Source organism: Aquarana catesbeiana, linkage group LG02 (genome assembly GCF_042186555.1).
Source record: "Aquarana catesbeiana isolate 2022-GZ linkage group LG02, ASM4218655v1, whole genome shotgun sequence".
In the NCBI taxonomy this organism is placed as follows: Eukaryota; Metazoa; Chordata; class Amphibia; order Anura; family Ranidae; genus Aquarana; species Aquarana catesbeiana.
The window spans coordinates 517,978,754-518,050,842 of record NC_133325.1 but is presented as its reverse complement, the minus strand read 5'-3'; the positions used below and the strand labels follow the sequence as shown (position 1 = coordinate 518,050,842).

Genomic DNA, 72,089 nt, shown 5'->3' with positions numbered 1-72,089 from the left:
ATAAAAACACTCACTGTGGCGGCAAGATAGATACAGGTATGCCCGCTTGTTGTGCGTCCTTAGAGCCGTCAAGCACTGTGGGATCCAGTACAGTACAAAAAAACAGGGCTAAAAGAGAACAGAAGGATACAGTAGTGGTTACATTCAGGACCAAGCAAAGATGGTATAAAAAACACGCGCGATTGGGTGGGGGCTCCGCATGGGTAGATGGCATGGGCTCGTGCTGGGACACAGGGATACATTCTGTCCCTGTGTTCCAGCGTGGGCTCATGTCGTCTGCCTATTGTGGAGCTCTCATTCAATTGTGTGTGGTACAAGCAGGGCCGGATTTGCTCTCCCTGCCACCCCAAGGCCAGGTTCCGCAATGCACCCCCTCCCCGCCAACCGAACCACCCCCCCAAAAATGGCAACTGGATGGCAGGAGTGGCACATTTAGTTCAAATATGTTTTGTTTCTTTTTTTTTTTACTTTTTTATCACTTTTTTTTTTTTTTTTGTAGCTTGTCGTTTACTTTTTTTAATTTTTGTATAATTTTTTTTATTTTAATTATTCTTTACTTTAATTACTTTGTTATTTTTTTTTAATTTAATTAATACTGTATTTCTTATTTTTTTTATTTTTATTTTTTTATCAATTTTTTTTCATTTAACTTTATTGCTATCACACAGGAGAAAACAATTCCCTGTGTGATAGCAATTGGAGGTGACAGGTTCCCTTTATTGACCCTGTCACCTCCTAGCACTGCTAGATTTTCTTTCATAGCTGAGAGGGGAGGAGCACAGCTCTCCCCTCTCACTCTTTACATGGACAGGGACAGGAGGAAGCAGAGGTACAGTACACTGCATATTAAACATATATCTTAAGCATATTACAGTACTGCAGTACAGGCTGCTCACCTGATGGCACAGCAGGGAGATGGGTAGACGGTGTGTCCAGGCAGGCCGGCTGTGGTGCACCTCCGCGGGGCAGCACTCCTAGGAAAGACCGGGGATCCTGGAAGCCTCACTAGGCCGGACAAAGCAGCGGCCGCGACGGGCAGTTGTAGCGGCCTGGCAGGCCACCGGCAGTCCCCCGACTGTGGACGGGCAGGCAGGATAACGAGGGGGGCCCCTTAACTTCACAACCAGGCCAGGAACACAGGAACGGCTCACACTCCAGCAAGAAGAGGGATGGCGTCGGCCGGCAGTGACGTCACTCGGGCCCCGTTCGTAAGTAGGGGTCGTTCGTAAGTCGGATGTTCGTAAGTCGGGGACCCCCTGTATTCTCATCTTATATTAATTTCTGTCCTGCCATTAGAGGATCTTAGAGCTAGGTGGGTGCGAGACATACGAGATCTGGACATGGAAGACTGGAGGAGTGTGTGGGATTTCCCTTTGCGATCTTTGAGATTGCATGATCCAATACAAATTGGTACATATATCACGCCACACAGACTTAAAAAAATAAATCCTATGTGCTCTTCAGAGTGTTGCCGATGTGGAGCAATTCAGGGGGATTTCACACACATTTTCTGGACTTGCCCATATATAGTTATTTTTTGGATGGAAGTGGTGGATTTATTCTCTATCACTTCTGCTCCTTTACCGGTTTCAATATCTGTCTGCTTACTGGGTCTGGTAGAGACTATTCTTCCTACAGTGTCTGAGCAAGTGTTTGCTAATATAGCATTATTCTAAGCAAGAAAAGCTATTGCGTTGCATTGGAAGAAACCTCGTTCTCCTACGCTCTCATATTGGAAACAATTGGTAAATAATAATCTTCCATTGTATAGAGATACTTACATGAATAGGGGTTGTCCTAGTAAGTATGATAAAGTTTGGGAAAAGTGGCTGGACAAACTGTATACAGCATCGAATGCCCATGAGGGCCTTTGTGTATAATATGTGCGTTCCCATATGAGAAATGTTTGGGGTCATTGGGGAAAGAAGGAATTCATGTTTACTTTATTTTTCCCCTCTTTTCCCTCTTTTTCTTTTTTTTCTCTTCCCTTCCCCTTTAGATTAATAATTGTTATATTGGATTTTGAAATCGTATTATTATATTTTTAGTTCAACGTGTATGATGTCTTGTTGTGTTTTGTTTGTTTGATATTAGGAAATTTAATATAAAATAACCTGTTATACTTACCGGTAACGGTATTTCTGGGAAGTCCTCCAGGACAGCACCCTGAGGGATGACTGGTCCCACCTGACAAGAAACACAATAAGCAAAGAGGTTAAAACCCCTGACCCTCCCTGTGCTCCTCGGTTGTGACAAAGTATTGACCCACACCAGTGCACGAGAGTGAAAAAACACCTCATATATACTCATATACTACCTCATATATAATTCATATACTGGTTCAACCACACCAATAGAACGGGTGGGAAGTAGGCCTGCCGTCCTGGAAGACTTCCCAGAAATAGAGTTACTGGTAAGTGTTACAGGTTATTTTCTCAAGTCGTCTTCCAGGATGGCACCCTGAGAGAAGAGCAAGTAGCTCAGGCCTACCTTAGGGTGGGACAACAGCCTGAAGAACTTTTCTACCAAAGATCAGATCCTGAGACGACAACAACTCCACCCTGTAGTGCCTCAGGAAGATGCTCTGGCTTGACCACATAACTGCTCTGCATATCTGCTTTATCGATGCTCCGGCTCTTTTTGCCCAAGAGGTCGCCAGAGACCGAGTAGAATGTGCCTTGAGGTTGGGGGGAGCCGTTCTACATGATTTCTCATAGGCTATAGTAATGGTATGCCTGATCCATCTCACTATGACTGCCTTGGAAGCTTGCTGATCCTTTTTCTGTGTGAAAAAACTAAAAAGGTGACTGGATTTCCTGAACTCCTTCACCCTATCCAAATAAATCAACAGACAACGTCTGATGTCTAAACAGTGAAAAGAATTTTCTCTCTCATTCTGAGGATTAGAACAAAAAGACGGAAGGACAATCTCTTGTGCCCTGTGAAACATAGAGGCTACCTTCGGAAGGTACAGGGAATCTTGTCTAAGAACAACCCTGTCCTCAAACAATAGAAAAAGGGCTCTTTAATTGACAGAGCCTGGATGTCACTTATCCTTCTGGTCGATGTTACGGCCAGTAGAAAAGCTGTCTTGCGGGTGAGTAATTTAAGAGGGGTATGAACCAACGGTTCAAAAGGTGCCCTAGTTAGGGCCTCTAAAACTAGAGTTAGGTCTGAAGGTGGAAATTTGCCCATTAACACCGGGGACATTCTTTCTCTTGCCGACAAAAATCTTTTAATCAGAGGATCAAGAGAAAGTCTTTTGTCCAAAAAGCTGGACAGGGCTGCTACTTGAACCCTAAGGGTCTTGGCTGCTAGTCCCTGTTCCGTGCCATCCTGGAGGAAATCCAGGATCGCGGAGATCTCTTGCTGGGAAGTCCCTTTTGCCCAACACCAGCGGGAGAAGACACCCCAGACCTTGGCATAAATACGCTGGCTTTCTACTTGAAAGGAGGGTATCAATTACCTTCTCAAAACATCCTCTCTTGCGCAGGCTCTCCCTCTCAAGAGCCAAGCCTTCAGCTTGAAGAAACTGGGGTTCGAGTGACAGACCGGGTCCTGAGAGAGAAGATCCTGCCTCTCCGGGAGGCGCTGAGGCGGAGACATTGACCAGTTTCCTAGTGTCGGAAACCAGGTCCTCTTGGGCCACCAAGGAGCGATCAAAATCAGCTTCCCCGCTGATAGGCTCAGCTTTTGTAAAATCCTGGGAATGAGGACCAAGGGGGAAAGGCGTATGCCAGATGAAAATCCCAAACCTGGGCCAACGCATCCACCCCTTCTGACCCGTGTTCCATTGAAAGTGAGAACCTTTTCACCTTTCTGTTTGCCCTGCGGGCAAAGAGATCTATCTCTGGTCTGCCAAAGAGGCGACACACCAAGATGAATACTTTGGGGTTCAATTCCCACTCCCCCTGGAGGATAGTCTGCCGGCTGAGATAGTCCGCTTCGATATTGTAAGCTCCCTTTATGTGTACCGCTGAGATAGACGGAACTCTGTTCTGCCCATTCAAGAAGTTCCTGGGACAAGGACAAAAGGGAGCGCGACCTGGTGCCTCCCTGATGATTCAGGAAGGCTACTACGGTTGCCTTGTTGGAAAGAACCTGGATCTCCCTGCCGCAGATTCTTTCCTCGAAGTCCCTTGGGGCCTCTCTGACCGCCAAAAGCTCCCGAAAGTTGGATGAAGCCTATCTTTGAGTCCGAACCCAGACACCCTGGACTCTTCCAAGTGGGCCCCCCCAACCCCAGTCGCTTGCGTCCATAGTCAGCCTGAGGAGTTGAAGCTGAGCCCAAAGGGCGCCCATCTGCAACCTCTGAGGACTGAGCCACCACTGCAAGGACTCCCTCACCTCTACTGAAATAGAGATCCTGTTGTCCAGTCACCCTCTCTTCCCATCCCAGGAGGATAGAAGCATTTGCTGGAGAGTCCTGGAGTGGAGCTGGGCCCAAGGAACCGCAGAAATACAAGATGTCATCAATCCGAGGACTCTCATTATCTTACTGTAGGAAATTTGTTCTGTTCCTAGCAGGGATACAATTTCCCTGAGGTAAGATCAGCTTCTGTGCTGCTGAGTCTATCAGGAAACCCAAATAGACCTTGGTCTGAATGGGAATCAAGGAAGATTTTTGACTGACTGACTAACCAGCCCAGGGACTCCAGGGTACTCAATACCTTCTCTAGGTCGGTAAGAAGGAGATCTTGTCTTTGATTGTAAACTAAAATGTCATCGAGATAGGGGATTAGTGCTACCCCCTGGAGATGGAGGTACGCCACTACCTCTGCAAGGATTTTTGTGAACACCCTTGGGCTGGAAGCCAGATGCCAATGCTGCACTTCCTGACTGGAGGGGATTGCAAATCTCAGAAAGGCCTGATGTTCTGAAAAAATGGGGACGTGAAGGTAGGCGTCCTTTAGATCTATGGTATCCATAAACGCATCCTTCAGGGAGGTACATTCTGAGGGTATAACCACTTTTCATACGGAATTTCTTGTACCGTAGAAACCTGTTTAGCCTTCTTAAGTCTATTATAAGGCGGTACTTCCCCGTGGGTTTCGGAACAACTAAAATGTGGAAATAGAATCCCCGAACGTGTTGCTGCATTGGAACTGGCACTATGACCCTCTGATCCGCCAGCTGCCTGACGCTTTGTAAGAGACCCACCGCCTTTTGATGATCTTTGGAAAGGTGGGTTAAGAGGAAACTCGGGGGAGGATGGGAGAGAAGCTCCAACCTGTAACCCTCTCTTATTATTTGTAAAACCCTCCCACTGAGGAAGAAAGCGGGAAAGCCTTACTCCCACCCTGACGTCACTTGGAGTCTTTATCGGTGGATTTTTGGCTGGGGAAGAGGAGACCCCTTTTTGCTTGCCCTTACCAGCCCCTCAACGCCTGGTAGGCCTGCTTTCCTTTTTCTCTCGAAAACAGTTCTTAGCCTGGGGGCCTCGAAAAAACCTTCCCTTATCCTTTCTGGTTTTCATGGGAAACTTTTTGCCCTTCTCGGTAGACCTAGACAGGGCTTGCTCTAAACCGGTGCCGAAAAGCAGGGAACCTTCAAAGGGGAGTCCACACAACCGTGTCTTTGGTGTGTTATCTCCCTCCCAGGTTTTCACCCACAAGGCTCTTCTTGCAGAATTCAGCAGAGCCCCCGACTTTGCAGTAGTCCGAACTGTTTAAACTGCTGCATCTGCCAGGTAAGCTACGGCACTACCAATGACCTCTAGGGAGTCCAAGACCTGTTTAGATTTAGAGGTTCTTGCAACATGGTCCCTTAATTTGGTGACCCACATATCAGCATTGCTAGCCACACAGGCTGAAGCCAGGGCAGGACTCATAGCCGCCACATTGGCTTCCCAGGCCCTGCGCAGGAGGGCTTCGGCCCGACCGTCCACCTGGTCCTTAATGGTCCTTACACGCATCCTCAAAGGATAGGTCTGAATGTTTAGAGACCTGAGCCAAGGAAGGGTCTAACTTAGGAGTCTTAAAGAATTTTTCCTCTTCCTCATCCTTGAAGGGGCACCTTCGCTTCCAAGTTCTAAACTTTAACAGCTACCTCTCTGGTTCCTTCCATTCCCTTAAAATAATATCCTTAAGGGCCTGATGAACTAGAATAACCTTGGACTGGGGCTTAACTAAGCCTCTGTACACTCTGTCATTTGCGAGAAAATTAATGTATAAGGTCATTTACGACAAACCTGCACAAACACAAGCCGTAGAGCCACTACCAGAGAATAATGTTCCTACACTGGCTGAAATTCAGGCCATTGAGGATCTATTAACACTTCTAGAGGAGGGTGGCACCGAGGACGAATGCCAATTGCACTTGGATAGTGATGGCATTGTCGCCTCTGGTGTATCTTTCCCCCCTCCATCTTCGTTTAAACCCAGATCCACAGCCTTTCCTAATCTCTCAGTGAACCTGAATATCTGGGCATTTGTGGAACAGATCACTAATACCATCAAACACCACGACTTCTCTACCTCATATCCTTCTAACTTATCTTTGGCCCAGAAACAGGCTCTCAACTCACTACAGAACCACCCTGGGCTGGTAATAAAACCAGCTGACAAGGGTGGGAACGTAGTTGTTATGGATGTTGCGGCATATGAATCTATGTGCCGCAACATCCTCGATAACAAGGATTGGTACCGACCTATTTCACGATCACTTATCGAGAACTTCACCAGTGAATATTATGAACTTATCTTTTCTGCCTACCAAAAAGGGACTATAGATGTCAACACTTGGAAATTCTTAAATGTAAAAGACCCTAGAATACCTACATTTTACGCCCTACCAAAACTCCATAAATCTCTTAAAAACCCTCCTGGCTGTCCCATCGTGTCAGGATGCCTAAGTTTGACAGAAAATGCAAGTGCTCTTGTGGACAAGTACCTGAATCCACACGTGGCGGCTCTCCCTTCTTATGTAAAAGATACTATACATCTCCTTCATATTTTGGAAGACCTGCACCTTCCGTCCGATGCTTGGATGGTGGCGTTAGACGTAGAGAGCTTATATAATGCCATACCCCACAATAATGGCATTAAAGTAATTTCCAATTTACTACAAGAAAGAGGCCCTAAATTTGAGGCCTATGGCCAATTTGTGATTGATCTTCTGGGTTTTATTTTGACGCGTAACCATTTTATGTTTGGCACTTCCCACTTCCTCCAGGTACAGGGCTTGGCAATGGGCACTAAATGTGCGCCATCCTACGCCAATCTGTACCTGGGGGGGTGGGAAAGGGAACTTTTTTCTAATCCTGACCTTGCTGATTTCCTGTGCCACGTTGTGTCGTGGCACAGGTATATCGACGACGTGATCTTTTTTTGGTCCGGTACTCGGGAACATCTTTGTAAATTTGTAGAAATTTTGGGGATTAATTCATAAAATCTTAAATTCACGATGGAATGTAGCCAGAGGAGGATTACCTTTCTGGATCTGGAAATACAAATGGATCCGAACGGTAATCTTTCTTCATCCCTGTATTGCAAGGAAACATCTGGAAACACTATTCTTCATGCAAAAAGTGCTCATCCAAAACCACTTTTAAATAGTATTCCATACAGCCAATAGCTGCGTATTAAACGTAACTGTTCGCACGAAAAAGACTTCTTTTCAGCCTCTCAGGATCTATATGAGAGACTAAAAAGAAGAGGATACAGTCATAGATTGTTGTAACAAGCTTTCAACAAAGTGAAAAAACTGGACAGGAAAAAACTAATATATTCCAACAAAAACACGGACATTTTCAGCCGGTCCGTGTTATAACAGAGTTTTCTCAACATCATAATGAGGTCAGAGATATTCTGAACAAGTTCTGGCCCCTTCTCACCGCGGACAATACCATTAAAAAATATATTAAATCTCAGCCTCAGATCACTTACCGTCGTTCTCCATCCTTACGAGATAAAATTACAGCTAGTCACCATGCACCCAAATCTGATCTTACCTTAACAACTTTTGGCACATTTCCCTGTGGCCATTGCGACATATGTGATTTCATCTATGACACACGTGAAACTCCGCTTCCAAACGGCCAAATTCACAAAATCAAGCATAAAGTTACCTGCCAAACTATCGGCATAGTGTATCTGGCCACCTGTATGTGTGGCAGTTACTATGTCGGAAAAACCAAACGCCCATTCTATGTATGGATTCGTGATCATATCAAACCTTTATACAAACACAAGACATCCACTTCCATTAATCGACATATAGCAGATTATCATAATTATGACCCCCATGTTGTGGGCTTTACAGCTTTGGAACATATCCCTGCACATGCCAGAGGAGGAGATATCGATCAAAAACTACTCCAATTGGAGACAAAATGGATACATACTTTGGACACCACTAGATATCCAGGGCTCAATGAGTATATTAGCTTTAAGTCATTTCTCTAATTTAGTCCCCATTGGAGTTAGTCATAATTACTTTATTAACTTAGATTCTATGGTATATATCTTCTTGTATTTTATGTTCCTCCCATTGTCTCTCTTCCCCATTTCAGGAATCGGCCTCGGTCGATTAGGACATAGCTTTAACTTTGCATAGCTATTTTAGTCCAATACCCATTTATTATTTTTTGACTCACAATTCTAAATGTATCATCTATATGGTTAACCAATGAAAAACTTTTCTTTTTGTTGTTGTATGGACGCAGATTATACATTGTTGTATCTGTGCAATCTTCAAATTTGCGAACTGTCCGACCTGCTTATATTGGGCGCACGCTTCGGACCTTGCCCCCTTAACTTTTCTTTCTTTTTTCTTTCTCTCCTCTCCTCTTCTTTATGTTTTATATGCCCATGGTGTGCAGGCATTTCTTTGGGGCTTTATTCAGGTCCTAGGCTTGCTCCCACCCGCCTCCACCTTTCCCATCATGTTCCCGCTGGATTCAGCACGCCCTCTGATGTCAAGCCCCTCCCCTCCATTCCTCCGCCTGGCTTCTACAGTACCCCCTATCTTTGACTTCTATGTGGGTTCCTATGGGCGGCGCGGATTCCATCTGGCGCTGTCGCCCAATCCTACAGGGATATCCTAGCTGTATGGACACTCAAGGGCATTGGTATTCCCTCTGCCCGTTTTTAGCCACTGACAATTGGCGATCCTCGGATCTGAACATCTCCAATGTATTGTGCTGCCTTGACTGGCTGTTCAATACTGCGCTGTGTCCGTTACGTGTTTATACACGTTACTATGGACACCACCGCTATGCCTCCTGGACCTTGTAGGCCCGGATGCGTCCACGAGTTGCGCATGCACAGTGGCTTTGTTTGTCCGCTCACACGTGCGGTGATGTCAGACGCTACACGTGTGTGGGGGGCATAAGAGCGCCGGCATCCGTGGCTTGTACATCGCCAGGTACTAACAGGACACCGTCACGTTACCCAGATTCCGGCTTGGTATGTACATTTAATTTACAACTCCTCCACATGGCAAATATTGTCTTTTCTTCCCCTTGACAGCACGTTTATATTATGTCTACGCTTTGTTTCTATTTCTCAGCATTTCATACTGGGAGTTATAATCAGTCGTAATCTTCATACCAGCCATCCATATAAACCCAATGCACTATGCCCATTGGTAAGTGCATTATATTTAAGATTTCTTTGCATACAAATAGTCTATATCAACTACCAATTGATATAGCTCCCATTCTTACTCACCTGTTTTGGTAAGATTTCTATATATGATTCTTTCTTTTTTTATTATTCCCAGAGACCCATACCCCATTATGTGCTATGTGACAGGGTTGACGCTATGAATCAATCGTTTCCCGGTGTCCTGTATACAATCTCTTTAGATAATTGATGTAAGTATTTAGCTAGAGACTATGCTAGTCCAATGTTGTTTTATAAATTGGTGGACCCCTTTGGTTCCTTGGGGACCCACTAAAGTTGTTTCATTTTTCTTTATAGATATACTCTGCCAGGTCCTCCTATTTGCCCCCTGCAGCTACCTATTGTACCCTGAGCTTGTGGTGCTGCCTTAGGGGTTTCCTGCGCCTATCCCTGGTTGCCTACAGGTAGTCATTTACCATCTTATGGGGGCTAAGCTGTGGTGGTCGGATGGAGGGTTGGGCTGGCGTTTATATGTGCGTGGGGTTTCCCGCGGGCGCAGTCTGGGTCCATTATCGTGGTATTCATGTCTGAAAGTTCGCAAACATATTTAATTATCCAATTGAATTATATGTATTTTTTATTTAACTTTTGGCTTATTATTACACCATTGTTCTGATTATCAATTTTTCTTCATAGATTGAATTGTAGCGCTATAGGTATAAAACATCTGTCCCTGAAGAAGCCATCACTGGCGAAACATGTCGGACTTTTAAAATGCCTGTCTACGGAACTGGCCGCTATGCTCTCTAGGCCAAGTCTCGTGTAATCTCGATACGAAATTATTTTTTAAATGTATTACTTGTTATGCACACCTTGTTCCTGTGATCCTTTTTTGTTTTTTTAAGAATTTTGTCAATAAAATATTCATGTTTTTTACTTAAGTATAATTGTGTATCTTTTGGAACTGCTATAATCCCTGTACTCCCTCTTCTCAGTTTGATATTTCAAAATATTGGGATGAGGTGCCGTATCACATTGAGGATTACCCAACCACTCCTTTTAAGCCTCTGTACATTCTGTCCTGAACAGATACCTGTGCAGTAGGCTCCTGAATATCCTCGGATGCATAAACTGCCCTAAGGACACCCTACATATAGGCATAAAAAATAAATCTGCTGGGTCTGGAGTCCTCATCTTCCTCCCCCTGACTGTCCTCTAAGCCCTCGTCAGAGGAACTGTGGTCAGGAGCTTCAGCCTCCTCTTCCTCCTCAAAGTCCTGAGAGGGAAGGGACCTCAGGGACTCAAGGAGCCTAAGACTACCACTCGGCCTGAAAGTGGAAGGACCCTCCTGGGAGGAAGTGCCCTCTCTACTAGTGTGAGGCTCTGGCTCCCTGGGCTTGAGGGATGCTTGGAAGGCGTTTAAAGTTGACAACATCTCTGTCTGTACAGAGAGAAAGTCCTTCATGACCTGGGACATTTCTTTCCCTGCTATCTTGTGAATGCATTTGTAGCAAAAAGGGCTTAGAATGGTCCTGAGGTAATTTGTCGTCTCTTAGAGGGGGAAGGAATTTTTGTGGGATGGCTGGCGACCACCTGGGCAGTGACATCCTCATCTAAAAGAAACACAGGACTAGTCACATAAACATATCTTGCTGTGACCTGCAGGGGTAAGAGTTGGGGTCCCATTCCCCCATCATTACCCCTGCCGGCCAGGTAGACTCACCCCCTGTGGCCTCCTCCATGGCTGCAGCCGGAAGGGGGGCCAAACTGACTAGAGCAGGGTGCAGACGCCTGCTCCTCTGCAGGCCAAGTCTCCACTCTGAACGCCGTTGTGTAAGGCTCTGGCCGCCATTAACATGGAGACCGGAAGTGATGCGAGAGACGGGGCGCTGTCATTTCCGGCGCTGGAGAGGAAGTGGTGTCACTCACTCTCCGAGCGCCAGAAAGATGGCGCCGAACATACAGGACACCGGCGCCATCCACAGCAGCCACTCGCGCGACCAGAGCAACACCGGCCTCCAGGAGACCTCACTGCCCCGCCAGGAACACCTCCATCTACAGCAGCTGCGGAAACCAACCAGCTCCACGGGAGACCTGACCGCCTCCCCCCCCCCACTGAATGGACACTCGCAGGTAAGTGGGGAAAGAGCAAGAATATTATCCCTAAAGTTCTGGGTACCCCACTGTACCCAGGGTCCTTCAGTTCTCAGGGGGGCTCTTCCAGTCCTGCTGCCCCCCCTGAGAAAAATAGGGAGACCCCCCGGGAGGGCAGAAACACCCACCAGACTCAGAAAGGCTTCAGAAGGCTTCGGGTCTAAAGAAAAAAACAAAAGGTTTCGCTGTGGGGAAACACAATCAAGAACTGAGGAGCACAGGGAGGGGCGGGGGTTTTAACCGCTTTGCTGATTGTGTTTCCTGTCAGGTGGGACCATTCATCTCTCAGGGTGCCATCCTGGAAGGCGATTTTTTTTAACAAAAGGGATGGTTTCCCCCTCCGGGAAAATACAATGGCTCGATGAGAGGGATACCTCTTTCAACACTGTCTGTGTAGATGAGGGAAGCAAGTGATTTTCTTTCTTGCAGCCCGTGGTTGCAGGAAAGAATTTGCTCCGTCTATGGCCAGTCTTAATATAAACTTGGACAAAAGCCTTTTGTACAGCTTGGGTCCAGGGATCCAGGGTGCTCCACTGCTCTGAAAACTTACTGGTACAAGAAGGTTAAGTTTAAAATGAAAGGAAAAAAAAAAAGACATTAGAGCACTCCTAACAATAAAGGTTTTCATCCCACCAGCAAAAAAAAGCCCCCATTCCCCTTAACAACACACACATACAGTAGTACTGTAAAATCTGTACTCATGTCTGGGCCACATGTACTGCCTTCTACAGCAAATAAGATTTTTTTTTTTTCATACTAGGTAAAACACAATCTCCACTTTTACATAGGTGCCTTTCTAGAAGGTTATTGCAATCAAATCAAATAATTTTTTCCTCTGAAAACCATGATAAATATCTGTAATTTGACAGTCCACTGTCAATCAGCTGAGGGAGGGCACACAGTATACATTGGGTACCATGTGTGACTAAAAGATCCAAACAGAATGTATTTAATCCATATTAGCTGCCCTTAAAGCGGTAGTAAACCTCGGCATTTAAAAAAAAAAAAAAATCCCCCGCAAGGTAATGGCATAATGTGCTAGTATGCATCTTAGAGCAAAGCTCTCCATCGGTGCGCTGTCACCTCTAACAGGGCTTCCATTTTCACCCAGTCTTCCTTCCGGGTTCACGGGCTCCAGCTGTATGAGTGCCCGGGGCCGCGATGACATCACTCCTGTGCATGAGCGCTGGAGCCCTCGGCTCCAGCAAGCAGCTCTGAAGCAGCTTTGAAGGTCTTGCACGGTATGCAGCCTCCTCAGAGTGCATGCACCAGTGACGTCACTGGCTGCATCCAGTGTGAATATCTCCTAAAAACTGCAAACTCCTTAACACCTTATGATAGGCTTACCTGTATATACAAAGTTCAAAAAATGAGTTTACTATCGCTTTAATTTTCTAACAAAAAAATACGCTGACAACAATTTCAAGTTAACAAGATACATTGTCATTTATTATGTCAAATAAATGCACCTGAAAAATGGGGTGTTTATTAACTGCTAAAACATACTGTTTTTAAAAGATAAGAAGTATAAAAATAACTATACAATATTTATAATGTAAACATAACTTGAAATCCTTTAAATGATTTAGAAATAAATGTTGCTGCCAGAAGCTACAATGACCAGTGTGGATTTAGAGCAAGCTATAATTGTAAAGCAGTCAGACCGTGTTCAGTATAAAGAATAAAACAAAGACAGTAAAACACTGGTACTTTATTTTTTATAAAAGGCCTCAGTCTGGATTACCATTTTAGCCAACTAGCAAAACATTCTTGCAGAGCCCTTATTAAGCACTTTAAAACCAAATGTATACAGTATGTGTTCTGAGGATTGCCAAATGCAGTGATCACTCTTCAAGTCTAAAGGTATAGATAACCATTTTATGTACATTACATATCGAGCTTAATAATACACATCGCGAGTGTGAAATTTCAGTCTGAACTAAAATTTGATTTTTGTACTCACTATAAAAACCTTTTGTTGGAATCCATTGTGTAAAGGAGGAATGATATACTGTTGCGTCATATTGCCGCCTACAGAAGGAACAGACACTGGCAAACAAAAAATTGAAAATGGAAGTGGGGACTGTCTGCTGTTTAAGAGCCCCTGAAAGACAAACACCCAAACTGACACCAGATGAGGCCAAACCCCCTGTCTCATAGGAAACGTGATCAGAGGGAGGACATGGAGAACAAACCTGATGCTCATGACCGAGATACCCCTGACCACCAGTCATAAGGTATCACTGAACCCTGGACCAAGGGAAACGATGATCAACCAGAAACCACTATAATGGATGGAAACTCCCAAGTGGGAAATAAATAAAATGCAACCTGACATGATCAACAAGAAGTTGGGTCAGGCACCTAGAGGAAACATGTCCTGAGAAGATACCTAGGAAAAACAACAGGCCCTCGTTAAAAGAAGAAGACTAGTCAATCTATTAGAAAGGCTCTAAGCCGCTATAGGTCTGACCCCATAGGGATCAAGGAACAAGAAACCCACGTCTAGAGAGAACACTGGACTAGACAAGCACTTCAGTAAAATGCCTGTTAGAGAAAACCCTGAATTCTGACACTAGTATGACTGGAGGGGTAGGAGAACATGGGGGACACCCCAACAAGTTTATAAGGCAACCCAGATTAAGCTGAGGATGAAAATAGACACTCCTCATCAGTGCGCAAGAGGCACCACGGAGGTGAGTCCTATGAGGAAAATCTTGAAAAAAAAAAAATCCTGCCTATCCCTGACCTACAAGCTAGGAGACCTACCTAATTTGAAGTTCCTCATGGTGCTTTTGAAAACAGGTGCAGCAGTGGGACAATGCTTCTTCTACACTGAATGGTGGAAAACAGAGTGTGAGTAACACTCCACCAAGCATATGACGTCAGCACTTGATTCCCCAGTGTTAACCCCTTCCACAGAGAAACCAGCAGGTAGAGGAAGTTTCAAAAGGTGTCCAGCAGTGCAGTACTGAGGTAGCTCAGCTCAACTGGCCTACTCAACAGGTAGGTCAAACGCTGAGGCAATGTCCCAGACCTGGAAAGCACTCAATGGCTAACTTTTACCAGTATGGAGTCTGGAAAGTACCACAAGCGGAGCCCAGTGCTTGAATGTCACTTCCTGGCTAGTCCTGCAATGTCCAGTCCAGCATGGTCCAGGTACAGCACTTCAGAGCTAGGCTGGGGAAAAGCTGCTCAGATAGCTTGCTTAAAGAAATCAAAAACAAAATAAGCAAAGAAAAAGTCTAGAGTTTTTTTCAGTAAAGCTTAATAAAAGATGTTCATCCTCTTAGGAAACTAGCAAAAAAGGGCACGCTGAGTATTTGAGGCATTATCCTGGGCTGGCCTACAGATTTTTTGTGTGCCACTGTCCAATATGCTTGCAGGCAGCAGTGTAACCTGGCAAGATATGATTCCTGTGTCCCTCAGCAGATGAGAAAGGAATATGTTCTATGGTTTCTAAGGGCAGAGCCAGATAGCTCTCTAAATAGCAATTTTCTCCATTTCTAAAACTAGTAGGGCTATGCCAATTAGTTGAAATCCTAAACCACACTCCCAGAATTATTTTGTTCCTATCATTACCCTTTTTTAATAACGTGGGGAAGAGCCACTGACAGCTAAGCTATGATGGGCAGAAATGATCAAAGTGCTTTTTTTTTTTACATAACATTTTACATTATTGTTACATAAACAATAAACCCATATGGACTACTGAGTGTTTTTTTCAAAAATAAGAGTTATTCGTTTAAAATTACATTTGTTAAGTAATGTTAGCAGTTTTGATTAAAGGAGTACTTTAAAAGAAACATATGAAGACATAAATCTGGGCTAGCATACGGATCCTGACTTTACTACCTAGGGGATCTCTAACACAGTACAAACAGGTAAAATGGGAGGACACACTTTTAGACATCGCTTTTATCATGCTTGTTCCAGAGAGTTTCAGTGTCTCAGAGGGCAGAAGAGACAGGATTATGATGAGTGCACCTGACCCGCTCATCGGATATTAATCAGCAATTGCAGCTTCCATATTTCTATCTTCAGTGGTTAACCACAAGCCTTTATGTAACAACATTACATAAAGATTTATTATATGTGATTACCCAAAGCAGAAAAAAGACCTTTTCAGAAGCTTTATGCAGGGAAAGTGTTGCTTGCAGTCTTATTAAATAAAGGCCTACTTGTATTTCACACAGCACTGTGTTCTCTGATTTTAAACTACAACAATAAAAAAAAGTATGTAAAAATTCTATAGAAAAAAAAAAAAAACACAAACCCAACATTGAAACTCACATTTCTATTCAAAATAAATGTCAATGTAAAAAACTAAGCACATCAAAAATATATTTTGGGCATTCTTTATAAGGAAAATTTACTATTTTTATAAAATCTTGTGTGCCACTATTGTAAAGGGCCTTTCAGAGAGATTTGTGGGATTTATGAGTGCACACTAACTGCAAAAATGTATACAAACTATCATTTCATTGTGATCACAATGATTTAAAAAAGTGTGTCACATTTGACATGGTCAAAGCTGTCAAAAATCATGTGTACCACTATCCTAAAAAAAAAAAAACTTTTAGAGGGATTTAGGATTCCTTAAAAACGATAAAAAATAAATGCAAAACTATTTGTTCACTGTGATTCTTTTAATAAATAAAAAAGGAAAAAAGTGTGTCCTAATTGAGATGGTAAAAGTTCTCAACAGACAGCCTTGGTTGTGTGTTTTTTTTTTTTCATTCAAAACATCCTCATTACATGCAGAGATTACAAACAAAGCAAATACAAGGGGTAAACTGAGTCAATTTAATTCTACAATAGGATTATAATTTATTATCAAACAAGTTCCCCTTAACGATCAAATGTATCCCTATGAACAATAAATAGGTAATATTGAATATTAATTTTAATTGCCACACAATCTGTCCATACGGTATCCATTTTTAGCAGTAAACATATGCTGTAGTATGGCTACTGCCCAGTGACACTAGCTGGTCTATATTTATCACAACTAAGCAGACTCAGCACATTGGTCATTTCTGATTTATGAAAGTTATCTGTAAATCAGTTCAGAAGGAAGACAGTAATAGATTTGTATCATAAACACAAAATAAGCAAATTTACTATTGAAAAAAAAAAAAGGATTGTTTCATTCATACATCCTTACATACTCTCCTAACCACTGCTTTTGGTACTCAGAGCTAATTTACCAGAATTTTAACCCCTTATTAAGTATTAAGTAAAAGCCAAATGAGAAAAATACTTTTTTTGTAAGAGAACTCCACCCCAACCCAAGTATACTAGGTAAGTGCTATGACCCAAACAGGTAACTAGGCTTTACATCCATGCCCTTTAAATTATCTGTTTTTGTTAAACTCCCATTGATATACAGTTGATCTAACCATTTAAACTTAAACTGTGTATTCAGATGTGTCACCTTGGAACATACATGCACAAGATAATGAGATCTGTCTAAATGTAAATTCTCAGTAACTTGTTCAGTCTGAAAAGTCACAATAGGTGTAGTCATAATTTTGCACAAACTAAACATAGCTCAGTTCCAAAATTGATCACTGCCAGAAAAATGTAAAAAAGCCTTATGATTGGATTGCCCATAATTTTAGGCCAAATGTCTAAAGTTAGTTGCGCTGCTATAAAAACAGCTTGTATAGACACCTAATGAAACAGAACATAACAATAATAATAAAAAAAAAAAAAAATGGAATACAGTACATACAATATTGTTATTTCATAAGATTCCCCAAAGTACATCTCTGTACTGCTCTGTCAGTTTTTTATTGTTCTTGTGAAAGCTACATTAGTGTTTAGTCTACTGGATAAAAAATAAGATTGCTAAATAGTTGTGAGTGGAGAAGGAGCTCACCCCTATACCACCTTTCTGTTAAAAAGTACTATGCATATACTGCAGGCAATGAGCAAAATCAAACAGCAAGCTGCTAATGTTATACTGCAGCTGTGCTAAGTGATATGAGATCCTCCAAATGAGGTGATGGTGGCTGGAATTGGAATAAATGGCCTTGTCGCCCAACCCTTGTCAGTAACTATAGTTCCAAAGCAATGGGCAACAGGATGTTTTTATGCAATGGGGGGCATTGTGCAATACAGCTACTTCAGATTAAAAAAAACTGAACATTTGGGCAATCACGCTGTATTCACTATATGATAGAATTGTATCTTGCAAAAAGGGCAGTAACCCAAACCAGCCAACTTTCAGTAAACTACACTGAAATTAAGAAAAAATATTGGATTTGTTGCTTTTGACTAGCATACTTTGCATTCTTTAGCATTTAAGCGCTTCCTCGTCACAGCTTGCAAATATTTTGACTGTAACAGCTTTCAGTAATTGTTTTACAAAAAAATTACATATATGTATGTGTGTATTCTAGATAAAATATGCACACAGCAGTCAGTGTATCAGTGTTTGTGAGTTATATATAAATCTGCACTCAAAAGCCAGAATACATACCTTTGGCTCTTACAACAGCTGACCAGTTGAGTGCAAATGGGTTCTGTATCTCGCAGAGCTACACGGCCATCAGCCAAAAGGTTGACTAGTAGATGTCTACCCTTAATCTACCACTGTGGTGGCACATCAGACCAGACATCATTGACTGTTCAATGCTGATGTTCCTTCGCACAAATTACAGTTCAGGGGCTGTATTTGACCTTTGTGCTGCGTGTTCTTGAATGCAGTCTGCGTTTGACCTGCTTGCCGGCCAAGCAGGTCAAACGCAGTCCTTTCTTGTCAAACCTTGCTTCCTTTCATGCAGCTGCATATGCTCCTTGTTCAAATGGAATGAGGACTAAAACACCGGTCAATATGAACCCTAACAGTGTTACAGGTAGCACCCACAATTATACTGTGCTAATAATTTAGTGTAATGTGGAATTGCACTTTGCCATCATGGACTACGGCATGGCTTCTACATTCCTCCTGCAAAGGCAGCTTCCATTATAGGAAATGGTTTGATAAGGTGTATTCTTTTATATACACATACACACATACACACACACACTCTTGCAAACAGGGAAAGTAGGCAGTCATGGTCTTCATGCAAATTTGTATAAGTACACCTGCCTATGTATATACATTTTTCTCTTTTTCTTATGCATTTAAAGAGACCTTGTCCAGAAAAAATCAGCAGCTCCCTGTAAGACATAAGAAGTACTATATTCACCTCTCCAGGCCAGTTTTTCCTCCCTCCATTCGCATGCTGCAACCAATCTATCAGTGTCTTCAGCAACAGACATTTCAAGGAATATTGGAGGCCTGTGTCTACTGACCTCAGCATCACTGCAGTGGAAAGGGGCCAAGGGAGAAAAGAAAACACTGATGGTGACATCAGCTTTGGAGGAGAGGTGTGATACACAAGGTACTAGAGAAGTAGTAGAGTATACAAACGTATCTTCTACAGGAAGCTGTTGTTTTTATTTCTTTAGAGACTTGACAGAAGCTGTAACAATACCCACAAAAATGTGGACATATTAAAATGCATACAGTAGAGATAAGGGTACACATGTATATTAACACATCCAAACATAATTAAACAAGGCTTTACACGTATTTACAAATAAACAGAAGTACATAGTATGATATTCCAAAGAAGTGACCAAATCACAGCCCACAGGATAAGTAACTGTCCATAAACCAGAGGTAGGGCAACATTCACAGGGATTCTGCTCCACACAGATAGACCAGAGACTTGGTACTTAAAAATGTAACCAAGTTAAATACAGTATCCTGGTTTGTATGATTATTGTCAGCAAAGCCTGCAATACAGTGTTCTATAACATTACACAGCCCCCCGTCTTGATTTGATTATAGTGGCTATGTACAGTAAGTGTTTTGCAGGTTATATCTAAGGACTGAGGACATGTTATAGGTGAAGCAACAAGTATTTCAGGCTGGCCAGCTAGTGGAAGATTACTAAAGAAAAAACTATATTAAGTGCTGGTTCGTGGTGTCCGGCAACCACCAACTCGCTGGCCACGGTGTATCTTCATGTGTTTAGACAGATGGTCACTGCGGGCAAACTTCTTCTCACACACTGTACATTGATATGGCTTTACACCAGAGTGGGACCTCTTGTGTCTTGAAAGTTCATCAGAGCGAGAGAACCTGTGGAAAGTGCAACAGGGGTGATCAAATGGTAGTCAAAACCAACATCCTCCAAAATAAATAATTATCTCAATGGTGTACACTTTAAACACTCCTCTTTTAAGCATACTAGGTGTACTTCAGTTGTCAAAATAATTTGAGATGCATCTTGTATGTTCATCAACTATTTGGCATACCCTAAGTGGAGTAAGGTCCCACTAGCTATATGTAAGATCCTTGTAAAAGGGAACACTTTTCTCCATTTGGCATTAGAACACTCGGTCGCCATAAATATAAGGAAAACCAAAAAAAGGATATGCCTCAGGAAAAATGGCCATTTAGAATAAATGTAAAATACTTTCTGGACTGTAATTTTCAAGGTTCGACCTGAGAGGTTTCCCATTATTTTTCAGAAACACTGGAGGCTTCTTGAGCCCATTCAGGTTTTTGCTCCCAGCAAGCACACCCAACCCCTGCCCACCCACCCACCTTTTTTAGCTCTCAATTGCAGAAGGGCACCTCCTGCTTTTTGTCAGCAGTAACCTCTTCCTCTGATCACATCCTGTGGCCCCACTGGTGTAGACTATTGAGTGACTCCACAACAAATGTAGGCATGTCTAACAGAAACCATACAGAAAACAAAACTAATGCCCCGTACACACGGTTGGACTTTGTTCGGACATTCCGACAACAAAATCCTAGGATTTTTTCCGACGGATGTTGGCTCAAATTTGTCTTGCATACACACGGTCACACAAAGTTGTCGGAAAATCCGATCGTTCTAAACGCGGTGACATAAAACACGTACGTCGGGACTATAAACGGGGCAGTGGCCAATAGCTTTCATCTCTTTATTTATTCTGAGCATGCGTGGCACTTTGTCCGTCGGATTTGTGTACACACAATCGGAATTTCCGACAGCGGATTTTGTTGTCGGAAAATTTTATCTCCTGCTCTCCAACTTTGTGTGTCGGAAAATCCGATGGAAAATGTCCGATGGAGCCCACACACGGTCGGAATTTCCGACAACACGCTCCGATCAGACATTTTCCATCGGAAAATCCGACCGTGTGTACGGGGCATTAGAGGCATTAGACTTTAACCAGAGAACTTATTCCTGCTGGCTATTTTAAAAAAGCAAGATTATTTTGCGTCTAAGTGTGCGGCATTCCTGTTGTTAATACAAGTGATTGCTTCAGTGGAGATTAGCCGAACCAGTACCAGAGAAGTACTGGCAACATCCTAACTAGAATTTGAAAACTAACTCGAATTCAACAATATATGCATGTCATCTGTACTAGACCGGGTGATCCAGTTCAGAATGTTTCCTCAGATAAACTTATTACACTCCTTTAAAGCTTCATACAGTGGCAAGAAAGTGTGTGAACACCGTCAAATGAGCTTTTTTTTTTTTTTACAGTAATGTGCCATATGTGATCTGATCCAGATCTAAGTCACAACAATATACAAAAACAATGTACTTAGGCTGATAACACACAATTCTAATTTCTTGTGCCTTTACTGAACACACCCATTAACCACCTCCTGACCAACCACTGCACATAAACAGCTGAACAGGAGCAGTGTCATTCTGGGAGGACATACCCATTTTTTTTTTCCTCCCAGAAGAGTGACTCGTGCACACCCTCTGGGTGTGCAGTGCTGCGATCTGTGACCGATGTGTTTACTGGACTAAGGGTACTGGGTCACTGTGATTGGCCCTGGTACCATGTGATGGCCGTAACCAATCACAGCGATCAATTGTTCAATAGTAAACAATGGCTTTAATTCATGATGGCATTACTTACTGCTGTGATCTCTGTGATTGGCCTTGTACCATGTAAACACTGTGACCAATCACAGTGGCCCTGTACCATGTGATATCTGTGGCTCATCCCAGCAATCACAATAGTGAACAACAGCATCATGAATGGATGCAAAACACAGTAAAAATGATTGCTTATACAGTGATCATCACTAATAGGCATTCACAGTGAAAAAAAAAAATCCCAATCATCCCCCAGAGCACTACAGTGTGCAAAAAAAAAACGGAAAAAATTAAAGTATAACTAAAGGCAATTTTTTTTTTTAGTTTTGGATAGAGTGGACTTGGATTAGAATGCTTGTTAATTTGTATTGCTGTCTGTGCCCCCATTAGGAGATTCACCCTCTCTATTTGTCCCATTTACAATTATCATTGACAGTGAAAGTTAAAGGAAATCCTAAATTGTGGGTTGTCCCCAAAAAAGTAATAGAGGGGAAATATTCCGATGGGGACACTAGTTATGGGGACCTGGGGGTCCCCAAGGAATTTATAGGAATTTCCTTTTACTTCCTATTTGGCTATGGGACAGGAAGTGAAGGGAAATCTCCACAGATGGCGAAAAAAAATCCTACAGGGGTTATAACCCTCCCTTGCTCTATCCAAAATGTAAAAAAAAGTTTTGCCTATAGTTCTACTTTAATCTGTCACCAAAACAGTGCAGTGTCACTATGATGACATCCTACTGCTGTGGCGGCAATCACGTACAATGGCTGGCTCTGTATGTATGTCATTGCATGTCACTGCCAACAGCCACTGACTCACCTTAGCTGTACAATGTCACCAGACCTGTGCTGCCAGTCAATGTTTCTAATCACTGCCATACCACTCAGTGTCACTAATCACTGTCATCCACTCACAGTGTCCCTAATCACCCCCACACCAGTTAAAGTGTTCCTGATCACTTCCACACCAGTCCAAGTGTCACCAGACCAGTGTATGCTAGCAACAGTGTTCCTGATTGTCACCACACCAGTCCCAGTGTAAGTCAGCAGCAGTGTTGGCGATTGCTGCCACACTAGTCCCCAGTTTCACTTTCTCCAGACCAGTGTAAGCTATCAACAGTGTTCCTGATCTCTGCTACTCAAGTCCCACTGTCAACAGACCAGTGCAGCCAGCAACAGTGTTCAGGATCACCGCCACACCAGTGCAGTGTTACCTCTGCCTGTACTAACCCTGGCCTGTTTATTGACAAAGTTTCTGCCTGGACCAATCCTTTGCCTGTCTTCTGACCATGTCTCTGCCTTCACCTGAAATGACCCATCTGCATGTCCAACTGACTATTTTCCTTTGAGACATCAATCAGAGCCAACCCCCCCCCCCCCCCCCCCAGCAAACAACTGCACCTTTCTTTAGCCTCCTGTACTTCCTGGCCAGTGAACATGGTATTCATAGGGGCAGTCACGTAGCAGTAGGCTAGGCCTGCTTGGCTTATAGGAACTGCTAAAGATGATGCTACACCAAGCTATATTCTCTGACCACTTGTACAGGAGGTGACCATTATAGTACATTGGTTTTGATACGGTTGGTTGATTTGTGTGATACACAAGATGATACATACTGTCCAGTATACAATCAATCCAAAATGTATCACACATGAGGTATCGTCATACTCAGGAGAAGTAGCAGAATGTATTTTAGGTTGTAAGTCTAAGTATGCCCATCCAGTGTGTGTGAAATACCTTGTTAAATTGATAACTGTGTGTAAAAAATTCATTTTTTTTTTTTTGCATTTTCTAAAAAAAAAAATTTGGGCAAAATAAATGAAGTCTTCAAAAGACACACCACACCTCTTAGAAAATACATTGAGGTGTTTGCCTTCCAAAATGTGATCATTTTGTGGGTGTTTCCCCTGTCCTGGTGTTCAAGGATTGGTGCTCTTTGGATTTTGGGCCATTCTATGCATCTGCGCTGTGAAAAAGTCTCACATGTATAGTATTTCCATACTCTGGAGGTATAACAGAATGTGTTTTGGGGTGTAATTATAAGAATGCCTATGCTGTATGTGAGAAATACTGTAACTTCTTAAAATTACAACTTTGTGAAAAAATATTTAATTTTTTAATTTTGCCAAAAAATTGTGACAAAAAAATTACAACTTCAAAACTTCTACTGTCCTGGCATTTTAGAGCCTTAAGAAATGAGATAGGCAGTCAGTAAATCAGGACTGATCAATTTTCAAGTTTATATACCATAGTTTGTAGAATCTATAACTTTCACTCAGAATAAAAAATATTCACTGATTTGGGGAAATTTTTTTCTTAATAAAGGACCTGTCAAAAACTGTTTTTATTTACACTAGTCATTTTTATGGTGAATGAGTAGGCGGTACTGTGTACTAGAGCTGCACAATTAATCGTTAAAAGATTGCGATCTCGATTCACTCTCTCTGAAGATCTGTATTGCAGTGTTTCCCTATTCGTTCATGTAACAAGTATAGAGAGTTCTCTGCTCACTCTGGCAGTCTGCCAAGTTTTTAACAACATTGTAACTCTTCTGTCTTAGTTCAAAGGGATAAAACTTCTGTGTGGATATGCAGGAAGTTTAACTACTTAAAGTCTAAACCTTTTTCTGACACTTGTTTCTTACAGTTAAAATCAGATTTTTTTGCTAGAAAATTACTTGGAACCCCCAAGCATTATACATATTTTTTTTAGCAGAGGCCCTAGGGAATAAAATGGCGATTGTTGCAATATTTTATGTCAAGAAAAAAACCCGCGCTAAAGAGCAAACAAAACTATGTAAACACTTAACTGCAGCTGCAACAAAAAAATTATTTATGTCACACTGTATTTGCACAGTGGTCTTTCAAACGCAATTTTTTTGGAAAAATACACTTCAATGAATAAAAAAAAAAATGAAACAGTAAAGTTAGCCCAATTTTTTTACTTAATGTGAAAGATGATGTTACGACGCGAAAATCGTTAAGAGAATCGTGATCTATCTTCTAAGCAAAAAAATCGTGATTCTCATTTTAGCCAGAATCGTGCAGCTCTACTGTGTACCCCACACTCATTCACATGGAAGGGCCAGAGTCTGGGGGCCCCCTTGTTAAAGGGGCTTCAAGATTCCAAAAAGTCACCTCCCACAACCACCGGGCCAGGGAAGAGGCTCTTGTCCTCATCTCAATGGGGACAAGGTGCTTTGCCAGCCCCCCCACCTCCTAATGTTGAGGGCACGAAGCTTGGTATGACTTTGGGGAGCACGCTCATCATCCCCCTTGCCTGGCCTGCCAGACTGCATGCTTGGATAAGGATGTATGGATCCACTCCATGCTGCAGCTGGCAGTCCCAACTGCTTTAAAATAGGGCCCCTTTCATGCAAGCGGATCTGATCGGAAGGTCCATGCATTCCTATGGACATGTAGGTGTAAACAGACTTGTATCCACTTACATTTGCCTACCTCTGGGTCTGATCCGGTCTGCTAAAAAAAAAAAAAAAAAAAAAAAAAAAAAAAAATGGAAGGAGACCCATCCTCTTTTGTTTAGGCAGATCGGTTCGGAGGGTAGTCGGTTGTAAATGAACAGTGGAGTCTGTTTACTCCCGGCCGCCATACAGCAGAGCAGGCTCTTACTGTGTCTGCTCTGCAGAAACTGAGCGAACACGGATGTGTCATCATCCGCCTGCTCTGCTTCGATCAGCAGGTAATCTGTGAGCTGATCTCCTGCTGTTCTGAATAGAATCCACCCCATATGAAAGGGGCCTAACGTATAAAAACACGTTACTGCAAAATAAAAAATTTAACGCGTGCGGTATTTAATGTGCTTTTTTTTGTGAAATACCACAAGTTATTTTAACTCAAAAATTTCATGCGGTATTTAACTCTTAGTGAACTGACCCCAAAGCCTTCAGCGAATTAACAGCATATGGGAGGGGCGGGCAGAGATGCTGTGTATAAGCAAACAGCGTCTCTCTTGTCAGAGCGCGACGAGTGTAGTGATAGCTGAACTCCACGAGGGGGTGTTCGACTTAGCCCATAGTAAGCCAACAACACGTCACAGATCCCAGAAGGCTGCGGGACCATTCACAAAGCGCCAGGCAGCTTGCTCATACACAGTGTGAAGTCAGCTGTGAAGCCGCAAGGAGTCACAGCCAGCTTCCCTTAGTAAACGTGCCGGCGCTGGGGACCCAAAGGCTTTTTGTAGCTCATTATAGCATATAGTATTTGTAGCTGTTGACTTTTCATTTTTTTTGTCCTCTTAAAATATCTTCATTCGGCCCTCAAGCCCGATTTAAACAAATATATAAATCAATCCCACTTTTTGCAATTTCTATATATTCTAAGCATACTGTAAACCTTGCAAATTCATTCTCTTTAACCGCTTCAGCCCCGGAAGATTTGATTTTACCCCCTTCCTGACCAGAGCACTTTTTCCGATTCAGCACTGCGTTCCTTTAACTGACAATTGCGCGGACGTTGCACCCAAACAAAATTGACGTCCTTTTTTTCCCACAAATAGAGCTTTCTTTTGGTGGTATTTGATCACCTCTGCAGTTTTTATTCTTTGCGCTATAAACAAAAAAAGAGCGACAATTTTGAAAAAAAAACGCATTATTTTTTTACTTTTTGCAATAATAAATATCCCCCAAAAATATATAGAAAAACTATTTTTTTCCTCAGTTTAGGCCGATATGTTTTCTTCTACATATTTTTGGTAAAAAAAAAAAAAAATCGCAATAAGCGTATATTGATTGGTTTGCGCAAAAGTTATAGCGTCTACAAAATAGGGGATAGTTTTATGGAATTTTTTATTATTGGTTTTTTTTTTACTAGTAATGGTGGCGATCTGCAATTTTTATCGGGACTGCAACATTATGGCGGACACGTCGGACAATTTTGACACATTTTTGGGACCTTTATGTGCACCGTTATGTTAAATGCATTGACTACTGTAAAAATGTCACTGGCAGTGAAGGGGTTAACACTATGGGGCAATCAAGGGGTTAATGTGTTCCCTAGTGTGTGTGCCAGCTGAAGGGGGGAGGAAACTGTGCAGGGGAGATGACAGATCGCTGTTCATACTCTGTATGAACAGACGATCTGTCTGTTCTCCCCTCAGAGAACCGGAAACTGTGTGTTTACACACACAGATCCCAGTTCTCCGTGTGTCAGCGGCGATCGCGACCACCAGGTACTCGCATCGGCTCGGGGGTGGCGCGCGCCCCCTAGTGGCCACAGGGCGAAGCTACGGTACATAACGTCATTTCGCCCAGCCGTGCCATTCTGCCGCAGTACAACTGTGGTGGCTGGTCGGCAAGTGGTTAACATAATTTTTATTAAGCCCGACTTCCAGCAATGCATATATAGCACTGTAGTGAATACCAATGTTTTTGCAAAAAACAGCATATACGGTTTTACATGAAAATCTAAAATAAGCAAGAATGATGCCCTTACCTCCAACCACACTCTGGCCAAGTGCAAACATAAGGCTTCTCCCCTGTGTGCCGCCGAAAGTGCGCCTTAAGGTGTGAACTTTTGGTATACATTTTGTTACAGCCAGGGTGACTACATTTATGAACTCTGATCACAGCTGGTGTTCCCTTTTGTATCTTCTGCTGTCCTTCACTCACAAATACTCCTCCTATAGTCAAGGGTCGGACTGCCACTGGCAAGGGGGCAATTCTAACATACTTTTGGTCCCCAGGTGAAGTAGGCCCTGGGATTGGGGCCAATGACAGGCTTTGGCCTTGTACGCTGATTACAAGCTGTGTAAGGCGTACATCACCTGTAGGGCTCTGTGTCAACGAGGCAGCACCAGGCATTGACATAGGCTGTATCTGAAGTATAACAGGAATACTGCCTGTTGCAGAAGGTGAACTTGCTGAAGCATCTGGTATCTCTGGAGTTGGAACATCCTCGGTTGGCTGAGCTGGGCCAGTAGTTTGTGTCACATGCTCATTTGTCATGCAGCCCTGCAGCCACGTGCCAGGAATGGGCTGCTTCTCAGCCAGTTCTTCTCTAATTAGATCCATGTTTTCTTTTAAAAACTCCTCAATTTCCTCAAGTGTAGGAGAGAAGTCCCCAGAAATTTGAGCACAAAAGTCTGGAAGCTTTAATTGTGCCAGTGAAGCGGTTTCCTTTGAATCCTCTACCGCTTTCACCAACTGGGACAAAAGAATTTCTTCAACTTCCTTAAGGCCACCTCCATCTTCACCATTCTCTTCTATGAAGACAGCTGCATTATTAAACTGTTCTCCCAAGGATGGAGAGGGGCTGGCTTTATTTTCAAGATGGGTGAGCAATGATACCTCACCAGAATGAGGTACTGCCATGTTGTGTTCACTAGGGGAAGCAGAACTTGAAAGAAGATCAGAGGCAGAAAGAGGTTCACTGCAATTTAAGGAAACCATTTTTTTTTCTTTTTAGGATCTCTGTACCTCTAGATATGATCAGGTAGAGGCGCTTATAAAAAAAAAATGGAATTGGCCTCAAATACCACTTCAATGATCTGTAAAGAGACAAGAATGAATCAGAATACCTAATGAGTAGCATTAAAGAAAACATCTAACATTTACTAAAGATAAAACTCGACAAATAATCCCCCACCGGATTGTAGAATGCAGGGTCATTACAAAGTTGTAACCAAATATGCCTTCTGGCAAAAACAATCAATTTACATTTTTAGTTTTAAAGTGTATAACTGGCCAATTAAAAAAAAAACAAAACATGTGCAGCACATCTTTGCAATACATGCAAGTTTCCCCATATTTTAATCCTATCAACCTTGCAAGCACAGAAATACATTCAGCTTCTAATTTCTTCTTGTAGCGTTACACCACGTGCTATTTGATGACTAAAATTGCAAGATTTGTTGTCGGCCCTGCCTAGTTGTCTGTTATTAAATGACTAAATTCCACCCATTCTCATAATCTCCACGAAGGACTAATTGATCTGTAATGCAAGATAAGAATTGTGAGGGCTCCTGAAATAACACAGTTTGCAAAGGACAGCTCTGAATTTGACATATTCAACAGGTTTTTACTGGTACTTTTTTGTACAGATAAAACAAAAAATATCTTCATTTAAAGTGGTAGTAAACTCTTAACAAAAAAAAGTTTCTTCCTGCACTGCATACTAGCACATTATGAAAGACTTATCTTGAATTGAGTCCCTCCAGCGCCATGCTGTCACCTCTGCGGAGGCTTTCATCTTCACCTGGTCTTCTGGGTCCACGGGCTGTGGTCACTAGAATGGCCGCAATGACATCACTCCTGCGCATGTGATTGGGAGGCTCGGCCACAGCACATGACTCTGAAGGAACGGCACAGTATACCATTCCTTCAGAGTGCAAGCGCTGATGACATCACCAGCTGATCCTCGCTAGAATGTCTCCTAAACGGTGCAGGAGATATTCATTTTACCTACATGTATGCTTTATTATATTGCCTGCAGGTAAAAATGCAGAGTTTACTACTGCTTTACAGATCAAAGCTGAACAAATAAGAAAAGTTCATTGTTGGGGTTTATTTAAAAATAATTGACAACCATGATTTTTTCTATGGCAGGATGCCTGATGAAGACAACAGAGAGCCATGCCTGTGTAATGTGTGCTGAAATGGCTACTTGTAGACTCCATTTGAAGCTCTTATGACAGTGACAACACAGAAGCACAATTGAAATACAAGACCACAAGGTGATGGCATTGGAAGTCAAAGGGTACAGCAGGAGGGAAGTATACTGTATTTTTAGTGAGCATATTTTTATAATACAGTAATGCAGTTCTAAGTGTAAAGTCAGGCTTTATTTTTAATCTTACAGGCTTGCTCTTCCGGTTTTCTGTTATCCTATTACAAATAATGATTTGTTGATTAGCTATAAAAGGGTGCTAATTGCGATTACCCTGACTTTATCTTAATGACTGTTGAGATAAGTAATAAGCCACATAGACAATGATATGTTGTCAGTTGACTTACAGGGGTTGAGTTACAAAGCAAAAAAATTGTTCACTTTGCAAGGGAATTTTCAATTTGCAAGGGTATTTCCTCTTATAGAGGAGTTCCAATCTGGGAGAAAAAAAAAACACTGTAGCTGTTGACTTTTTTTTATAAGGACACTTACCTGTCCAGGGAGCCCGCAATGTCGGCACCCCAAGCCGATCTGTCCATCTGCTCTGGATGCAGGTGCCGGTGTTCTGCCGAGAAAGGTCCCCTGTCGGATAGTGCTCCCCCCCTGTACTGCGCTGGTGCAGCGCTTGCGCAGTATGGAGGACAAAAGAGATGCCCAAAGTCTCCGAACATGAACAGCTGTTCATGAACTGTACATGGCGCCTGCGCAATTAACACTACATTATGCCACACGCTCCCGCACGCTCCTGATGTTCGTGCAACTCTGCAGGGGGCGGGTGTAGGGGTGGATGCATACAGAAGATGGCCAGAGCTCATACGATGGGGGTGTATTTCTCAAAGGGGCGGATCTTTGTAACCCACCCATCAACATTGAACTACCCACCCTTATCAGCTCTGCCCATCATTGTAAAACTGCAAAGACGTGTAGTTTACATGCTTCTCAATATCACATCCGTCCCTTTGAGAAATCCACCCCCATCGTATGAGCTCTGGCCATCATGCAGCCTCGCTCCACAGAGAGCCAAAACGGGGATATGTCAATGTAAATAAACAGATCCTCGTTCTGTCAGGGGAGAGATCGTCTGTTCCTAGTGATTAGAAACAGCGATCTCTCTCCTCCTCCAGTCAGTCCACCCCCCCCAGTTAGAAATACCTCCCAGGGAACACATTTAACCACTTGATCACCACTAGTGTTAACCCCTTCCCTGCCAGTGTCATTTATACAGTAATAAGTGCATTATTATAGGACTGATCACTGTATAAATGTCACTGGTCTCATAAAAGGCGTCCGATCTGTCCACCGCAATCTCGCAAAAAAAAAATCGCTGATCACCGCTAATTACTAGTAAAAAATCTATTCCCTATTTTGTAGATGCTAGAACTTTTGCGCAAACCAATCAATATACGCTTGCTGTGATTTTTTTTTTACCAAAAATATGTAGAAGAATACATATTGGCCTAAACTGAGGAAGAAATTAGTTTTTTTATAATTTTTGGGGGGGGGGGATATTTATTATAGCAAAAAGTAAAAAATATTGCTTTTTTTTCAAAATTGTCACTCTTTTTTGTTTATAGCGCAAAAAATAAAAACTGCAGAGGTTATCAAATACCACCAAAAGAAAGCTCTATTTGTGGGAAAAAAAAGACGTACATTTTGTTTGGGTACAACGTTGCACGACCGCGCAATTGTCTGTTAAAGCGACACAGTGCTGTATCGCAAAAAATGGCCTGCTCATTAAGGGGGTAAATCCTTCCGGTCTTTAAGTGATTAAATTTACGTTCAACTATGTTGTGAAAGGGCCTGCCTGATTGCATACAATATGAAAGTGTTAAGGTCTGACCTCATATACGGTTTTGGTAAATCTAAAGGAAAATTGTACAAGAAAATTGTATAATGTATTGCTAGCCTTAGGCAGGCCATATACAGTGCAAATTTCTTTCCTGCAACAGTGCTGACAGGGGAATCAGAAATTGTCTTCTCTCGTCGAGGGGAAGTCATTCCCTCCGGAAGAAGGCAGTGATTATCGCTAGCGGCTATAGCAGCCACTAGCGATAATCTCAAGAGAATCCGTCAGGCTGGTTGTACTCGGGTTGATCGATTGATCAATTTGGTACATTCAGCCTATACATTAACGGTTCAAATCACGGCCTTAGTTTACTAAATACAGTGATAATTCACTTTGCAAAGAATACCCAATCATGTAGGAGGAAAATGAAATGTATTTTTGCTTGCATATAATTTGATGATGGAACTCAGCAGAGCTTCACCTCATTCAGCTTATGGAAAATTCCTTTGCAAAGTGAAAACACCTCTGCAATATCAACAACCTGTTTGATTTAGTAAGTCAACCCTATAGACTTGCATTTTGAGAACAGAAAATCTCAGTCATTGTGTATGACTGTAGATCAGGAAGTAGTAGATCCTTTTTGTAATAGGCAAATCTGACAGTATCTCACAAAAGTGAGTACACCCCTCACATTTTTGTAAATATTTTATTATATCTTTTCAAGTGACAACACTGAAGAAATGACACTTTGCTACAATGTAAAGTAGTAAGGGTACAGCTTGTATAAGGCTCCTTTCACACGTGCGGACCGTATGTCCGTATTTCATCCATCCGTTTTCGGATGAAATATGGACATACATGCATCCCTATGGGATAGCGGGTGTCAGCGGATGAACATCCGCTGACACCCGATATCATCCGGCCCCGCTATTGTCCGATTCTGCAGACGGAAGAAAATCCTATTTTTCTATCCGTCTGCAGAGCGGATCAGATGAACACGGACAGACGGTCCGTGTTCATCCGATCCATCATAGGGGAGAGCGGAGATCTGACAGGTCCCGCCCTGTCATCCGCCGGCTCAGCTGGGAAAAACGGAGCGATCCCCGCTGAGCAGCGGATGTTCACGGGTCGGATCAACACTGATCCGCCCCGTGTGAAAGGGGCCTAACAGTGTAAATTTGCTGTCCCCTCAAAACAACTCAATACACAGCCATTAATGTCTAAACCGCTGGCAACAAAAGTGAGTACACCCCTAAGTGAAAATGTCCAAATTGGGCCCAATTAGCCATTTTCCCTCCCTGGTTTCATGTGACTCAGGTGTGAATGGGGAGCAGGTGTGTTAAAGTTGGTGTTATCGCTCTCACACTCTCATACTGGTCATTGGAAGTCTTGTGGCAAAGAACTCTCTGAGGATCTTAAAAAAAGAATTGTTGATCTACATAAAGATGGCCTAGGCCAGTGATGGCGACCCTTGGCACCCCACATGTTTTGGAACTACATTTCCCATTATGCTCCACTACACTGCAGAGTGCTTGAGCATCATGGGAAACGTAGTTCCAAAACATCTGGGGTGCCAAGGTTCGCCATTACTGGCCTAGGCTATAAGAAGATTGCAAAGACCCTGAAACTGAGCTGCAGCACGGTGGCCAAAATCATACAGCGGTTAAACAGGACAGGTTCCACTCAGAACATGCCCTGCCACGGTCGACCAGAGAAGTTGAGCGCACATACTCAGCGTCATATGCAGAGGTTGTCTTTGGGAAATAGACGTATGAGTGCTGCCAGCATTGCTGCAGAGGTTGAAGGGGTGGGGGTCAACCTGTCAGTGCTCAGACCATACACTGCATACCGCATCAAATTGATCTGTGTGGCTGTCGTTCCAGAAGGAAGCCTCTTCTAAAGATGATGCACAAAAAAGACCGCAAACAGTTTGCTGAAGGCAAGCAGACTAAGGACATGTATTACTGGAACCATGTCCTGTGGTCTGATGAGACCAAGATAAATGTATTTGGTTCAGATGTGTCAAGCGCATGTGACAGCAACAGGTGAGGAGTACAAAGACAAGTGTGTCTTGCCTACAGTCAAGCTTGGTGGTGGGAGTGTCATGGTCTGTGGCTGCATGAGTGCTGCCAGCACTGGGGAGCTACAGTTCATTGGGGAACCATGAATGCCAACATGTACTGTGACATACTGAAGCAGAGCATGATCCCCTCCCTTCGGAGACTGGGCCACAGGGCAGTATCCCAACATGATAATGATCCCAAACACACCTCCAAGGCAACCACTGCCTTGCTAAAGAAGCTGAGGGTAAAGGTGATGGACTGGCCAAGCATGTCTCCAGACCTAAATTCTATTGAGCATCTGTAAGGCATCCTCAAAAAGAAGGTGGAGGAGCGCAAGGTCTCTAACATCCACCAGCTCCGTGATGTCGTCATTGGAGGAGTGGAAGAGGACTCCAGGGGCAACCTGTGAAGCTCTAGTGAACTCCATGCCCAAGAGGGTTAAAGCAGTGCTGGAAAATAATGGTGGCCACACAAAATATTGACACTTTGGGCCCAATTCGGACATTTTCACTTTGGGGTGTACTCATTTTTGTTGCCAGTGGTTTAGACATTAAGGCGGGGTGTTGAGTTATTTTGAGGGGACAGCAAATTTACACTGTTATACAAGCTGTACACTCACTACTTTACATTATAGCAAAGTGTCATTTCTTCAGTGTTGTCACATGAAAAGATATAATAAAATATTTACAAAAATGTGAGGGGTGTACTCACTTTTCTGAGATACTGTATATATATATATATATAAAAAACACACACACACACACACACACACACACACACACACACACACACACTATATTGCCAAAAGTATTGGGATACCTGCCTTTACACGCACATGAACTTTAATGGCATCCCAGTCTTAGTTTGTAGGGTTCAATATTGAGTTGGGCAACCCTTTGCAGCTATAACAGGTTCAACTTCGCTCTAATTTATCCCAAAGTTGTTCTATCGGGTTGAGGTCAGGACTCTGTGCAGGCTAGTCAATGTCCTCCACCCCAAATGCACTCATCCATGTCTTTATGCACCTTGCTTTGTGCACTGGTCCAAATCATTTGGTGGAGGGGGGATTATGGCGTGGGGCTGTTTTTCAGGGGTTGGGCTTGGCCCCTTAGTTCCAGTAAGGTAACTCTTAAGGCATCAGCATACCAAGACATTTTGGACAATTTTATGCTTCCAACTTTGTGGGAACAGTTTGGGGATGGCCCTTTCCTGTTCCAACATGACTGCACACCAGTGCACAAAGCAAGACATGCATGAGCGAGTGTGGGGTGAAGGAACTAGACTGGCCTGCACAGTCCTGACCTCAAACCGATAGAACACCTTTAGGATTAGAGCAGAGACTGCGAGCCAGGCCTTCTCGTCCAACATCAGTGCCTGACCTCACAAATGTGCTTCTGGAAGAATGGTCAAACATTCCCATAGACACACTCCTAAACCTTGTGGATAGCCTTCCCAGAAGAGTTGAAGCTGTTATAGCTGCAAAGGGTGGGCCAACGCAATATTGAACCCTATGGACTAAGACTGGGATGCCATTAAAGTTCATGTGCGTGTAAAGGCAGGAGTCCCAATACTTTTGGCAATATAGTGTATATCATTACAAGTTATACATATATAGCATATATTCGTATAGCCAGCATTGTGAAGGCGCCTTTACTTTTTGAGGAGACTGATGTGTAGTGGCTTTGGTACTTTCGTCCTCAACTTTTTTTTTTTTTTTTAGGTGTGTGGTGGAGATCATCCTTACTCCATGCATTATAATTGTTACACTGCAGCACTGCAGCAGATGGATTATGGGCAGCAATCTGCCCACCATCAATAATACTTACAACAGCAGATGTAGGAAGGTGGCCCTCAAATAGATAGATCATTCATTTTTGATCAGCCAGCAAGCTAATCAAAAAAGAACAAATGGATTTTTTCATCCACACAAGTGGGGTGCTATTGTATGCTGAGAAGGAGAACTCCTCTGCGGTTATAATATACCAATCGAATGACAATTTTCCAACATTCCGGTTCAAGAGAAGCTGATGATTAGATCAATTTCTCTTGAGCAGGAATGGCAATAGATGGATCGAAATTCGGCTGTCCTCACTGAACCAGCATAAGGAATTCTTCCATGGTAGGCTGTTTGTCCCCCTCCCTTTATGTCAGAGGATACGCAACATTAGGGCATTAGGACCACCAGGTTGAAGAACAGCTTTTTCCCTTGATGCTGTGCAAGTGTGCAACAACCTGAGTTATTGCTGCTTATTAGTATTATTACTTTTCTGGGCATCACTGCAAATTGAAAATATTATACTCTGCTTTATGTGTAGTTGTTGATCGCATTTAACAAATTGGTGTTAATTATTATATTATTAATTATCTTCACACTTTTTATCTTCATACTTATGTTTACACACATATTTCTTTGCATAATATATATATATATATATATATATACACACACACACACACACACACACACACAATCGAATAACTCTTTATTTTGTATGTCTTTAGCTTTAGGTATAGAAACAAACAAAAAAATATATACAGAAAAAGAAAAAAGTGCTGAATGTCTGAGTTATCAGCACCTCATCCGTGAATTGATAGACATATAGCAAGAGAACAGAATATGGGATTTTGAGGGTGCCAAAACACAACAAAAATATAAAATATCAAAATTTTATTTAGATACAACTAAAAATCAACAAGTTGTCATCATAAATAACCATACAATACATAGAATCACCTGCATCTGTTCAAATTTCTATATGTTTCACCAAACGGTGGCTTCCTCAGGAGAACTTTTATCAGGCACTGCATATATGGTCACTATAAATTGAAAATGACATAATTTAGACACAACACGTAAAAGATAATAATATTTATAATAACACATGTCAATATCAAAATTATTATTTGCCAATATCTCGAAATGTGTAAACACATTTCGAAATATCGGCAAAAAACTATAGGCAAAAAATTAGTTTGATATAAACATGTGTTTATTATAAATATTACTTACTTTATATCAAACTAATTTTCTGCCTATAATTTTTTGCCGATATTTCGAAATGTGTTTACACATTTCGAGATATCGGTAAATAATAATTTTGATATTAACATATGTTATTATGAATATTATTATCTTTTACGTGTTGTGTCTAAATTATGTCATTTTAAATTTATGGTGACCATATATGCAGTGCCTAATAAAAGTTCTCCTGAGGAAGCCACCATTTGGCGAAACATGTAGAGATTAGAATCAGCTGCATCTGTTTCATGTATGGCTATTTAGGAGGACAACTTGTTGATTTTTAGTTGTCTCTAAATAAAATTTTGATATATTTTAGTATTTTTGTTGTATTTTGGAACCCTAAAAAAACCCATATTCTGTTCTCTTGCTATGTAAAAAAATAAATAAACCTTAACTTCAATATGAATATCTAAATTCAGTTGCCTTGTTTGTGTGAACCTGAGTGTATTGTTTGACAAGTTTACTTGCCAGACATCCTGGAACCTCGGGATCTGATTCTGTGACTGAATACTAAATAAATAGTCTTATTAACTCATGTGACAGAACACTGATTTCATTAAAAGAGTGTCCCTTGTGTACACAAATTTGATTAACCACTTCTGCTCTCAGTCAATTACCACATTTCAGCTGTGGTCCTATTGATTCAGCAATAACTTTTTCATTATGTAAAATACCATTATGAGAATATATATATATATATTTATTAATTAGAGCTGCACGATTAATCGTCAAGCATAGTTATCGCGATTCATTCCCCTTTTGCGATCCTGTGTTTAACGATTCTTGCTATGTAAAGAATTCTCTCTGCTCTTCTGAAGCCACAGCCGTCAAAAGAAAGGAAGAAAAAAATCTGGGCAGTCTACCAAGAATCATAACATTCTTTATAAGTCGAACTAAGTCTTAATATTGTAACAATTTGTCAATGGAATACACTTTATGTGTAAGTGAGGAAAGTTTAACCACTTAAACGCTAAACCTTTTTCTGACATTTGTTGGTTTCAAGTTAAAATAATTTTTTTTTCTAGAAAATTACTTAGAACCCCCAAACATTGTATATATTTTTTTAGTAGAGACCCTAGAGAATAAAATGGTGGTTCCCACAATATTTTATGTCACACTGTATTTGCGTAGCGGTCTTTCAAATGCAATTTTTTGGGAAAAAATTACTTTAATAAATTAAAAAAAAAAAAAAAAAACAAAACTAACCAGTAAAGTTAGCCCAATTTTTTTGTATAACGTGAAATATTTTAAGTCGTGAGAATTGTGATCTTTTTATTCTAAGCAAAACAATTGTGATTCTCATTCTGGCCAGAATCGTGCAGCTCTAATACATATAGATAGATAGATAGATAGATAGATAGATAGATAGACAGTTAGGCTCCATTCACACTAGCGCGTTTTTTGATGCATTTTGCATTTTGCAGAAATGCACGGGAATTTTTTAACATGGGTTCCTATGGAACATGTTCACATCAATGCCTTTTTGTTTCTCTGCATTTTTGGAAAGGGTCAGGGACTTTTTTTCATGCAAAATGCAGCGTTTTGCATGTAATAGAATTCAGTGGACAAGCATCAAAAACGCAAGTGCACCGTTTTTGCAGCGTTTTTGATGCGTTTTTGCCTTTTTTTTTTTTTTTTAATTTTTTTTTAGACTGTAAAAAAAAACTGTAAAAAAAAAAAAAAAAAAAAACGCAAAAACGCAAATCGCGGCAAAAACGCAGCAAAAACGCTGCTCAAAAACGTGGCAAGCATGAAAAAAAAACCTCCAAAAACGCCCAAAAGCAACATGCATAGGTGTGAATCGAGCCTTAGGTCCATATATATTTGGACACAGGCACAATGTTCGTACTTTTGTCTCTGTATGCCACCAGAATGAAATTAAAACGAAACAACAAAAATGAATTTGAAGTGCAGACATTCAGCTTTAATGCAAGGGGTTGAACATAAATATCAAGTACTAATTTTAGGAACGGCCACCATTTTTATACACAGTCCCCCCCATTTTCAGGGGCTCAAATGTAATTGGGCAAATTTATTTAATCATAAATGAAATGTTAATTTCTAATAATTTTGTTAAGAATCCTTTACTGGCAATGACTGCCTGAAGTCTTGAACCCATGGACATTACCAAAGACTGGGTTTCCTCCTTTCTGATGCTATGCCAGGCTCTAACTTCAGCTGTCTTTGGTTGTTATTCGTTTGTGGGTATTTCTGCCCTTAGTTTTGCCTTCAGCAAGTGAAATACATGCTCAATTGGGATGAGAGCAGGTGATTGACTCAGCCATTGCAGAATATTCCACTTCTTTTCTTTCAAAAGCTCATGGGTTGCTTTTGCAGTGTGTTTTGGATCATTGTCCATCTGTACTAAGAAGTGCCGTCCAATCAACTTTGCTGCATTTGGCTGAATCTGGGCAGACAGTATACCTTTAAACACTGCAGAATTCATCCAGCTGCTTCTGTCTTCTGTCACATCAGCAATAAACACCAATGACCCAGTGCCACTCTAAGCCATGCATGTTCATGCCATCACACTGCCTCCACCATGTTTTACAGATCGCGTTGTGTGCTTTGGATCATGAGCTGTTCCAAGCCTTCTCCACACTTTTTTCTTCCCATCATTCTGGTACAGATTAATCTAAGTTTCATCCGTCCAAAGAATGCTTTTCCAGAACTGGTTTGGCTTTTTTAGATGTTTTTTGGCAGTCTAATCTGGCTTTTCTATTCTTCAGGCTTATGAATGGTTTGCACCTTGTGTTAAACCCTCTGTGTTTGTTCTTGTGAAGTCTTCTCTTGATTTTAGACTTTGACAATGATACGCCCACCTCCTGGAGTCTCCTTCACTTGTCTGGATGTTGTGAATGGGTTGTTCTTTACCATAGAGAGGATCCTGCGATCATCCACCACTGTTGTCTTTCGTGGACGTCCAGGCCTTTTTATGTTGCTGAGCTCACCAGTGCGTTCTTCTTTCTTTAGAATGCACCAAACTGCTGATTTCGCCACTCCTAATGTTGCTGCTATCTTTGATGGATTTGTTTCATTTTTCAAGCAATACAATGGCTTGTTTCACTTGCATGGACATCGCCTTTGAACGCATGATGTTGGTTCACAGCAATAGATTCCAAATGCAAATACCACACTTAGAATCAACTCCAGACCTTTTACATGCTTAATTGATGAAGAAATAACGAAGGAGTTCCCGTGGCCATGAAACAGCTTTTGATTCAATTATCCAATTACTTTTGGTCTCTTGAAAAAGGGGGGTGGCTTTTCTTACGAGCTGTAATTCCTAAATCCTTCCTCCGATTTGGATGTAAATACCCTCAAATTAAACCTGAGAGTGTGCACTTTCAGCCCATATCCATTATATAACTATAGCTTGTGTAAATCTCACAATGGTTAATACAAATAATGTGGAGCTCTAATGAGATAAATACTCAGTGATTTTGTATGAAAAAATCAAAAAGAAAAAGGTGAATACATAATAAAACAATAACCGATAGGATGAAGGCTTACCAGATGGTTTGAACTCAAAAGGACATACGTCCTATGAGTCAAACAGGCTTGTATTGGCAAATGCCAAAATTGGAGACATCAGATCTGGAAACCTTTGACACGGAAGCCAGGTCCGCACACAGTCATTGGGGTAGTGTTTGCCACAGAAGGTGTTTTCATACAGAAAAATGGATGGTTTCTCCCATATGTTCATATATACATGACGGAAAGGAGAACAAAAGAGGGCCACATAGCGTAATTCCGTATAAAAATTTGAAATTTAATGAGGTTAAAAAAACTCACATTTGAGAAGAGTAAACGGCGCTTAACATATGTGTATGGCCGCAGTGGAGCGGGACAGGCTCCACTGCCGCAATACACATTTCTTAAGTGCTGTTTACTCTTCTCAAATGTGAGTTTTTTTAACCTCATTACATTTCAAATTTTTATATGGAACTACGCTATGTGGCCTTCTTTTGTTCTCCTTTATATATATATATATATACACACACACATACATACACATTATATATATATATATATATATATATATATATATATATATAATGTATATATATATATGTGAACATATGGGAGAAACCATCCATTTGTTTGTATGGAAACACCTTCTATGGCGACCACTACCCCAATGACTGTGTGAGGACCTGGCTTCCGTGTCAAAGGTCTCCAGATCTGATGTCTTCCAATTTTGGAATTTGCCAATACAAGCCTGTTTGACTCATAGGACGCATGTCCTTTCGAATTCAAACCATCTGGTAAGCCTTCATCCTATCAGTGGTGGACTACATTCACATATTGTTTTATTATATAGTCACCATTTTTGGATGTCTTAATGATGTTATGAACACTTGGCGAATGTCCCTGTAAAGGGTCATGCAGATTCACCACATTTTCTACTTCACCTATGGACTCAATGTTTATTTAACCACTTCAATACCAGGCACTTAGACACCTTCCTGCCCAGGCCAATTTTCAGCTTTCAGCGCTGTTGCAATTTGAATGACAATTGCGCGGTCATACAACACTGTACCCAAACAAATTTTTTATTATTTTGTTCCCACAAATAGAGCTTTCTTTTGGTGGTATTTGATCACCTCTGCGGTTTTTATTTTTTGCACAACAAATAAAAAAAGACCGAAAATTTTGAAAAAAAGCAAGTTTTTCTTTGTTTCTGTTAAAATTTTTTGTAAATAAGTACGTTTTCTTCCTCAATGACGGGCACTGATATGGCTGCACTGACAGGCACTGATACGACGGCACTGACGGGCACCGATGAGGTGGCACTGACGGGCACTGATAGGCGGCACTGATAGGTGGCACTGGTATGTGGCACTGATGGGCACTCATAGGTGGCACCGATGGGCACTCATAGGCGGCACTGATGGGCACTCATAGGTGGCATTGATTGGTACTTATGGGTGGCACTGATAGGTGGGCACTGATGGGCACTGACAGGTGGCACCGATGGGCACTGACAGGTGGCACTGAATAAACTGATTGGTGGCATTGCTGGGCAGACCTGAAACATGTTGGTGCCAATCAGTGCCCATTTGTGGGCACTGATTGGCACAGATTGGGCACATGTGGATGGCCATGGGGTACATACCTGGCCATCCACATGGTGCCCCTTCCCTGGTGGTCCTAGTGGAGATCCCTGGTGGTCCAGTGTGGTGATCTGAGGGGGGGCTGCGCTGATAAACAATCAGCGCAGACCCCCCCTGTCAGGAGAACCGCCAATCGGCTCTCCTCTACTCGCATCTGTCAGACGCGAGTGAGGAAAAGCTGGTCAACGGCTCTTCCTATTGACATCGTGATCAGCTGTGATTGGACACGGCTGATCACGTGGTAAAGACCCTCCGCCAGAGGCTCTTTACCAAGATCGGTGGAGCGGTGTGTCAGGCTGACACACCGCTCCACCGATCGCCGCGATGCGGGCGCGCGCCGGCATGTTATCCTGCTGGACGTCATATGACGCCCAGTCAGGATAACTGAACCACTTCCCGGACGTCAATCCGCTATAGGGCGGGTGGGAAGTGGTTAAATAATTTGTTTTCTTTTTGATTTATTCATACAAAATCACTGAGTATTTATCTCATTAGAGCTCCACATTATTTGTATTAACCATTGTGAGATTTACTCAATCATCTTTGTTTACTCAAGTCTCAGCGCTGCACTTTTTACCTTATTACCAATATTGCAATTGTCCATTTGCTGTGTTTAGCTGCTTTATTCTAGGGCACAGCACAGTATTATATTTGCACTTATAACTATAGCTTGAATATGTTTTGGTAAATACCTGAAAAAAACTGAAATTGTGCCTTAGTCCAAATATATACGGACCTAACCGTATATATAATTTTCTTTTGTGGTATTGTCTTCAAGAATAATTTAGTGCAGCTGCACTTTGGTGTTTGTGCCCCCTTCCCTCTCCAAGTACTAAACTTGCCACAGATGGACCAAATTCAGTCAGTTCAGCAGAGACCAGCTGAATTTTGAATCATCTATGGCTATTCCCTTTCCAGTGAAGTCAATCTAATAAACAACTTCTCTTGGACTGACTTTTTGGAAAATTTTAATTTGATCAGCACCGATCAGTGTACTCCCCATGTGGAGGAGTCCACCCTGTCTGAATAAAGTAACACAGCAGTGAGGATTCCTTCATTCACTTTGCTTGTGTGAAGGGGTAATCCGTTTTTTGTGTTAGAATTAAACTGGCCATAGATGGGTAGTTTGTTTATAGTTCACCTAGCGCACTGATAAAAAGAAAACACTATAACTTTTGCGCAAACCAATCAATATATGCTTATTGCGATTTTTTTTAGCAAAAATATGTAGAATACATATTGGCCTAAACTGATGAATAAATTATTTTTTTTTTGGATATGTATTACAGCAGAAAGTAAAAAATATTGTTTTTTTTTTTTTTTCAAAATCGTTGGTCTTTTTTTGTTTATAGCGCAAAACATAAAAACAGAGGTGATCAAATACCACCAAAAGAAAGCTCTATTTGTGGGAAAAAAAGGACATAAATTTTGTTTGGGTACAACGTCACACGACTGCGCAGTTGTCAGTTAAAGTGATGCAGTACCGCAATAAATGGTCTGGTGATTAAGGGGTAAATCCTTCCGCTACAGCTGTGCATGGTAGCCAATCAGGTTATAACTCCAGCTTGTTCAATTAAAGTGGTTAACCCATTTTTACTAAATTGTCTTATCCCCTCTGTACCATAACAACATGTGTCCCTGTACAATATAAAAAATCCACCAATCTGTACTGCTCCGGGCGCTCAGCTGATTCCTCTCCTCTCTTCGGCTCACAGCTGCAGTGGGTGGGGCCAAGCCCTCCTGCTGACGTCAGCTGGGGAGGAGGGGGAGAGAGAGAGAGAGCGCACCGACAATCAGCTATGCACGCGGAACTTATAAAGGTACAGATCGGTGGATTTTTTACATTACACAGGCACAGGGACATGTCATAATGGAACAGAGGGGATAATACAATTTAATAGCAAATATGAGAGCAGCAGGAGCAGGGCGGGCTGGCGCTGGTACAAGCAGGGAGGGGAGGGGGGAGGACAAAAGAGACTAACACAGGAGAGCTGCAGAGAGCAGGCTGCGGATGACGGAATCACGCAAAGTGACCAGGGGGTCAGGGCTCAGAAGCGATGGTTATCGTGATCAGTTTGCAGAGGAGAGGGTATAGCCAGGCAGGATCAGCCAGGTTTTTTAGGGTATACAGGGGGCCAAATTACACAGCACAAGCACTGTGCTGTATAACATGCTTTAAGGGAACAGGGTCTGTTGTTTTTTTAGGGGGGTTAACAAACGCTTTAAGCTTTGACAAAAGATAAAAGAAGCCAATTGGTTTTTATGCACCAGATTTTGCACTCTCCACTATAAGGCTATTTTCACACTGGGGCGGGGGTGCGTTAGCGGTAACGCGCCGCTAGTTTTAGCAGCGCTTTACCGCTGCTATAGCGGCACTTTTCGGCCACCAGCGGGGCGCTTTTAACCCCCACTAGCGGCTGAAGAAAGGGTTAAAAGTGCCCGTGTTGTGGTGCTACCGAATCGCTTTGCAGACGCTTCCACAGCACTGCCCATTCATTTCAATGGACAGAGCGTTTTGGGAGAGGTGTATACATCGCTCCTGCACCGCCCCAAAGATGCTTGCAGGACTTTTTTTACTGTCCCGCAAGCGCATCACCCCAGTGTGAAAGCACTCAGTTTTCACACTGGGGTGGCTTGAGAGGTGCTATTCAAGTGCTATTTTTAGCGCTAAAACGCCTGAAAAGCGCCCCAGTGTGAAAGGGGTCTTAGAAAATCAACTGCAATTTATCTTTCCCTTTATTCAGAAGAGGAAGTAAACACAGGGACGGACTCACAGTGACTGATCGCTGTGGGAGCCAGTCAGGTGATTAGTCCCGAGTCCCGATCCTCTTTGTGAGAGACTAGTCTCTGTGCTGGGAGGGCTCCGAGCATGCAGCATGCTCCCAGTACAAAAGAGATACGCATATATGCGGCCCCATTGATGAAGACCCACTTCTGTGAGCCTGAATATTTGTGTACAGTCGGCAGGAAGGGGTTACTGCGTCACATACTTATAATTCTGCGTATCAAAGTTTTTTGCTGTTGCACTCGAATTTGACCCTAGATATAACTGATATTTTATTAACTCAACAAATTTAAGGCTTTTATTTTATGGAAAATGTGGAAATCATATTGTGTTTGTGTACACTGAGGAAAATTTTTATATTTGAATTTCTTTCACTTTATCATACTATCTGTTTGAAAAAAAAAAAAAAATCTCATGAGACTTTATAGGCAATACCTGCAATGTTTCTTGATATAAAACTCACCAGCAGTCATCTGTACTAGACTAGTGTTAAGGTGGCCAAAACTGAATAGATTCCTCCATCCACACAAGTGAGGTTGATAAAGGAACACAAGTTTTCCAACATTCTTGTTTGACACAAGTTGATCTAATGATCGCCTTATGACAAACGAGGATAGCCATATATGGATCTAAATTCGGCTGGTCCCTGCTGAGCCAGAAGAATTTTATTCCATCTATAGCCTTAAGGCCCATACACACGATACAAAAATCAAAAGTAAAACTTTGTCCGAACGATCTGCCGATTTTCAGATCGTTCGTATAGTGCTTTCGACAGCCGATTCCGGTGTTTCGTCCGACAAAAGCTGGATGTGCAGACTATAAAATTTTTGTCGTACGTGAACTCAACGTCGATTTTCGTTTAATTAGTGAAAAAAAAAAAAAAAATCATAAGAGCATGACTACGCATGCTCAAAAACTAAAGAATACATACAAAACTAGTCAACACATTACGTCTTTTCTGAAGTTGTATTCTGTCATATGAGAATTTTCGTATGGTGAGTAGCCTCTTCTCTTTCGACATGACACTAGCATGCAACAAAAAATAGACGAATGGTCGTCCAAAAATTCGATTATGTGTACGAGGCTTAAGAGACATGCACACTATGCCAATATGTGGGCTATTTTTTTTAAAGTACTGTCCACATGCTTTATAGGAGACCACAGGAATGAGTCTAGAGATGTAAAAAAAAAAAAATAAAAATCTGGAAAATATGGAAATTTTCTAAACATTTGGAAAAAAATTCAGTGTAATTAGTTTTATAAATTAACAGTCGTTGTGTTACACTGGGAATGTGAAAGGCAGTGTATATAAAAGTATTATGACTGAAATAAAAGTACAGCTTATTCAGTAAATAAACTAAACTTACCTTTTAAAATTGTATTTTTTATTACAAATAGAACAAGGACTGTTATGTTAAGAACATTCCAACTATACGTGAGAACGTGTAAACTCCCCCTTTCCCTTGTAATAATTTAAAAGCTTCCTGCATTTCAGTTATTGACAATGCTGATCCATAAGCATATATTGCTCTTTATCAATTTTCTCCTGACTTTCAAGTGTAATTTTTCCAAAAAAGAAGGCATTGTGTATTTTTGTGAGGCAGAAAAAAAAACGGATGGTTACTCGTTCAATATTTTCATTGTGTATATGGGCCTTTACATTCCTTTGACAGGCAACACAGTTCACAAATTTGCATATTAACTTTGTAATTCCTTATATGCCTGGAGTGCAGCTTTAAATGTTTGATCGCACTGTAATGCCTTAATTTGTTTTCCAATAAACACAAAGTGAAAGAAAAATGTTTGATTGCACTTATGGATAGATGTTTATTGTAGTAAACAAATAACATTACAGACACGTACACAACCAACGGCAGTAGTTACATAGGCAATATCAAATATATGTGCAATGCATATCAAAAGCTATACTAGCACAATGCAGATATAACTCCATCACCCCAAAGTGCAACAAAATCTCATATAATCATCCAAATCAAATCCTCAGATCTTTATGGTCTGTTCGGACAGACGCAAACGCTCTCTGGTATATCAGCTCCCCTGGGCTAAGGCCATGGGTATCTAGCCTTAATCTCCACAGCTTTTCAAACTTGCCGGGACATTCTAGGATCTAAGCCACAGACACCACCCAGAACTTATGTGTAGGGGGATCTGGAGACTTGCACATTTCTAGAAGTGACCTACGGGCAAGTAAAAGGGCCCTCCCACTGCTATCCTAGCATACTCGTCCTCAATGACATCCTCTAAAACAGGGATATGCAATTAGCAGACTTCCAGCTGTTGCAAAACTACAAGTCCCATCATGCCTCTGCCTCTGGGTGTCATGTTTGTGGCTGTCAGAGTCTTGCTGTGCCTCATGGGACTTGTAGTTCTGCAACAGCTGGAGGTCTGCTAATTGCATATTGCTCTAAAACATTCAGGAGGCAGCATTTAGGGTCCAATGGGATTTGTGCCCCAAATACCATATTCAATGTGTCTACAACCTGTCTGCAGTAAATTAAGTCCCTGTGATCCCTTTTGCATCTATGACAATGTGACTTTGTGCTGTACCCCATCTTATAGAGCCTTAGGGGAGTATACCGAGAGCGTAGAAGAATAAAAAGTTAGTTAGATTGTTTCTGAGTCACATAAAGGGATCTTTCACACGGCCTTTCCGCTAAGCGGACTCCGCTTTGCTTAGCCTGGGATCGATCCATTAATCCCTGCTGAGCATGAAAAGGGACTAAACGGATGAAAAGGGAACGCCTGTTCGTTTTCATCCGATCCGCCAGATGGATGTAAAATAGGGTCACCATCCATCTGCATTTCATGGACAGGATCGGATAGTAGCGGGTGTCAGCTGACATCCGCCGCTCCATAAAAGGTGCATGGAGCATCCGATCAGGTCTGCCTAAAAATTTGACAGGCGGACATGATCGGAAAGCCCTTGTGAAAGAGGCCTTAGAGGGCAGGTTACTACAGCCTCCCATTGTTCACCCAACATCAGTCCCAGGTCTCTCTCCGAAAGAGACGTCGCCTTGCTAGGATGGCCTTTATGGAATTCGGACAAGCGCATCATTTTAAGGATATACATTTGCTTAATTTTTTGTGCCGTTACTATTTGCATGCTTATTGCACTGCAAAAAAATAAAATAAATTGGCTATCTGTGAAATGCATCTTTATTAGTTTCAGTATGAACCAGAAGATAAACAAATGTCCTGGGAGGTATCATACATGCGATTTATCTGCTGTTCACCCAATGTTTATGTGGTTCATAAAAATAAAATAAATAAAAATCCTTCCTGATCCCCTGAATCAGCAATCTCTGGTGTTTTTATGTATAAATGTTAATTTTCAGTTATATTTTGTGCATTAAGGAATAGATCCAGCTCTTTATTCTTAAATAATCCTCTGTGCTGGTCAGAACTCTTTCTTCAGAAAGCCTTTTGCACATTTTCACAGCTCTTAAGCTGGAAATAGAGGATTTGAATCTTGGCCGGTCCAGTAGGAACCGGCCAAGATTTGCACCATTTATGGGCAGGCTGAATGTATCCAAATTAATCGATCAATCAACTTGGGTAAACCAGCCTGTCAGATTTTGCATGCGATTATTGCTAGCGCTGGGAGAACACAATGGCTTCACCGGAGGGATTCCCAGTCGGTGTCGATAAGGGAATCTAGTGATTTTCTTGTCTATGTCTCTGTCTATGGCCGGCCTTACAGTGGAGGAGCCTTTCTGCATGTGGAGGTCAAATCTCTTTTCGTCTAGATAACCTCTATTGAGGTTAATCTGATTGCAATCACTAAATACATGCCTGAGTTGAACACAATCAAGGAAACATTCACTTTTTAGAACACGTTGCGAATATAGATAGGCATGAAAAGTGATTGACAACTAGTATAATTAACATTTTTATTCAGGCTTTATGTGCCATCATTGTAAAATTATTGCAGAGGTTTTAAGGCCAACAATTCATTGCGTGCATTTGTCAATCCTAGGGAGAAATTGTGTCCTCAGTTCAATGTTACTTTAATGGCAATGTGAAAAGTAGCAATATCTTTACACTATATGCCACGCATTTATAGTTATTTAAATCCTGTAGGCCAGGGGTAGGCAACCCCACGGCACGCAAAGCCTCTTTTGCAGGCACTCGACTCCCTCCCCATCAGCAGAGCAGCGCAGGGAAGTTTCAGGGAGACACTAATGCATTCCAATTTCAGAGTTCCCTACGCCGCACCTGCACTGAGTCCCCACACATTGTAAAAGATGGGAAACATTGTTTGGTTCTCTAGCTGCGATCATCAACTTTTGTGATGGGGAAGAGATTGGGTGCAGTTCTGCTGGGGTGGGGGGGGGGGGGTAAGTAGGACTGTCATTGGCCACTGCTAAAGCCAATCACAGTCCTGCTAGCCCCGCCCACCATCTGGGGGAAGATGACTTGCTTGGTTGCCACTACCAATCTCAGAAAGAGGGGATTTCACTGATTGAGAAAACCACAATCCGGTGACAGTTTGTGGAATTACTGTTGAGCTTCTGGGAACTTTGTTGACAATATTCTGCGTCACTTACTACTGAACCCCTGCACTCTGTCCCTTTAAGCCACAGCCAGTATTCAACTCAATGAAAATCACACCCAACTTTTGCTGTGGTGCAAAGCGCTGCACTTTTTCTCAGCTGCGGGGGCCCAACTTATGATCCTGCACACTGGCCCACTGCTTTCAGAAAATGCCCCTGACCTGTGCTCATCATTGCGCATCCATTCCAGATGCTTGTATGTGACATCACATACATCACATACAAGCACATGGGCTGGATGCAAGAGGTGGATCAGCAGGAAGAGTGTGCCAGGACAGGTAGATGTGTCATCTCTGCTTCCTTTCACCACTCCGTGTATCATAGATAAGAAGAGGGTACATCGGTGGAGCAGATGAGCAGGAGGGTTCAGTGGTGGGGAAAATGAGCAGGAGGGGTTCAGAGGTTGGGCAGAAGAGCAGGAGGGTACAGCGGTGGGGCAGAAGAGCAGGAGGGTACAGCGGTGGGGCAGATGTGCAGGGAGGTACCGTGGTGGAAGAGATAAGGGGTTCAGCAGTGGGACAGAAGATCGGGGCTACAGTGATGGGACAGATGAGCCGGGGGGGGGGGGCCAGATGAGAAGGGGGTTCAGCATTGGGGCAGGTGAGAAGGGGGTTCAGTGGTGGGACAGAAAAGCAGGGGGTGGAGCAGTGGGGCAGATGTGAAAGGAGGTGTATTGGTGGGACAGATGAGCAGAGGGTTACAGTGGTAGGGCAGGAGAGCAGGGGGAACAGAGGTGTGGCAGAAGAGCAGGGGGTAAAGAGGTGAGACAGATGTGCAGGAGGTACATTAGTGGGGCAGATGAGAAAGTGGGTTACAGTGATGGGGCAGATGAGCAGATGGGTTCAGTGTTAGGACAGATGAGAAGGTGATTCAGCAGTGAGACAGAAGAGCATGGGGATACGGCGGTGGAGCATATTTACAGGGACGTACAGTGGTGGGGCAGATGAGAAAAGGGGTACATTGATTGGGCAGATGAGCAGGGGGGTTACAGTGGTGGGACGGAAGAGAAAGGGGGGACAGTGGTGGGGCAGATGTGCAGGGGGTACAGTGGTGGGAGGAATGAGAAGGGGGTTCAGCAGTGAGACAGAAAGCAGGGGGGTACAGTGATGGGGCAGATGAACAGGGGGGGAGGGTTCAGTGTTGGGCCAGATGACAAGGGGATTACAGTGGTGGGAAAGATGAGCAGGGGAAGTTCAGTGTTGGGGCAGATGAGAAAGGGGTTCAGCGGTGGGACAGAATAGCAGGGGGGTAAAGCAGTGGGGCAGATCTGAAAGGAGGTGCATTGGTGGGACAGATGAGCAGGGGGTTACAGTGGTTGGGCAGAAGAGCGGGGGGTACAGAGGTGGGGCAGATGTACAGGGGGTACAGAGGTGGGGCAGAGGAGAAAGGAGGTACATTGGTGAGACAGATGAGCAGGGGGTTACAGTGGTGGGACAGATGTGCAGGGGGTTACAGTGGTGGGGCAGATGTGCAGGGGGTTACAGTGGTGGGGCAGATGTGCAGGGGGTTACAGTGGTGGGGCAGATGTGCAGGGGGTTACAGTGGTGGGGCAGATGTGCAGGGGGTTACAGTGGTGGGGCAGAAGTGCAGGAGGTACAGTAGTGGGGCAGAAGTGCAGGGGGTACAGTGGTGGGACAGATGAGCAGAGAGGGACAGTGATCTGAGGTGTGAAGGTGCATGAATTGGGGCTGATCTGAAGTTTGCAGTTGCAGGAATTGGGGCTGATCTAAAGGCGTGAGAGTGCAGGGTGTTAATTTGCCACTACTACTCAAGTAGTTCACAGCATTTACTTTATAAAAAATCCTTTTCATGACTGAGAGTGTGAAGATGACTTTTTTGGTTATAAAATCGGCACGCTCAATTTCCTATCCCTGCTGTAGGCTCTGAAAGTTAGGGTGGATGCATTTCTACAAGCTACTAATTTTGGCACAAGTTGTTTTTCTGTCTCACAGATTTAAACTCATTCATGTCAGCAACACAGCTGTTTATCATACATAGCTCTCTCCTTACAGTATTGAATATACTGCATGATACAATTCTGTTCTATTATTGGGACAGCTAGGAGAATGTAAGAAGGATTCCTATGCCCCGTACACACGATCGGACATTCCGACAACAAAATCCATGGATTTTTTTCAACGGATGTTAGCTCAAACTTGTCTTGCATACATACGGTCACACAAATCTTGTCGGAAATGCCGAACGTCAAGAACATGGTGATGTACAACGCGTATGACGAGCCAAGAAAAAGGAACTTCAATAGCCAGTGCGGCTCTTCTGCTTGATTCCGAGCATGCGTGGAACATTGTGCGTCGGAATTCTGTACACACGATTGGAATTTACGACAACGGAAGTAAAGTTGGAAATGTCCTATGAAATCCAGGTTGGTAGTGTAAGCAGACATAAATCTAAATGCTATTCGTGAGGAGGGGTACTGCAGGCCATATACGGAGTGGGTACCATGGGTTGCAGGAAAGAAATTTGCTCTATTCCCCCATCAACAGAGACAGTGTTGACAGGGGAACTCTTCCTGCTAAGCCATTGTATTCTCCAGGCAGGGGAAACCATCCCCGCCATGAGAAGACAGTAATTATTGCTAGTGGCTATACCAGCCGCCAGCAATAATCACATGTAAAATCCGGCAGGCTGATTGTACCTAAGTTGATCAACTTGGTACATTCAGCCTGCCCATACACGGCTCGAATATTGGTCAGTTCCTGCTCAACCATCCGAGAATTGAACCATCTATGGCTGGCCTAAGAAGGAAAGATTTTTCAGGTCTCGTCCATAGCTTTCTATCTTTTTGAGTACACCAGACAAAGTTTTTTACAGGTTAGGCAATCCAATTTAGCCGCTGTGCGGAAACTTTTTGAAGAACCCTCATTTACTTTAGGGATTGGGTACGTAAACCTTTTTGAAGTGCCCCGGGGAGTTTTAGTGGGAGTATTTTAAAGGGGATACAATTGCAGAAAAACATTCATTTTTATCATTATGTTGCAGCCCAACCAACTAAATGCTTCTTTGCCCCAGGGCTTAAGGTCTACTGATAATTCTAGCTAGAGGTTCGCGGGGATGTTAGTTCATTTAAAAGAGAACTTTTTCTCTAACCTGTTCCTGTAAACTATCTGTAATAGCTCTGCTCATTGCTACCAACTTTGAAAAATGTATCTTAAAATTCAAGAGACTACTATATTAAACTGAGTTCTGAATATAGAACTGGGATGAAAAAAGATTCAGAAATTGCTTCATTCATTTTGACTGAAGCTGTGGGGTTTGAAAATAATGCACAGGAAGCTTTGTTTATTTCCAATGATTTGGAAGTGTTCCCCTCCCTTTGTCAGGTACATGCGGAACAAGTGTTACAATGTATGGCATAAACCCATGCATGTGTCTTGCTTCATGCTTGTATTGCACACTTCATCATCTGAACTCAAACAGGACACATGGGTCTATTCTGTAATGCTCATGCAATAGTAATGCTTAGCTGCTAAGACTTATTTGTTCCCATTTGCCAACGAGTTACCAAAAACCTTCTTGGGGGGGGGGGCTAAGAAATTAGAAAATTGAAACTCATTAAATATAAAGGAGTTTGTGGAAAACTAGATCTTTAAAGCCAGTTTCATACTTTGCAAAGTTTATGCCATTATGATGAACTAATAAAAACGGTCAACTTATCTCCCCTCTCAAAAGAAGAACAAAAAAACACACAATTTTCTAACAACACCTACCCTTTATCAGCTACAGATTCACACAATTACATTCTCGATAGTTTAATCTTTTTCAGACTGTCTTTTCAATAGTGTAATCTTTGAGTTGTGAAGAGCAAGTACTAAAATTGCATTAACCCATAGTCCCTGGTCCTATTGAGCTCATTTACTGTATACTATAACCTCCTCACTTATGTCAATAAGACAACATTCAACTGTCCTATGCCACGTCTTTGTTTACAGCTTCTGCTGCATTCCTCCGCAATGCCAATGGCATCTATGGAAATGAAACCATACAACTGTGTTGACATTAGTGCTCTTTTAATGAAAGTGCTGGTCAGTAGCCTTGTGGATTTATTTAAACAGCCCTTGTAGCCTTGATGAAAAAGATATTGCTGAAAATCTCCTAGCAGTCACCTCATCCTAAATACAAATGTCAAACATTTCAAGCAGCATTTATAGGTAAGATACATGGATGAATAAAATGTAATCTCTCCCATAAATGTTCACTTTACTTGTTTAAAGCGGAGTTCCACCCAAAAGTGGAGGGGGGGTGGGGTGGGTACTTAGTTTAGAGAAGGACTTCCTGTCCCACTTCCTTCTTCCTGCTCTTGGCCACCTAGGCAACTCCTCCTCTCCCCCTAGGCGGCCCCTCCCTGCCAACAATCTTTTGGGACACGTGACAGGTCCCAGAAGATTGCCTGGCCACTAGCAGAGCGCAGCGCCACTCGCGCATGAGCAGTGCGCGCCCGGTTGTGAAGCCGAAAGCTGTCACGGCCGGGTGCACAGTGGCTAGGACGACGCCGGCGGAGAGTAGGGGGAGAGGGACGAGGAGCCGCATCGCTGGACCGTGGGACAGGTGAGAGTCTGTTTAATAAATGTCAGCAGCTACACTTTTTGTAGCTGCTGACTTTTAATAAACTAAAAAGTGTGGAACTCCACTTTAACAGTTGCTATGTAAATAGCAAGAGAGAAATTTTCCACCCCATTGTTGACTGTCACTATGTGTTGTTTACATTATTTAAGGAACAAGCATAACATTTCACCTAGTTATATTTAAATAGAAACATGGCTGCACAAGAAACCTTAAGGCTACTTTCACACTGAGGCACTTTTACAGGCGCTACAGCACTAAAAATAGCGCCTCCCCTGTGTCTCCAGTGTGAAAGCCCGGGTTTTCACACTGGAGCGGTGCGCTTGTAGGACGGTCAAAAAAGTCCTGCAAGCCACATATTTGCAGCGTGTATTCACCGCTCCTAAAGCGCCCCCTCCCATTTAAAACGATGGGGCAGCGACGCAAACCCACTGGCAGAGCGCCGCTTTGCGGGCGGTTTTAACCCTTTTTCCACCCCAGTGTGAAAGTAGCCTAACAGAAATGCTGTAGAAAATGATGGAGGATTTTTACTGCATCCAACACACACCATTGCATATGAATAAGCTGCAGCTCATTTAAGTTCTGATCCTGCACTGCATTCACTAAAAACGAAGTTTTCCCATAGCGTAAAATATTTAGGGAAGTGGCTACTATTTATACATTAGAGGTTAATGGTCTACTCTAGTATATATATTTTTGGGGAATAAATTGATTTAATTATTTTTATACTGAATTCATATGTGTTCATTATTTAATATTCATCAGTGGGTTTCACCAACACTTTATTATTGATGTCACCATGGATCATTTGATTTTTTTAAGAAGCAAATTCATGGACTAGTTTTTATTGTGGATAAAATTGTGACATATCACTTTAGTTTTTTAATTACTGCCTAAAGGTCTGCTTTCTGTCATATCGGGGTAATCCCTGATGTGTTTTTTTTTTTTTTTTTCATAATTTTTTTTATGCCCAGTGTTTTATTTAGATGGTATATAGAGATTTAAAGATTAATTGTCATCTAGCAGAAGTATTAAGGACTAATGCCAAAGTCCTTTAAGGCAATAGTCTTTGTATGGGCACATACAAATAGCAACACACACATAGGCTGCCTCATCCTTGGAAGAAGTTGTCACCCAGACGGAACGCGTTAGGGCAGAGCCAGTCAACATGTGGGATAGTGTGGAGTTAGCAGTGTGAAAACAGTGGGAGGATTACACAGCGTAACCGCCTATGTAGAAAAAAAAAAAAAAAGGGACCCGAGTGCAGCTGCTGAGAAAGAGAGACACTGCATGCTATTGGCTTTGTATATAGGCGTTCATATATTATTTTAATGTGAGTGCAATAAGTTTACTAAAGGGATTCCAAGCTTTTAAAACAGAAATACGCTATGTAGTGTTCCATTATTATATTTTATCGGTAGAAGAGATGGCCCTACTTTCCCTCTATTTCCTTCCTTTACGAAGTCCAGTTTTGGATACCTACGTCCCCTGCAGCACAATGTGGTTCCTTCCTATTGACCCCCACATCACTACAGGACCCAGCAGTGACTCAAGGCTTAGAGAACTTGGCACTCTTGGAAGTGTTGATTGCTGAAGAGACAGGCAGAGGCTACAGTTCTGGAATTAAAGGAGAAGTACAGCTAAACGAGCTTTGGCTGTACTTCTGCTGTGGATCACGGGAGTGCAGTTCATTCTGGAGTTGGTCCAGGCTCTGCGTCATCACGACCATGGAGTCCGGATCCACCTAGATCCCTGGACTGACACTCAACTCAGCCTCTCAGCGAGCCGCTAAGAGCTTGAGCCAGCCGCTCCCACCCCCTCCACAGCCCAGGTAGTATGAATCCAAAAAAAAAACATACTTCTAAGGCCTCAATCACACTTGGCGATTAGGAATGGCGGGCGGGATCACCGCAATTCTGCCCGTGATTCCAAATCATGTGGCAATCACTGCAAAATGCGTACCATGCATTTGGGTGCCATTCATTCTAAATCACATACCCAAACACAGTTCAATTTTGCCGCAATTGGATTCTTTCTCATCACCACTTGCTACCCTTATTGTTCCACTTATGTTTTTATCTTATGAGTGGAATTGTTTTGTTTGTTTAAGCGGCTGCTGATATACACATGATATGTTAAATAAATGCTGTAATATTTTTACATTGTGCCTGCGGTTGAAACTTAAAACACCATAGTGCTGAGATAAGGAAAAGTAGGTATCAGCGGTGCTAGTTTTTTCCTTTTTTTTGAATATATAGTATATACTTTGTATTCACATGCCTGATGAAGGGGTCCTGCGGGGCTCCGAAACATTGTGTCGGTTATTATGATGTGATTGCTGAACAAAGCTTTGGACCCATTCTAGATATTCGTGGAGTGATGGTGACGTACTATTGCTTTGAATGTCTTTAGTTTCCAGCCGGTGGTTACTGCAACCCTCATCTACATTCACCACCATTTTGCAGGAATGTGTGCATTGGAAATAGTGTGTTTGGACCACTGGTTACTAGGACACAGGTGGCCCCAGACATCTAGCGTCCTTTGTTGCTAGGACGCAGGCAGCCCCTATCAAGGATGGAGACTTCTGGTGAATAGAGCTGCATTCTGGTGTCATGGGCAATGGGAAAGGTAAGTTCTTGGTTGCTTCTTTTCCAGCATGGATAACTTAATACCTAATGACAAGATCACTGTCTAATGTTATTAAACTAACAACCTGTCGTATAAAAACATGGAAGCTCCCATTATTGCACTCTCCTTGAAAAAAAATGGTAGTTGTATGACTGTCATTGCTGATCCTCTTGTTTCAAAACTTGGAGCTACTGGCCCACAACAAATATGCATACAGTATAAGGACTTATAATTATTTCCTGATGCCTGAATCCGGCAGTATACATGATGTAGTAGCTCTGTCCTCTACCAGGGATTAGGATAAATAAAACACTTAGGGATAATACACACTTTAAAAATCTGTTGCGTTCTGTTATTGTGTGTTACTTTGTGCATTATTATGTGTTTTGTTTAAGCAGCCCATTTATTATGAATGAGATGCCAGCACATCACAACAGATCATTCGCAATAAATGGCTCCACAATGCACAACACATAAAGCAGGTGCATTGCAGCAAAGTGTACTCCCACAAAGCACAAGTGTGAATTGGCCCCAGGCAAGCACCCTCATTCTCATAACTAAAATACACGTGTAGCAAGATTAGAATACAGTATGCTGCCATATTGAGGTACCAGTATAGGAAAATTAAATTACGCAGGTCACCACACTGTCTTTGAACAGGGCCCTTTCAGACCTAGCTGATCCCACCCTCCCATCTACAGATGCATATCTACTGAGATTTGAGAGTTGTGGCCTCCGATGTTTGCCAACAACCAGCTAAAAGCTTCCCTACCCTGGCCGTACATATGCACTACAGCCCCAAAGACTTTTGGGGGTCATCTGCCAGCTGGAAAATGACCTACCATTAGCCAGAGAAGTCTATGAGGCTGTACTGTACAGGTGACTTTCACCGCTGGATGTAAACAAACACCAACGCTATTAGATGTCGGTAAATTTGCATCTGTGGAGGGGAGAGTGGGATCGGTTAGGTCAGCTTAAAAGGGGCAAATAGGATAAATGCACTTTGTCAAAGTGCATTTATTCTTTTAGCTTTTAAAAAGAAAAAGACAAGAATCCTCAACCTGTAGTGATTTCTGGTCCTTTGGTTAACAGGGAAGAGGAATTAATCACATGTATGCTGCCATGACAGCTCAAGGAAAAGGAGGTTCTAATCTAAGCCTTTCACATTTTACCAACTGTTAAAACTGAACTCCAGGAAAGATCTTTATTCCATAGTTACATTGGTCCATCTTGGCGCACATAAGTATGCTTATCTCATACCTAATGCAGTGTTGGGGAAGCTGACAATCACTGTATACCTGGTATTAATATAGTGATTAGCACCATACTCCTGGTCCTGTGTGGCTTCACCTCTGTACACCGACCACAGGGCTCACTTGCTCAGCCGGACAAAGCTGTCCACATAGACCATCCTCCGCACCACCATCGATGTCATCCCTTCCACACTGCGCTCCACGAGTACTTCATGCCTCGCCTTCAGATCGCTCTACTGCAGGGTGGTCTTCCTGGTCATGATTGCAGACAGTGGTGAGAACCAGCGGTGAGGAGGATGGTCTATGTGGACAGCTTTACCCCGGATGTCTGCATACTTATATGTGCCTGTTTTATTCATCAACCATGCGAGTTGCTAAATGTTGTACCTTCATTAAATGTTACCATATTGCTACACTTAGAGGCATCTCTCTTCTCTTTAAGGCTCGATTCACACCTATGCATGTTGCTTTTGAGCGTTTTTGGAGGTTTTTTTTTCATGCTTGCCGCGTTTTTGAGCCGCGTTTTTGCCGCGTTTTATCGGCGTTTTTGCCGCGATTTGCGTTTTGCGTTTTTTTTTTTTTTGTTTTTTTTTCATTTTTTTTTACAGTCTTACAAAAAAATTACAAAAAAAAAAAAAAAATAAAAAAAAAAAAAAAAAGGCAAAAACGCACCAAAAACGCATCAAAAACGCTGCAAAAAAGGTGCACTTGCGTTTTTGATGCTTGTCCATTGAAAACCATTACATGCAAAACGCTGCATTTTGCATGAGAAAAAGTCCCCGACCCTTTCCAAAAACGCTGAGATACAAAAAAGCATTGATGTGAACATGTTCCATAGGAACCCATGTTAAAAAATTCCCGTGCATTTCTGCAAAATGCAAAATGCATCAAAAAACGCGCTAGTGTGAATGGGGCCTTATACTCTGTAACTCTTGCTGGATTTTGCTTCTAATCCCCTTGTGGAGGCTGCCATTTGTGAATGGACATTTTGTGGTTATACAACCTATCACATTGTTATCATCTTTTTATATGGACTATAAACTTAAAGACCTATGAATAAATGGTTGTGGGACGGTTCATCTGAATTTCCATTATTTCTTATGGGGAAATTCGCTTTGATAGAAGAGTGCTTTGGATTACATGTAAATGTAATTATCACATTTAGATACGTACAATTCTTCTATCATTCCAATGAATGACTACACACATGTATACGTGTAGATGCAGCTGCGTATAGGCTCATTGATTACTATAGTGCTGCGTTTAGATGGACACAAAACTATATGCTGTGCACATCCAAACTCAGTGTTTTTTCTACCTGTGTGAATGAGTACCAAGGGCTCATTCACACGGGCATATGTATTTTCTGCACAGGTTCTTGTAGGCAGAGCTAGAAAACACAACATGCCTACAGTACTTATACTTAGATGTGTACAACTCTTCCTATGACTTTACGCACATACAACCCGAAAATCTGCAGAGGTGTGTGGCTCTGAACGTAGCTGTGTACTACGTTTTATTGTATGCTGCTAAATGCGCTGCTAATTTTCGTTGGCAGATGCAGCTGTGTGTAGAGCCCCACTGATTCCTATCATGCTGCATTTAGATGCATACAAAGCTATATGCTGAAAAGAGATTAAAAAAAAATATGGCTGCAGGTTTGATCCAATGCTGCAGCTGTCCTCTGCTGGCTCAAAGACAGAGAACTGAACAATCACATGACCACTGATTGCTCAGTTCTTTGTCTTCACTGAGTAGAAAGCAATGATGGTCCATCACCTGGCTCTCTGCTCTACCCCTCCAACGCTCACTGGAGTGCTGGTCTGTGCAGAGGCAAAAGCGGCTGGCTCAGGCTTTCAGCGGCGCAATGAGAGGCCGAGACAGCTACCAATCAGGCATCCAGATGGATCCTGACAATATGATCGGGATTCTTCCAGAGCTTGGACCAGCCAACATCAGACTTTAGCTGAATCTGGGTCACAGGAGAGCAGAACTAAGTGCAGTCCTGTGAGCCATGTGAAAAGTATGGCCAAAAAAACCTATTGCCATAACTTCTCCGAGGCCCCGTTCACGTAGCAGGATACTCACACAATTCCGCGCACATAAGGCCAGCCCATTTACTTGAACAGGCTTTCCTATGTGTGTTTTGTCTCTTGAAAAGAAGCTCCTGCTCCTTTTTGGGCAACGAGCTTCAAATGGCGCGATTTGCTGTGTTGCACAAAGGAATAGCATCACATTTCGAAAGTTGTTGTGCATTGATTGCCATTCTGCCCACAATTCCAAATCTCAAACTGTAAGTGGAGCCTGAATGCAGTTACACACAGGAGCTGATTTACTAAAACTGGAGTGTGCAAAATCTGGTGCAGCTCTGCATAGAAACCAATTAGCTTCCAGGTTTTATTTTTTTCAAAGCTTGAAAGAGAAGTATGGCTTTTTTTTTACATTATACTTATCTAGGTGAATACAGCATCGATCCGCCGATTGCTCAGTTCTCTCCGCTGCTCTGAGCAAAGAGACGTGTGCCTGTCAGTCTTCAGCTTTCTGTTCTATCCCCCCTGCTCCCTGGAACGCTGGGCTGTGAAGGGGGCAGGAGTGGCTCGCTGAGAGGCTGAGCCAAGTGCCAGTGTTCTGTCATATAGTGCAGATTGTCGGATAATACATCAGATGATCTGCACATGCGCAGTACGTAACGTCACTCCAGCTGATCTCCCAATCAGCTAGCGTGACGTCAACACCGCACATATCGTCTGAGGCATTAGCAAAGTGTGGAGGCAGAATCAGTGTTATTTCAGCTGCATGTCATGTCCCCCCAGATCGGAGATTGTACAGTGTGTGTTTCCAGCACAATGGGCTGACACCTGCTGCTGCTTCCCCCTGGATGAATTTTAGGGAGGTCTGCCATCCATTGAAGACTCTCTAGCTCTACCTTTCCAGGACTTCCTTCCATCTGATACTGAGCATCAGGTCAATATGCGCAGAGAGAGCGAGGCAGAATCTGACAATCAGATTCTGCCCCTACGCTTTGCTGATCGTCGGATAATGCCTCCGATGATCTGTGCAGTAAAAAGGGTCGCTGGTTCAAATCCCAACCATGACACTACCTGCCTGGAGTTTGCATGTTCTCCTTGTGCCTGCGTGGGTTTCATTTGTGGTAGGTTGCTGGTAGGTTAATTGGCCTCTGTCTTAAAGTGGAGGTTCACACAAAAATTGAACCTCCGCTTTTCTGAACCCTCCCCCCCCTCAGGTGTCACATTTGGCACCTTTTAGGGGGGAGGGGGGTGCAGATACCTGTCTAAGACAGGTATTTGCACCCACTTTCAGCATAGACTCCCACGGGAGTCTACGTCCCCACCGTGCTGTCTGCTGGGACACACACGGGTCCCAGAGACAGCGGGGACCAGTTAGGAAGCGCAGCGTGACTCGCGCATGCGCAGTAGGGAACCAGGAAGTGAAGCCACAGCGCTTCACTTCCTGATTCCCCTACAGAGAATGGCGGCGGCGGCAGCACCCGAGGACCAAGGGACGATTCGGTCTTGGGTGCCGACGTCACTGGACCCTGGGACAGGTACGTGTCCTTATTTTAAAAGTCAGCAGCTGCAGTATTTGTAGCTGCTACTTTTATTTTTTTCTTTAATTGGACCTAGTAAATGAATGTGAGTTAGGGACCTTAGATTGTAAGCTCCTTGAGGGTAGGGACCGATGTGAATGAATATGTAAATTGATGGTGCTATATAAGTACCTTAAATAATAATAAGGCATCATGTGAGTTTAATTACTACCTTAATCAGCCACAGAACCTGTGTAATTAATATGTGTTCGGGTTTAAAGGGATGAGGTGGCAACCCTATCGGCAGATCAGCTGGAGTGATGTTACGTAGTGCAGATCGTCGGAGGCATTATCTGATGATGTGCACTATTCCACAGAACACCGGTCCCGCCTCCTGGGTCGGACCCCATTTTTTTTGGGGTTGAAAATGATTGACTTGTGTCTTTTTTTTCAACCTGACTAAATATATGATCCCGACTATATGTTCTCGATTTTTCCCCAGCCAGAAGCAGCTGTGTGACATTAGCTGAAAACAGGTCACAGGAGTGCAGAACGAAGTGCATTCCTGTGATTCACAGAAGTACGGCTTCTCCTTTAATCTAACAAGCTGATTGGCTTCCACTCTCCAGTATTAGTAAATCACACCCACAGTGTTTCATGTGCCCTTAGAAAGGTTGTGGCTGGAGTTCTCCTTTAGTTCTGTCAGGACACGCCCACCTCAGTTCCCCCGGAGACTGGGAAGGAGAAGACTCCAGCCTGGTGTAAAGTCAGCCCAGCACATTCCTACGGCCTACCGAGTCCACTTGGTTCCCTATGAGTGTCCCATAAGTAGATGTCACCCTCAGGTCACACTGAGCCTCCTATCTACACACACATGTACGGACTGAGGAGTGGGTGTGGCCACATACTAGCACGCGCTGTGGAAAATGTCAACACGTCAACTTCCATCTCCCCAAAAAAGTACGGACTTCCAGCCCGAGCCGAGAACGTTGTCACACCCAGCCGGACAAACTCTCCCCACAGCGGCCCCATTTCCGGGTTCTCACCTGTCGGACAGCGCCGTCCCCCGTGCTACCCCCGGGCCCGCATGGCGCTGCCGCAGCTCATGTCTACCATGCTGGCATTCAGCACTCACATGACTGGGGGAGGCTCGATCACCAGATCCGCACGCTGATTGGTGGCGGCTACGGGGGCTCGGCCGCGGTATTCGCTTCTCATTGGTCGCCGTGTTAAAAGGGCTCGACTTCGCTCTGCATTGTGACGTCAGGACAGAAGTGGCGGTGAAACGGGTGGCTAGCCGTACGGTATAGGGAGGTGTTGGTGCGGGTCCCAAATGTACCCGGACAAGCGAGTCATTTCATGAGAGCTGACTGATACACGGACATAAAGTTCCAGGCGGTGCGAGGAGGGGGCGGGGCCTGGAGTGCCCAGTCACAGTGTACGTATATATGTGGGCTGGCTTCAGTCAGCCATAGCATGCGTATTATCCCAGGGCCACGTGTCTTCTGACTTTGTTATTCCTGCTGGGGGATCGTACAGAGTTCACTTCACACACTGGAACGCTTAGCGTTTTTTGCCTTGTGTGGAAGAATATAAGGGTTAGTTCTCATCAGTGAGAGCGCGTCAAAGCTTCAGTACGTGTGATTTTTTTTTTTTTCTATGCGCAAGTGTGACCTCGGTCTAATAGGACCACCTAGGTTGTGTTTTTTTTTTTTTTTGTAATCCACTCAATCGCTTACCTTTCCATCGATTTAGACATTATTTCGGTCAGATTCATACTGAGTCAGTCATTCAAGATGGATTATAATCAATCATTTTGCATTGATCTGCATCACTGAGCTACTTTGTGCATGAATATAGATTATGAGATGTCAAGATGGAAATGGAGATACGACCCATAATTTACAGTTACAATCCTATCTTATGCAAGCCATACATGGGTCAAATTTCCTTAGGAAATTTGAGATTCCGTGCATTTTGTGATCCGATGGTGCCACCATGGATTTCGAGATTTGATCAACCGAGCCTTCAATTTCACATCATGTTGCTACAGAAAATTAGTCAAAATCTCCAATTACTGATGGTTTAACCTGAAGTGTTGTGGTTGGAGTTTCTGCCAAGTTAGCTAATTTGACAGAACACCGGGAATATTTTCTTATCGTGAATAAACTTTTCTTGTGCTCATGCACATTTCTTTTTCGATTATATTTCTCACACGATTCTCCCATCATTGATTAGAAAATGGTTAGTTGTTCAAAAAAAAATTCCAACATGCCTGATCACTCAAATTCAATGGCCACATGAAAATCGGGCGTTGCTGCAGCCCACTAATGGAGCGAAACTCGAACGAAAATTCATAAAAAAGATTTTCAAAAGCAAATTCTTTCGGACTTTGACCCATGTATGGCCGGCATTAATCTAGGTTAATATCTGTGCATGATGCGTTTTGCATTTTTAAACTGCATTTTTCACGCAGTTTACGTGCATTTTTTTTTCTCTTTAACCGCTTCCTTCCCCGCCCATAGTCAAATGACGTCCACAGGAGGGATCTTCCATCCTGGGCAGGCATCATATGACGTCCTCGGCTTCCCAGCTATCTAGGGGGCGCACACCTGCCACGTCTCTTGGAAGCCGATGTGCGTGTCTGGCGACCGCGATGTCTGCCAGGCACCCGCGATTGCCGGTAACTGAGCCGGGACCTGGATCTATGTGTGTAAACACACAGATTCAAGTCCTGTCAGGGGAGAGGAGACCGATCATGTGTTCCCAGTACAGAGGAACACTGATGGGTCTCCTCCCCTTTTGAGTCCCCTCCCCCTACAGTAAGAATCACTCCCTAGGTAACACATCTAACCCCTTGATCGCCCCCTAGTGTTAACTCCTTCCCTGTCAGTGACATTTATACAGTAATCAGTATATGTCCACCACAATGTCACAGTCACGATAAAAATCGCAGATTGCCGTCATTACTAGTAAAAAAAAAAATAGTAATAATAAAAATGCCATAAATCTATCCCCTATTTTGTAGACGCTATAACTTTTGTGCAAACCAATCAATCTACACTTATTGCAATTTTTTTTTTACCAAAAATATGTAGAAGAATATATATTGGCCTAAACTGAGGAAAAAAATTGTTTTAAAAAAAAAAAAAAATTGATATTTATTATAGCAAAAAGGAAAAAATATTTTGTTTTTTTAAAAAACGCTTCTTTTGTTTATAGCGCAAGAAATAAAAACCGCAGAGGTGATCAAATACCACCAAAAGAAAGCTCTATTTGTGGGGAAAATTTCATTTGGGTACAATTGTCATTCAAAGTGCGACAGCGCTGAAAATTGGCCTGGGCAGGAAGGGGGTGAAAATGCCTTGTATTGAAGTGGTTAAACAAATTGTATATAGCTGGTTGCTAAGGAGCGAGCCAGGTAGCCTAAAAAAAAAAAAAATTTAGGGAAAAAAAAAACAGCGTGGCCCCCCCGCCCCCAATCTATACCAGGTCCTTTGAGTCTGGTATAGATATGGAGGGGAACCCCTATGCCAATTTTTTTTTTTTTTTAAAGTGGTGTGGGGTACCCTCCAAAATCCATACCAAACCCTTATCCGTGCATTCGGCCTGGCAGGTCAGTGAAGGGAGGGGATAAGAGAGCCCCCCCGAACCATACCAGGCCTCATGCCCTCAACATGGGGGGGGGGGGGGGGGGGTGTGCTTTGGGCAGAGGGGAAATGAAAGGGGTTGTAAACCCTTGTGTTTTTTCACCTTAATGCATCGTATGCCATCTCAAGGGAAACCAGCAGTAAGGATGTGCGGCTTCACAGCTGGTTCCCTACTGCACATGCACAAAGCACACTGCGCTCTCTAATTGGGCCGGCTGCAGGGGAAGGAGGAGGGTGGCCCCAGGAAAACTCAGCCGGAAGTGTGAAAGGGTGCCTGTCAAAACCAGGGACCCCCCCCCCCAAAAAAAATGTACCGGAGGAGGTAGATAAGCAGAGCTTCCCCTTTTGGATGGAGCTCCACTTTAACCACTTCAATAAAGGGCTTTTATACACCCTTCCTTCCCAGACCAATTTTTAGCTTTCAGCGCTCCCACACTTTGAATGACAATTACTCAGTCATGCTACACTGTACCCAAACAAATTTTTTGTCATTTTTTTTTCTCACAAATATAGATTTCTTTTGGCGGCATTTAATCACTGCTGGGCTTTTCATTTTTTGCAATATAAGCGAAAAAAGAGAGAATTTTTTGAAATAAACCCACTTCTTTTAGTTTCTATTGTAAAATTTTGCAAATAAGTAATTTTTCTTCATAAATTTGGGCCAAAATGTACACTGCTACATATGTTTAGTAAAAATAACCCAAATTAGTGTATATTATTTGGTCTCTGTGAAAGTTATGGTGCAAATCATTGAAAACTGATCACACCTGATGTACTGAAGGCCTATCTAATTTTTTGAGACCCTAACAAGCCAGGAAAGTACAAATACCTCCAAAATTACCCCTTTTTTGGAAAGCAGACATTCCAAGGTATTTAGTAAGAGGCATGGTGAGTTTTTTGAAGCTGTATTTGTTTCCCACAATTCTTGGGAACATTTAAATTATTTTTTTTTTTTTTACACAAAATTGTCATAATAAAGTTATTTCTCTCACACAGCACATGCATACTTGGAATGACACCCTAAAATACATTCTGCTACTCCTCCTGAGTATGGCGATACCACATGTGTGAGACTTTTAAACAGCCTGGCCACATACAGAGGCCCAACATTGAAGTACCACCTTCAGGCGTTCTACAAGCATAAATTACACATCTCATTTATCAACCACCTATTACAGTTTTGAAGACCTTGGAGCACCAAGACAATGGAAACGCCCACAAAATGACCCCATTTTGGAAAGCTAACACCCCAACATATTATCTATGAGGAATAATGAGTCTTCTGAACAGTTCATTTTTTCCAGAAGTTTTTGGAAAATGTGAAAAAAAAAATGAAAACGCATTTTTTTTACACAAAGTTGTCCATTTATAAGATATTTCCAACACACAGCATGTACATGTTTTAATATGTTTACCGATTTATGTGGGACATTATTATATGTATGTACACATACAGCACAATATTAACCAGGCCTAGAATTCAGTTAACAATGGTCGATTTGTCCAAGCCAGCTCAATTTTAATATAACAGCTGATGTCCCTTTGATATGTTTATCTTATGCAAGTCTACCTAGGTGTGTGAGGTATGGGCTGTCAACCTAATTGAACATTTCAAAGGGACATCAGCTGTTATATTAAAATTGAGTTGGCTTGGACATTGTTAACTGAATTCTAGGCAATTCTAGACAAATCGAACCCCCTCAAGTCTAATTACCATCAATAAATACTTCTTCTATGGTCCTTTAAACAATGTACCTTTGAAATGTTCAATTAGGTTGACAGCCCATACCTCACACCCCTAGGCAGACTTGCATAAGATAAACATATCAAAGGGACATCAGCTGTTATATTAAAATTGAGTTGACTTGGACAAATCGACCATTGTCAACTGAATTCTAGGCCTGGTTAATATTGTGCTGTATGTGTACATACATATAATAATGTCCCACATAAATCGGTAAACATGTTACAACAGTACATAGCAAAAACGACACCCCAAAAATACATTCTGCTACTCCTGAGTACGGCGATACCACATGTGTGAGACTTTTACATAGCCTGGCCACATTCAGAGGCCCAACGTCCAAGTAGCACTGTCAGGTGTTCTAGGAGCATAAATTACACACATAAATTCCTGCCAACCTATCACTTTGTTGAAGGCCCTTCATATTTCTAACACATAGCATGTACTGTACATACCAATTGCAAACCAAAATACATTCTGCTGAGCAAAGGGTAAAGAAAAGATTACCTGCGGTTTTAGTAGTGCAGTGGTCCACAGAGGAGAGCATTGGTCCAGGCAGCAGGCAGGAACGTGGACAGCAAACAGGCAGCAGGCAGGAATAGTCAGTACAGGTAGAGATGTCAGCAAAGCCAAAGCATTGGTCTAGATAGCAGGCAGGGATGTGGTTAGCAGCAGCAAAAGGATCGTCCATGCAGCAGGCAGGAATATTGTCCATAGTTAGTACATGCAGCAGGCAGAGATATGGTCAGCACAGCCAGAGTATTTGTCCAGGGAGCAGGCAGGACCATCAAGCTTAGGGCATCGGTCAGGAAAAAATGGGCACAGGGGTAGAGGCTTCTCCCACCCAAATCGCTTTGAAGCCTCCGGGCAACCAGACCCTGTTCTGGGAACACAGAAAACCAAAAACTGTTTTTCTCAACTCAGAACACTATTCTGGAGCCCCTCACATATGTGAGATCCCTGTGTAGAAGGGTGAAAGATCAGTCCAAGGGGCAGGTAAAAACATGGTCAACAGGCCGAGGCCAGTGCGGTTAAAAGGCAGAAATAGATGGTAGGCAGAGGCATAGTCGATACAGTCCAGGGTCAATTCACGTGGAAGGCAGAAACATGGCGGATAAACAATGCAGATGGCAGGCAGAGGCTTGGTCAAGAAACAGGCCATGGAAGACAATAATATGGTTGGTTGAGGCACCAGGGAAATATTAAGGACAGAAATTGAAAACGGGGAAATGGCAGTCTATTAGAAATATGGGCTAATAGTTTACAAGAGTGTGATAGTGTCTGAAGCATTCTCTGATGCAAAGACCAGGTTGGGAGGGACATTGGGGACAATGGAAACTGGTGTCTTTCCTAACTCCTCTTTTAGTGCACACCCGACATTTTTTTTAACGTCGTCCTCCAGATCCTGTTGGTGGAATATGGTCCGGAAAATGGTGCTCATGTAGTCTCCTGACACAATCGGAGTGAATGCTTTCTGGGGGGGATACTTGTTGATAGATCAGGGCAGTGACAATGTCTTCAATAAACTTTATCAAGGTGTTGGGCGTTTCCGTCGATTTGTGACAGATGACGAAAGAATTTAAAAGGGCCATATGAAAAAAGTAAATTGCGACTTTTTTGTACCAGAAGAGGTACAAAAAAAGATAAATAGGGCCGCAACATTTGATCATTTAAATCCACCCCCCATGAATTTATTGTACTCAATGATACAGGAAGGCTTTCGAACGGGACTGCGTCTTCTGTGAAGATCCACCGAGGTGTCAACATGAATGGTGGACATGATGTACATATATTTCCTATCCCTCCACCTCACAGCCAACAATTCCTCGTTCCTCAAGCTTGTCGATTCCCACCTTTGTAGCGTTGTGGTGACTAGACTCTGTGGGAAGCCCTTTCTGTTTTTCCTTGCTGTAGGACAGAGTATTTTTCAGGTATAGGTGGCGTAGAAGGGGCAAACTGGTGTAGTAGTTGTCCATGTAATTGTGATACCCCTTTTGGAGGAGTGGGAATGCCAACTCCCAAACAATTTTTCCGCTTATTCCCATGTACGATGGACACTCAGGGGGCTGGAGCTGGGAGTCTTTGCCTTCGTACATGCGGAATGAGTGTACATATCAGGTGGAGCTTTCACAGAGCTTGAGCTTTAATCCGTACCTCGCCCTCTTACTGGGTATATATTGCTTGATTCCCAGCCAGCCTGTGAAATGGACCAGGGATTCGTCCACAGAGATGTTCAGGGATATAAAGTTCGGCAAACCTCTTGCAGAAAAAATCAATTAGGGGGCAAATTTTATATAGTTTATCAAAGTTTGGGTGATTTCGTGGGGGGGGGGGGCACTGTGAGTTATCACTAAAAGGTTTAATCCTGTGTCTAGGGGGGGGTCCCATTTAACCTCTCAGACCTCAGATCGATGTATTATGCATTTCAGATATATCCGGAGCCAAGTCCCAAATTACAAACGAGACGCACACGGTATTATGTCTTGGGAAATGGCTGTATTTGATTTGCATCCCAGGGTCTTTATAGCAAATTACAGTTTGCACAGAATAATAAAAAGAAACATGCGCAGTAGATGTTAGATTTCATATGCAGTTCCAACTAGTTAAAACAAATACTCATTGTTCTTTGTTTCTCAGCTGCTAGATACAAAGGAATGTGAGAACAAGATAACAAAGCGTAAGACAATTCATTTTACAAGACTCTCATGTTTAGACAGATATTTGTGAAGCTTAAAGAGGTATTCTAACTGTACATATTATTTAAGATGGCTGACAGAAAGCAAGATGGATGCCTAGCATAACCTTTCAACCCCCTCTTAAGTCATGAATATGACTTTCTACAGATCTGCAGCCTCCTGAAATCTATGGTTCTTTCTACGTTTGTTGTATTCATTTACATAAAGCTGTAGATATTGTGAATATGCGTGAGAAGGTTGGTCTGGTATAGTGCATTTGCTAATACAAAGCAAGATAAGCTTGAAAATCAGGTAGCCTATCAATCCTAACCATAATACTACGATAATCATAATCACTATGTCCTTTAACCATGAAAACATTCTACCTAAACCCAAACTAGAAAAGGGGTTCCATCCATAATTACCTATGTACTGGACTTGAAGTAACTTGTATGTGATGCTCCTGAGTCTGGCCTAGGGCTGACATGACTGGTACTAACTGTGCTAAATAACACCATCCTTTCACTCCTGCGGGGATCCATGGGTAACAAATTTTACCACAGCATATGTATGTATTGTTTCCCAATGAAAAACTTCTTAGAGAACTACGTTGGGGCTCAGCTCCAGCCTCAAGCGCAGCACCAACAAGTTTATCCACAAGTATCCCAGAGGTTGTATTCCTGTATGTAGTAAGTTTACTAATGGTGTTGTTAAGGGATTGATTTTTGTAACTACACATCTGACCTGTATGTGTAAAATTACTAGTGTGGATGGGAATATGTTGAATACTGACTTGGAACACATACCTAGTCCTTTGGATGTGTTGCCTAACTGAACACACCACTCGGGTTCATGTGTCATTCCCAAAAGTGTAAAACATAATACTCTGATTGCGGTATCCTTCTGAGACATTCTTAATACTTAAGACTAGAGTATTTTTCAATAATGACTTGAGGTTTAGAGGGACAGCTAAAAGTGGGATCTGAGCTGTTTCTGGGTGTAACTTACTACAAACCCAGCATTTTTAATATCCTGACTTTCTAGCATAAGCATATTTAAATTTTAACAGTAACATTTTTGACACCGTTTCTTTGATCAATTCATTAGAGACATCTCTTTTACTGTAAGCTCTGGGGTGAAAGTCAGTATGGTTGGTGTGTACTTTGCTTTTACCACATATGAGTTTCAAGACTCCTAAGTCATCAGGATGATAGATACAGTTAGTTATTATCCACACTGGGACAAAGATCAGAAGTAGAAATGAGCGACATCACTGTCCTTTATTCCTATGCTTGTCTTTTGAGGACCTAAAACACCTGCTTCGCTTCAGTTTCAGTCTTTCTTCAATTCCTGGGCTTAGATCAACCTTCTTTATCCTGCTGGCATGTATCCAGGTAGGGCTTTCCTCGGTAAGGATGGTGGCCCTGGTGATGGCTACCACTTTGGTCAATAGTCCAAATGGAACCTCTTGTGGCTTTCGACCTTTCTGAAGCCTCTGGACCACAACTTGATCACCGACCTGGAACGGGTGGGTTGGTACCTGTAAAGAAGAAGGAGAGGGGCGAGCAACTCTTCTTTCAACAATATCAAGAGTTTCAATCAGTTTTTTACATATTCCTCCTGTATCTGTTCCAAATCACCTTCCTCCACCATCAAAGGATGATTAGCCCACGGTGTGGGGAATGGCCTACCCATGAGTACCTCAGAGGGGGAATAACCCGTCACACTGTGAGGGGTCATTCTGATTTCAGCTAGTACAGCTGGGAGAACTTTTCTCCATTTGCCAAAATTCCTACCCGTAGCTTTCCTTATCCTGTCTTTAATTGTTCTATTCATTCTTTCTACAATCCCTGAACTCTGTGGATGGTAGGGGAGGTGACATTTCCAGTATATTTTTAGTACTTTTACAAGATCTTGGCAGATTTTAGCTGTGAAATCTGGGCCATTTTCTGAATTTATTTGTAATGGACATCCCCATCTTGGATTGTTCCTAATGCAAGTGACACATCTCCGTACAAAAGCTTTGACTAGATTAAGTTGTCCTGCAATGAAAAAATCTGCATCTAGGAGTTCACATGTGGCCTGCCAGCCCTTGCGACCCAGTCCATGGTATTGCGAAATGAACAGGGGGGCGCTAGCAACAGGAATACACGGTCTTCCCTCTTGGCAGATTAATCCTGTTTTAGGATCCTTTTGCACCATTCCATCACAGTTCCATTGCGCAATATCAGGGGTGGCAAAAGCTCGCAGATCCGTGAGCCAATGTGCCTCTTACAGAGAACTTGGCTGAGGTGTTAGCATGGGCATTTGAATGTTTGCCTTTTGTGTAGGTGCAGCTTCTTTGGCAATTCTGTCAGCTAGTGCATTCCCCTTTGCTATATCAGTCATTTGGCCTGTATGTGCCTTACAGTGCATGATAGCCAGTTTTGAAGGCAACTGAATTGCATCTAGTAATGCTGTGACTAAGTCAGAATGTGAGATGCTCTTTCCATCTGCTGCTACATATCCTCTGCTAAGCCATATTACACCATGGTCCCAGACCACACCATGAGCATATCTGGAATCGGTGTAAATGTTTACCTCTTTTCCTGCAAATAGCTGGCATGCACGGGTTAATGCTATCAATTCAGCAGCTTGTGCAGACTGATAGGGTATTGGATTGGCCTCGAGGACAGTATCCGGCAGTTGGACCACAGCATATCCCGCATGATAGACATTATCACTTGGTTTGCTGCAAGAGCCATCAACAAAACTGTTTGTGCAGTAGGGATTGGCACTGAAAGCATATCTGCTCTAGGTGAAGTGTCCTGATGTATTGATTGTGTACAGTCATGAGGTGGTGGTAAGTCATCCTGTTCTCCTTTAAGACCTAATAAGGCATTCAAAATTGGAGCTGGGCCAGAGTTTATGTTTGAACTTTTTATTTTCAGGTTTGGATTGAACAGGAGGATGACTTCATACCCACTCAATCTTTGTGCTGACGTATGCTGAGTATGTAAAGTTTTGAGGAGTGTGGTGGTAGTGGTATGTAGCATGTAAGGTAGTGTCATGACCCAAGGTAAAAGGTGTTGCCATCTCTACAACCAAACCATTGCACAAGAAACCAGCACTCTGAGACACGCGGGCATGCCTTGCACCTGTACTGGAACCACCTTTGAGAAAAAAGCTACAGGGCGTAGTCTCCCACCATGTTCCTGGGCCAGTACTCCCGCCATGGTTCTGCAATTTTCCCTGGCAAACAAGTGAAACATTTTGCCAAATTCAGGGAGGCCGAGGCTCGGGCTGGTAACCATTGCACATTTCAACATGGCAAAAGCATTTAACATTTCATCAGACCATTTTACAATATCAGACATTTCAGAGAGGGTTGCCTGTCTCAATATATTGTCGTAGAAAGAACAGTCAGGTATCCATTGGCGGCAATAACCAATTATTC

At 42.6% G+C, this 72,089-nt stretch overlaps 1 protein-coding gene across 1 annotated transcript; it reads right to left on the bottom strand.

The window, feature by feature from the left end:
- Positions 1–13,140: 13,140 nt before the first annotated feature.
- LOC141128486 (Krueppel-like factor 15) lies at positions 13,141–61,736 on the bottom strand. Its single transcript, XM_073615793.1, has 3 exons — positions 61,631–61,736; positions 27,057–28,110; positions 13,141–19,860 (listed from the first exon to the last, which is right to left on the bottom strand). Exons 2-3 carry the CDS (start codon positions 28,010–28,012, stop codon positions 19,686–19,688), a joined length of 1,131 nt encoding a protein of 376 aa, XP_073471894.1. The 5' UTR covers positions 28,013–28,110; positions 61,631–61,736; the 3' UTR covers positions 13,141–19,685.
- Positions 61,737–72,089: the final 10,353 nt, after the last annotated feature.

Bases quoted from the DNA above. Each gene is read 5' to 3' on its own strand.
- LOC141128486 (XM_073615793.1), bottom strand. From the start codon at position 28,012: ATGGTTTCCTTAAATTGCAGTGAACCTCTTTCTGCCTCTGATCTTCTT. The intron at 19,861-27,056 runs GTAAGGGCATCA...CACTTTCCACAG, and splicing joins TGGCCAGAGTGTGGTTGGAG to GTTCTCTCGCTCTGATGAAC.